The sequence below is a fragment of the Anopheles merus genome, unplaced genomic scaffold (assembly GCF_017562075.2).
Source record: "Anopheles merus strain MAF unplaced genomic scaffold, AmerM5.1 LNR4000280, whole genome shotgun sequence".
NCBI lineage: Eukaryota > Metazoa > Arthropoda > Insecta > Diptera > Culicidae > Anopheles > Anopheles merus.
The window spans coordinates 1-56,303 of NW_024427860.1; the positions used below are offsets into that span (position 1 = coordinate 1).

General features: G+C 43.2%; 6 protein-coding genes and 2 pseudogenes across 6 annotated transcripts; 6 read left to right on the forward strand and 2 right to left on the reverse strand.

Moving 5' to 3' along the window:
- Nucleotides 1-443: 443 nt before the first annotated feature.
- LOC121602052 lies at nt 444-2,522 on the forward strand (annotated as a pseudogene).
- Nucleotides 2,523-5,686: 3,164 nt separating this feature from the next.
- LOC121602050 lies at nt 5,687-7,998 on the forward strand (annotated as a pseudogene).
- Nucleotides 7,999-11,058: 3,060 nt separating this feature from the next.
- LOC121602049 (heat shock protein 70 A1-like) lies at nt 11,059-13,370 on the forward strand. Its single transcript, XM_041930821.1, has one exon. The coding sequence runs from the start codon at nt 11,257-11,259 to the stop codon at nt 13,174-13,176; it is 1,920 nt and encodes a 639-aa protein (XP_041786755.1). The 5' UTR covers nt 11,059-11,256; the 3' UTR covers nt 13,177-13,370.
- Nucleotides 13,371-16,843: 3,473 nt separating this feature from the next.
- On the forward strand, nt 16,844-19,138 carry LOC121602051 (heat shock protein 70 A1). Its single transcript, XM_041930823.1, has one exon. It carries the CDS (start codon nt 17,042-17,044, stop codon nt 18,959-18,961), a length of 1,920 nt encoding a protein of 639 aa, XP_041786757.1. The 5' UTR covers nt 16,844-17,041; the 3' UTR covers nt 18,962-19,138.
- Nucleotides 19,139-22,720: 3,582 nt separating this feature from the next.
- Nucleotides 22,721-24,950, forward strand: LOC121602047 (heat shock protein 70 A1-like). The gene has a single exon (XM_041930819.1). The coding sequence runs from the start codon at nt 22,929-22,931 to the stop codon at nt 24,846-24,848; it is 1,920 nt and encodes a 639-aa protein (XP_041786753.1). The 5' UTR covers nt 22,721-22,928; the 3' UTR covers nt 24,849-24,950.
- Nucleotides 24,951-30,589: 5,639 nt separating this feature from the next.
- LOC121602053 lies at nt 30,590-32,647 on the reverse strand. The gene is made up of 3 exons (XM_041930824.1): nt 32,516-32,647; nt 31,461-32,447; nt 30,590-30,835 (listed from the first exon to the last, which is right to left on the reverse strand). Exons 1-3 carry the CDS (start codon nt 32,621-32,623, stop codon nt 30,590-30,592), a joined length of 1,341 nt encoding a protein of 446 aa, XP_041786758.1. The 5' UTR covers nt 32,624-32,647.
- Nucleotides 32,648-34,756: 2,109 nt separating this feature from the next.
- Nucleotides 34,757-35,960, forward strand: LOC121602048 (cyclin-dependent kinase 2-like). Its single transcript, XM_041930820.1, is given in 4 exon segments — nt 34,757-34,920; nt 34,983-35,043; nt 35,045-35,270; nt 35,273-35,960. Coding segments are annotated over 4 exon segments (927 nt in total). The 5' UTR covers nt 34,757-34,759; the 3' UTR covers nt 35,752-35,960.
- A 3,364-nt stretch (nt 35,961-39,324) lies between these two features.
- Nucleotides 39,325-40,936, reverse strand: LOC121602046 (uncharacterized protein K02A2.6-like). Its single transcript, XM_041930818.1, has 2 exons — nt 39,503-40,936; nt 39,325-39,453 (listed from the first exon to the last, which is right to left on the reverse strand). Exons 1-2 carry the CDS (start codon nt 40,934-40,936, stop codon nt 39,325-39,327), a joined length of 1,563 nt encoding a protein of 520 aa, XP_041786752.1.
- Between the last annotated feature and the right edge of the window lie 15,367 nt (nt 40,937-56,303).

Here is a 56,303-nt window from a genome sequence, read left to right on the forward strand (position 1 = left end):
AAAATCAGTGGGTAAACTGAAAATCAGCTAAAAAATAATATCCTTTACGGTGATGGTTGACAAAGGAATGGCCATAGCTGCAATCCGTAGCGGTAGGCAGTTGTCGCTCATCGTACACAATAGCCGAGACAAAATGTAACGCGAGAGCAGCTTCGAAGCCAAGACCCACTGCTAGATGATTCGAGCTCGTATTCGACCAGTCTCGCGTGCAATCGAGCACACACTCGATGTGGCTCGAGTAGGTTCGAGTAGGATCGAGTAGCTTGTGGAGCATTCTAGAAATTGTATGTTTGATATATAAGCCGTGTTTCGAGTAGTGAGCGTCATTCAGAAAATAACAAGCAAAGAGTAAAGAGCGAGCTATCGTGAACTAGAACGTGGTGAACCAAACAAATTGAATAGTGAATTATCACTCAAGATACACAAACGTGAACAGTTTTTTCTGCGCTATCAGTGAAGAATTTCAGTGCATACAGTATAATAGACACAGCATTGACAAGATGCCTTCTGCAATTGGAATCGATCTGGGCACGACCTATTCGTGCGTGGGAGTGTTTTCAGCACGGCAAGGTGGAGATTATTGCCAACGACCAGGGCAACAGAACCAAACCGAGCTATGTTGCGTTTTCGGACACGGAGCGCCTCATCGGTGACGCGGCCAAGAACCAGGTGGCCATGAACCCCACAAACACAGTGTTCGATGCCAAGCGACTGATCGGACGCCGGTATGACGACCCTAAGATTCAGGCCGATATCAAGCACTGGCCGTTCAAGTGGTCAACGACTGCGGCAAGCCGAAGATTCAGGTGGAATTCAAGGAGAGCGCAAGACGTTTGCACCAGAGGAAGTCAGCTCGATGGTGCTGACGAAAATGAAGGAAACGGCCGAAGCATATCTGGGACACTCTGTGAAGAATGCGGTCATCACGGTTCCAGCGTACTTCAATGACAGCCACGACAAGCCACGAAGGATGCCGGTGCGATCGCGGGCCTGAATGTGATGCGAATCATCAACGAACCGACGGCGGCCGCATTGGCTTACGTTTGGACAAGAACCTGAAGGGCGAGCGCAACGTGTTGATCTTCGATCTCGGCGGAGGAACGTTCGACGTGTCCATTTTTGACGATCGACGAGGGCTCTCTGTTCGAGGTACGAGCCACAGCCGTGACACCACCTGGGAGGCGAAGACTTCGACAACCGAATGGTGGGCCATTTCGTGGAGGAGTTCAAACGCAAGTTAAGAAGGACGTGTCCAAGAACGCCAGAGCACTGCGACGCTTGAGGACGGCATGCGAGCGAGCGAAGCGGACGCTTTCCTCCCCGCCGAGAGGCCACGATCGAGATCGATGCCCTCATGGACGGAATCGACTACTCCAAAGATCAGCCGAGCACGATTCGAGGAGCTGTGCTCGGATCTGTTCCGCTCGACACTGCAACCGGTGGAGAAGGCCCTGTCGGATGCAAAGATGGACAAAAGCTCCATTCACGACATCGTGCTGGTAGGTGGATCGACCCGCATCCCGAAGGTGCAGTCGCTGTTGCAGAACTTCTTCTGCGGCAAATCGCTGAACCTGTCGATCACCCGGATGAGGCGGTAGCATACGGTGCGGCGTCCAGGCGGCTATTCTTAGTGGAGACAAGGACGAAAAGATCCAAGATGTATTGTTGGTCGATGTGGCTCCGTTGTCGCTCGGATCGAAACGGCCGGCGGAGTGATGACGAAGCTGATCGAGCGAAATTCGCGCATTCCGTGCAAACAGACGCAGACCTTCTCGACCTACGCGGACAACCACCCGGAGTGTCGATTCAGGTGTTTGAGGGCGAGAGAGCCATGACAAGGACAATAATCTGCTGGGCCAGTTCGACCTATCAGGCATTCCGCCGGCACCGCGCGGTGTGCCAAAGATTGAGGTAACCTTTGATCTGGACGCCAACGGTATTCTGAACGTATCGGCGAAGGAAATGAGCACCGGCAAGGAGAAAAAACATCACGATCAAGAACGACAAGGGCCGCTTGTCGCAGGCGGATATCGATCGCATGCTGGCCGAGGCGGAGAAATTCCGCGAGGAGGATGAAAAGCAACGGGAGCGAGTCGCGGCTCGCAATCAGCTCGAGGCGTACTGTTTCAGTCTCAGCAAACGCTAGAATCAGCCGGCTCGAAACTGAGCGAAGGCGATCGCAAAACTATCGAGGAACGGTGCAAACGAGACACTGCGCTGGATCGACGGCAACAGTATGGCAGAGGAAGAGTACGATCACAAAATGCAGGAGCTGACGCGGGCTTGCAGTCCGATCATGACGAAGTTGCATCAGCAATCGGGAGCCGGTCCACCCCGACTAGCTGTGGCCAGCAGGCTGGCGGGTTCGGCGGACGCGCGGGCCCCACGGTAGAGGAGGTGGACTAAGATGATGAAGAAGGCAGGAGTAGATTAGATGACAGTATTGCAAAGCGGCCATTATCGTAGGCGGAGACTGGCCCCACTCAAAAGAAGACTGTGTAAATATGTGTAAGTTAGACAAATAGAGATAATAACATAATGTAATTTATTGTATCAGCAAGTAAGTTCCTCGTTGAATAAAAAGAAAATTGAAACTAGATGTTGCAGTGCAATGCAATGTTTTAGCAATCAGAGCGATATCACACAAATTTGGGAATGGGGATCGGTTTACCATTGAATTGAGCATCACAAAATTATGTAATTCCCTTATCACACCCTGTGAACAACTTAAACTATATATTTTGATTGAAGTCAGGCAATATAGTTACTTATCTCGATTAGGTAGCATATTTGACTTTGTAGAGTATTGTCATTGTAACCAAACACTTATTTTAGTCAATTGTTTACAGTTACTGTTATTATGTATGTTATTATTATGTCATTTAGGGCTTGAACCCATGTTGTTAAGTCGTCACAGGGTTATGCAAGATAATTTCGGGGTATTTAGGAACTTTAGGATGTTTGCCGTTAGGGGCGGTCCCATAGTACAGTCGTCTACTCGAACCACTCAATAAGATGCCCGTCATGGGTTCAATCCTAGAATGGACCGTCTCCCCGTAGCAAGGATTTGACTATCCGGCTGTGTGGTAATAAATTATGTATAGGCCGGCATGTCCGCGGCATGATGGACGTTACGCCAAATAGAAGAAGAATAAGGATGTTTGCAAAGGATGTTGGAAAAAACAACGTATATTTCCAGGTGACGTTTAAGATTCACAATTAGATAAACTGTTTCAGAACTCATGTTGATCCATAAAACTTTGTTGGACTTTTCATTGAGTGAAACGGACTTTTACTGACATTTGAAGAACCTAACTTGGGTAGGGGGACATACTAAACTCTAGAAATAAATTGGAAGGCGAAGTTTTTAGCAGCGTAACATCCTATCTTGACAGTCCGAACGAATCTGTTCTCTTGCTATCGAATTGGTTTTATTTATACTTATTAGATGTATTTACATTTGGTTACATTTGGTTTTGGAATGTGTTTTGTGCTAATTAAAGGTTATTGATATGAGGTGCAATTTATCATTGTATCGGAGTGAGGTGCCGGTCAATGGTACAGTCGTCAACTCGTACGACTTAACAACATGCCCGTCATGGGTTCAAGCCCCAAATAGACCGTGCCGCCATACGTAGGACTGACTATCCTGCTATGGGGGGAAATCAATAAGTCACTGAAAGCCAACCCCACAAGTGTGTTGGCAGGCTTGACCGGTTGTGTTGAGCCAAAGAAGAAGAAGATCGGAGTGAGGTGTCTGTCATTTGTGCCTATGCTGCGCTTTTAGTGTTTTTACAATGTTCTGGAAAGTTTCAACTGTTTCTAGCCAAGGAACCGTGTGTTCGCCGGTCTTGCATACGCTGCGTTTTCAACGATAAGTTGCTATGTGTTCTCAGTTTGTCTGCTTTGGCTGTGGTGACGCTTGAATAGCTGATGCTGCGCGTTTTTCGGTTTTTTTCGAATAAATTTTTTCGTTTTGAATATATCTTGTGGTAAATGTGCTTTTCTTCCAAACACTAGTTCGTATGGTGTGTAGTTTGTGTATGTGTGTTCTGTTGTATTGCAAACAAATTCGTAAAATTTTGTCCAATCGTCCTAGTCATCATGATGTTCGTTTGTATAACTTCTTAGGTATTCGTTTAGACATCTATGATTTCTTTCTAATGATCCTATTGTCTGTGAATGGTAAACTGTACTAAAAGTCTGTTTGATTTTAAAGATTTCTGAGACTTTGTGTAATATTTCATTGTTATATTCTAGTCCTTGATCTGATTTTAATTCTATAAATGTTCCATGAATGCTCTTGCTATAGTATTTGCTTTTTTGTTATGGATAGGTGTTACTACGATGTATTTTGTTAAGTCACATTGTATGGTTATTGCATACCTGTTGTTTTTGTTAGTTTTTGTTAGTCGTCCAACTGTTGTTGATTGAAATTTTGTCAAAAGATTTTGTCGGTCTTGTAGTTACAACTGTTTCTTCGTTAGTATGTCTAGTCGTCTTATTAACTAAACATGCCTTACAATTTCTTACGTATTTCTTGAAATCATCTTTCATATTTTTCCATTTGTTTTTATCCCTTATTTTCTGGTACAGTCTGTACTGGCCTCCCGAAGGGGTCATATGATAATCTGAAATTCTGTTGTTATCCATCTAGTTGGAGTAAACAGGATTATTTCAAACTTGGTAATGGCTCTGTTGGCGATCTCCTTAATAGTTTGTTGGGAATATTCTTTGAATAAATGGTCTTCTTTTGACCATGCTAGCTTGTTTCTTCTATATTGCTTCGCGATTTTGCACATTTCTAGAACAGCAAACTCTAGTGCTTTACCATATGATTGGTTGTATATTATGAATTCAACGTTGTTCTTATTTCTCTGTGTACATATTTTCAATACCTTTCTCACTTTTGAAGGTCTATCTGTTTTCCACATCGCGGGGTGATCAGTCCCTGTTGTTGCGTTTGTTTATATTAGTTTGCGCGTTATTTTTCTTAACCATGGGTCTCGTATTAACCATTAAAATCGTTTTGGATTTTGGTATTAATTCCTTTAGGTCATCCGAGCTCACAATTGTTGGGAAAAGCACACACCCATAATGAAATAATGACAAAAAGAAAATAAAAGAAAATAACTTGGACTCTTTCTGCAAACCGTTGCTTTACACAAAAACTGATTTGCAAAATATGCCATTATCTTTGTTTATTTCCTTCCCCCTCCCCCACGCGAAACGCAGAACAAAAGTACAGCAACAAGTCTCACTCCGGAAAATCACTGAATGGGTTAAAATGAATAAATAAAATACACGAATTGTTTTTTATCAAATTTTCAACTACGCAATGGGAAGAATGGGCGTAAAAGTTAAATTAAATTTTAAATGAAAAAATCAGTGGGTGTACTGAAAATCAGCTAAAAAATAATATCCTTTACGGTGATGGTTGACAAAGGAATGGCCATAGCTGCAATCCGTAGCGGTAGGCAGTTGTCGCTCATCGTACACAATAGCCGAGACAAAATGTAACGCGAGAGCAGCTTAGCACAGCCAAGACCCACTGCTAGATGATTCGAGCTCGTATTCGACCAGTCTCGCGTGCAATCGAGCACACACTCGATGTGGCTCGAGTAGGTTCGAGTAGGATCGAGTAGCTTGTGGAGCATTCTAGAAATTGTATGGTTTGATATATATAGCCGTGTTTCGAGCAGTGAGCGTCATTCAGAAAATAACAAGCAAAGAGTAAAGAGCGAGCTATCGTGAACTAGAACGTGGTGAACCAAACAAATTGAAATAGTGAATTATCACTCAAGATACACAAACGTGAACAGTTTTTCTGCGCTATCAGTGAAGAATTTCAGTGCATACAGTATAATAGACACAGCATTGACAAGATGCCTTCTGCAATTGGAATCGATCTGGGCACGACCTATTCGTGCGTGGGAGTGTTTCAGCACGGCAAGGTGGAGATTATGCCAACGACCAGGGCAACAGAACCACACCGAGCTATGTTGCGTTTTCGGACACGGAGCGCCTCATCGGTGACGCGGCCAAGAACCAGGTGGCCATGAACCCCACAAACACAGTGTTCGATGCCAAGCGACTGATCGGACGCCGGTATGACGACCCTAAGATTCAGGCCGATATCAAGCACTGGCCGTTCAAGGTGGTCAACGACTGCGGCAAGCCGAAGATTCAGGTGGAATTCAAAGGAGAGCGCAAGACGTTTGCACCAGAGGAAGTCAGCTCGATGGTGCTGACGAAAATGAAGGAAACGGCCGAAGCATATCTGGGACACTCTGTGAAGAATGCGGTCATCACGGTTCCAGCGTACTTCAATGACAGCCAGCGACAAGCCACGAAGGATGCCGGTGCGATCGCGGGCCTGAATGTGATGCGAATCATCAACGAACCGACGGCGGCCGCATTGGCTTACGGTTTGGACAAGAACCTGAAGGGCGAGCGCAACGTGTTGATCTTCGATCTCGGCGGAGGAACGTTCGACGTGTCCATTTTGACGATCGACGAGGGCTCTCTGTTCGAGGTACGAGCCACAGCCGGTGACACACACCTGGGAGGCGAAGACTTCGACAACCGAATGGTGGGCCATTTCGTGGAGGAGTTCAAACGCAAGTTCAAGAAGGACGTGTCCAAGAACGCCAGAGCACTGCGACGCTTGAGGACGGCATGCGAGCGAGCGAAGCGGACGCTTTCCTCCAGCACGGAGGCCACGATCGAGATCGATGCCCTCATGGACGGAATCGACTACTACACAAAGATCAGCCGAGCACGATTCGAGGAGCTGTGCTCGGATCTGTTCCGCTCGACACTGCAACCGGTGGAGAAGGCCCTGTCGGATGCAAAGATGGACAAAAGCTCCATTCACGACATCGTGCTGGTAGGTGGATCGACCCGCATCCCGAAGGTGCAGTCGCTGTTGCAGAACTTCTTCTGCGGCAAATCGCTGAACCTGTCGATCAACCCGGATGAGGCGGTAGCATACGGTGCGGCCGTCCAGGCGGCTATTCTTAGTGGAGACAAGGACGAAAAGATCCAAGATGTATTGTTGGTCGATGTGGCTCCGTTGTCGCTCGGAATCGAAACGGCCGGCGGAGTGATGACGAAGCTGATCGAGCGAAATTCGCGCATTCCGTGCAAACAGACGCAGACCTTCTCGACCTACGCGGACAACCAGCCCGGAGTGTCGATTCAGGTGTTTGAGGGCGAGAGAGCCATGACAAAGGACAATAATCTGCTGGGCCAGTTCGACCTATCAGGCATTCCGCCGGCACCGCGCGGTGTGCCAAAGATTGAGGTAACCTTTGATCTGGACGCCAACGGTATTCTGAACGTATCGGCGAAGGAAATGAGCACCGGCAAGGAGAAAAACATCACGATCAAGAACGACAAGGGCCGCTTGTCGCAGGCGGATATCGATCGCATGCTGGCCGAGGCGGAGAAATTCCGCGAGGAGGATGAAAAGCAACGGGAGCGAGTCGCGGCTCGCAATCAGCTCGAGGCGTACTGTTTCAGTCTCAAGCAAACGCTAGAATCAGCCGGCTCGAAACTGAGCGAAGGCGATCGCAAAACTATCGAGGAACGGTGCAACGAGACACTGCGCTGGATCGACGGCAACAGTATGGCAGAGAAGGAAGAGTACGATCACAAAATGCAGGAGCTGACGCGGGCTTGCAGTCCGATCATGACGAAGTTGCATCAGCAATCGGGAGCCGGTCCATCCCCGACTAGCTGTGGCCAGCAGGCTGGCGGGTTCGGCGGACGCGCGGGCCCCACGGTAGAGGAGGTGGACTAAGATGATGAAGAAGGCAGGAGTAGATTAGATGACAGTATTGCAAAGCGGCCATTATCGTAGGCGGAGACTGGCCCCACTCAAAAGAAGACTGTGTAAATATGTGTAAGTTAGACAAATAGAGAATAATAACATAATGTAATTTATTGTATCAGCAAGTAAGTTCCTCGTTGAATAAAAAGAAAATTGAAACTAGATGTTGCAGTGCAATGCAATGTTTTAGCAATCAGAGCGATATCACACAAATTTGGGAATGGGGATCGGTTTACCATTGAATTGAGCATCACAAAATTATGTTAATTCCCTTATCACACCCTGTGAACAACTTAAACTATATATTTTGATTGAAGTCAGGCAATATAGTTACTTATCTCGATTAGGTAGCATATTTGACTTTGTAGAGTATTGTCATTGTAACCAAACACTTATTTTAGTCAATTGTTTACAGTTACTGTTATTATGTATGTTATTATTATGTCCATTTAGGGCTTGAACCCATGTTGTTAAGTCGTCACAGGGTTATGCAAGATAATTTCGGGGGTATTTAGGAACTTTAGGATGTTTGCCGTTAGGGGCGGTCCCATAGTACAGTCGTCTACACGAACCACTCAATAAGATGCCCGTCATGGGTTCAATCCTAGAATGGACCGTCTCCCCGTAGCAAGGATTTGACTATCCGGCTGTGTGGTAAAAATTATGTATAGGCCGGCATGTCCGCGGCATGGACGTTACGCCAAATAGAAGAAGAAGAAGGATGTTTGCAAAGGATGTTGGAAAAAACAACGTATATTTCCAGGTGACGTTTAAGATTCACAATTAGATAAACTGTTTCAGAACTCATGTTGATCCATAAAACTTTGTTCGAAGTGGACTTTTCAACACTTGAACGTAGGGGGACATAACTAAACTCTAGAAATAAATTGGAAGGCGAAGTTTTTAGGCAGCGTAACATCCTATCTTGACAGTCCGAACGAATCTGTTCTCTTGCTATCGGAATTGGTTTTATTTATACTTATTAGATGTTATTTACATTTGGTTACATTTGGTTTTGGAATGTGTTTTTGTGCTAATTAAAGGTTATTGATATGAGGTGCAATTTATACATTGTATCGGAGTGAGGTGCCGGTCTAATGGTACAGTCGTCAACTCGTACGACTTAACAACATGCCCGTCATGGGTTCAAGCCCCAAATAGACCGTGCCGCCATACGTAGGACTGACTATCCTGCTATGGGGGGAAATCAATAAGTCACTGAAAGCCAACCCCACAAGGCCTTGACCGGCATCGGTTGTTGAGCCAAAGAAGAAGAAGATCGGAGTGAGGTGTCTGTCATGTTGTGCCTATGCTGCGCTTTTAGTGTTTTTACAAATGTTCTGGAAAGTTTCAACTGTTCTAGCCAAGGAACCGGTGTGTTCGCCGGTCTTTGCATACGCTGCGTTTTCAGCGATAAGTTGCTATGTGTTCTCAGTTTGTCTGCTTTGCTGTGGTGACGCTTGAATAGCTGATGCTGCGCGTTTCGGTTTTTTTTCGATAAATTTTTTCGTTTTGAATATATCTTGTGGTAAATGTGCTTTTCTTCCAAACACTAGTTCGTATGGTGTGTAGTTTGTGTATGTGTGTTCTGTTGTATTGCAAACAAATTCGTAAAATTTTGTCCAATCGTCCTAGTCATCATGATGTTCGTTTGTATAACTTCTTAGGTATTCGTTTAGACATCTATGATTTCTTTCTAATGATCCTATTGTCTGTGAATGGTAAACTGTACTAAAAGTCTGTTTGATTTAAAGATTTCTGAGACTTTGTGTAATATTTCATTGTTATATTCTAGTCCTTAATCTGATTTTAATTCTATAAATGTTCCATGAATGCTCTTGCTATAGTATTTGCTTTTTTGTTATGGATAGGTGTTACTACGATGTATTTTTGTTAAGTCACATTGTATGGTTATTGCATACCTGTTGTTTTTGTTAGTTTTTTGTTAGTCGTCCAACTGTTGTTGATTGAAATTTTGTCAAAGATTTTGTCGGTCTTGTAGTTACAACTGTTTCTTCGTTAGTATGTCTAGTCGTCTTATTAACTAAACATGCCTTACAATTTCTTACGTATTTCTTGAAATCATCTTTCATATTTTTCCATTTGTTTTTATCCCTTATTTTCTGGTACAGTCTGTACTGGCCTCCCGAAGGGGTCATATGATAATCTGAAATTCTGTTGTTATCCATCTAGTTGGAGTAAACAGGATTATTTCAAACTTGGTAATGGCTCTGTTGGCGATCTCCTTAATAGTTTGTTGGGAATATTCTTTGAATAAATGGTCTTCTTTTGACCATGCTAGCTTGTTTCTTCTATATTGCTTCGCGATTTTGCACATTTCTAGAACAGCAAACTCTAGTGCTTTACCATATGATTGGTTGTATATTATGAATTCAACGTTGTTCTTATTTCTCTGTGTACATATTTTCAATACCTTTCTCACTTTTGAAGGTCTATCTGTTTTCCACATCGCGGGGTGATCAGTCCCTGTTGTTGCGTTTGTTTATATTAGTTTGCGCGTTATTTTTCTTAACCATGGGTCTCGTATTAACCATTAAAATCGTTTTGGATTTTGGTATTGATTCCTTTAGGTCATCCGAGCTCACAATTTTTGGGAAAAGCACACACCCATAATGAAATAATGACAAAAAGAAAATAAAAGAAAATAACTTGGACTCTTTCTGCAAACCGTTGCTTTACACAAAAACTGATTTGCAAAATATGCCATTATCTTTGTTTATTTCCTTCCCCCTCCCCCACGCGAAACGCAGAACAAAAGTACAGCAAGAGTCTCACTCCGGAAAATCACTGAATGGGTTAAAATGAATAAATAAAATACACGAATTGTTTTTTATCAAAATTTTCAACTACGCAATGGGAAGAATGGGCGTAAAAGTTAAATTAAAATTTTAAATGAAAAAATCAGTGGGTGTACTGAAAATCAGCTAAAAAATAATATCCTTTACGGTGATGGTTGACAAAGGAATGGCCATAGCTGCAATCCGTAGCGGTAGGCAGTTGTCGCTCATCGTACACAATAGCCGAGACAAAATGTAACGCGAGAGCAGCTTAGCACAGCCAAGACCCACTGCTAGATGATTCGAGCTCGTATTCGACCAGTCTCGCGTGCAATCGAGCACACACTCGATGTGGCTCGAGTAGGTTCGAGTAGGATCGAGTAGCTTGTGGAGCATTCTAGAAATTGTATGGTTTGATATATATAGCCGTGTTTCGAGCAGTGAGCGTCATTCAGAAAATAACAAGCAAAGAGTAAAGAGCGAGCTATCGTGAACTAGAACGTGGTGAACCAAACAAATTGAAATAGTGAATTATCACTCAAGATACACAAACGTGAACAGTTTTTCTGCGCTATCAGTGAAGAATTTCAGTGCATACAGTATAATAGACACAGCATTGACAAGATGCCTTCTGCAATTGGAATCGATCTGGGCACGACCTATTCGTGCGTGGGAGTGTTTCAGCACGGCAAGGTGGAGATTATTGCCAACGACCAGGGCAACAGAACCACACCGAGCTATGTTGCGTTTTCGGACACGGAGCGCCTCATCGGTGACGCGGCCAAGAACCAGGTGGCCATGAACCCCACAAACACAGTGTTCGATGCCAAGCGACTGATCGGACGCCGGTATGACGACCCTAAGATTCAGGCCGATATCAAGCACTGGCCGTTCAAGGTGGTCAACGACTGCGGCAAGCCGAAGATTCAGGTGGAATTCAAAGGAGAGCGCAAGACGTTTGCACCAGAGGAAGTCAGCTCGATGGTGCTGACGAAAATGAAGGAAACGGCCGAAGCATATCTGGGACACTCTGTGAAGAATGCGGTCATCACGGTTCCAGCGTACTTCAATGACAGCCAGCGACAAGCCACGAAGGATGCCGGTGCGATCGCGGGCCTGAATGTGATGCGAATCATCAACGAACCGACGGCGGCCGCATTGGCTTACGGTTTGGACAAGAACCTGAAGGGCGAGCGCAACGTGTTGATCTTCGATCTCGGCGGAGGAACGTTCGACGTGTCCATTTTGACGATCGACGAGGGCTCTCTGTTCGAGGTACGAGCCACAGCCGGTGACACACACCTGGGAGGCGAAGACTTCGACAACCGAATGGTGGGCCATTTCGTGGAGGAGTTCAAACGCAAGTTCAAGAAGGACGTGTCCAAGAACGCCAGAGCACTGCGACGCTTGAGGACGGCATGCGAGCGAGCGAAGCGGACGCTTTCCTCCAGCACGGAGGCCACGATCGAGATCGATGCCCTCATGGACGGAATCGACTACTACACAAAGATCAGCCGAGCACGATTCGAGGAGCTGTGCTCGGATCTGTTCCGCTCGACACTGCAACCGGTGGAGAAGGCCCTGTCGGATGCAAAGATGGACAAAAGCTCCATTCACGACATCGTGCTGGTAGGTGGATCGACCCGCATCCCGAAGGTGCAGTCGCTGTTGCAGAACTTCTTCTGCGGCAAATCGCTGAACCTGTCGATCAACCCGGATGAGGCGGTAGCATACGGTGCGGCCGTCCAGGCGGCTATTCTTAGTGGAGACAAGGACGAAAAGATCCAAGATGTATTGTTGGTCGATGTGGCTCCGTTGTCGCTCGGAATCGAAACGGCCGGCGGAGTGATGACGAAGCTGATCGAGCGAAATTCGCGCATTCCGTGCAAACAGACGCAGACCTTCTCGACCTACGCGGACAACCAGCCCGGAGTGTCGATTCAGGTGTTTGAGGGCGAGAGAGCCATGACAAAGGACAATAATCTGCTGGGCCAGTTCGACCTATCAGGCATTCCGCCGGCACCGCGCGGTGTGCCAAAGATTGAGGTAACCTTTGATCTGGACGCCAACGGTATTCTGAACGTATCGGCGAAGGAAATGAGCACCGGCAAGGAGAAAAACATCACGATCAAGAACGACAAGGGCCGCTTGTCGCAGGCGGATATCGATCGCATGCTGGCCGAGGCGGAGAAATTCCGCGAGGAGGATGAAAAGCAACGGGAGCGAGTCGCGGCTCGCAATCAGCTCGAGGCGTACTGTTTCAGTCTCAAGCAAACGCTAGAATCAGCCGGCTCGAAACTGAGCGAAGGCGATCGCAAAACTATCGAGGAACGGTGCAACGAGACACTGCGCTGGATCGACGGCAACAGTATGGCAGAGAAGGAAGAGTACGATCACAAAATGCAGGAGCTGACGCGGGCTTGCAGTCCGATCATGACGAAGTTGCATCAGCAATCGGGAGCCGGTCCATCCCCGACTAGCTGTGGCCAGCAGGCTGGCGGGTTCGGCGGACGCGCGGGCCCCACGGTAGAGGAGGTGGACTAAGATGATGAAGAAGGCAGGAGTAGATTAGATGACAGTATTGCAAAGCGGCCATTATCGTAGGCGGAGACTGGCCCCACTCAAAAGAAGACTGTGTAAATATGTGTAAGTTAGACAAATAGAGAATAATAACATAATGTAATTTATTGTATCAGCAAGTAAGTTCCTCGTTGAATAAAAAGAAAATTGAAACTAGATGTTGCAGTGCAATGCAATGTTTTAGCAATCAGAGCGATATCACACAAATTTGGGAATGGGGATCGGTTTACCATTGAATTGAGCATCACAAAATTATGTTAATTCCCTTATCACACCCTGTGAACAACTTAAACTATATATTTTGATTGAAGTCAGGCAATATAGTTACTTATCTCGATTAGGTAGCATATTTGACTTTGTAGAGTATTGTCATTGTAACCAAACACTTATTTTAGTCAATTGTTTACAGTTACTGTTATTATGTATGTTATTATTATGTCCATTTAGGGCTTGAACCCATGTTGTTAAGTCGTCACAGGGTTATGCAAGATAATTTCGGGGGTATTTAGGAACTTTAGGATGTTTGCCGTTAGGGGCGGTCCCATAGTACAGTCGTCTACTCGAACCACTCAATAAGATGCCCGTCATGGGTTCAATCCTAGAATGGACCGTCTCCCCGTAGCAAGGATTTGACTATCCGGCTGTGTGGTAATAAATTATGTATAGGCCGGCATGTCCGCGGCATGGACGTTACGCCAAATAGAAGAAGAATAAGGATGTTTGCAAAGGATTTTGGAAAAAAACAACGTATATTCCAGGTGACGTTTAAGATTCACAATTAGAGAAACTGTTTCAGAACTCATGTTAATCCATAAAACTTTGTTCGAAGTGGACTTTTCAACACTTGATCGTCCAGGCGATCATAGAAACCCGGAAGGGGTTCCCTTACTGGACATGTTGGAGTTTAGAACCCTTGCTTGGGTAGGGGGACATAACTAAACTCTAGAAATAAATTGGAAGGCGAAGTTTTTAGGCAGCGTAACATCCTATCTTGACAGTCCGAACGAATCTGTTCTCTTGCTATCGGAATTGGTTTTATTTATACTTATTAGATTTATTTACATTTGGTTACATTGGTTTTGGAATGTGTTTTGTGCTAATTAAAGGTTATTGATATGAGGTGCAATTTATACATTGTATCGGAGTGAGGTGTCTGTCATGTTGTGCCTATGCTGCGCTTTTAGTGTTTTTACAAATGTTCTGGAAAGTTTCAACTGTTCTAGCCAAGGAACCGGTATGTTCGCCGGTCTTTGCATACGCTGCGTTTTCAGCGATAAGTTGCTATGTGTTCTCAGTTTGTCTGCTTTGCTGTGGGACGCTTGAATTGCTTATGCTGCGCGTTTTGGTTTTTTTCGATAAATGTGTCTCAATTGTTTTTTTTCTATTAACGGTATGGTCTGGGTGTGTTGCTATCGTGTGGATTGATTTGCTTATGTTTTATAATGATGTGTTGCAATGGTGTGATTTGGCTTTCCGAAGTGTGTTACAATGTATCTATAATTGATAGTATGTATTATAATAAGTTCTGTATAACAGATATGCTACACCTCCCCCCCTTTAATAGAATAACGTAATGAATCACAATGATTGAAGTTATTCTCCTGTGTACTCAATTAGTCTGGTTTGTGTACTGTAGAGATTTTCTTTGATGTATTGTTTTGTATTACGTAATTAGGCCCTTGGTCACTTACTACTGTGTTAAATGTAGGTTTTATCTATTTTTTTCTGTTTTCATTTTCCAAATTTACCTGATCTCCTATCTGCATAATGATCGGCACTGTATTTCAATTTAAGATTTGATGTCTTTTATGCTTTGCTTTTATCAAATTTTCTCTGCCTATTTCGTTTGATTTTTGGAGTTTATATTTCATTTCGAAATAATAATCGTCAATATAATAAACTGGTTCTATTTTTGTTTTGAATATATCTTGTGGTAAATGTGCTTTTCTTCCAAACACTAGTTCGTATGGTGTGTAGTTTGTGTATGTGTGTTCTGTTGTATTGCAAACAAATTCGTAAAATTTTGTCCAATCGTCCTAGTCATCATGATGTTCGTTTGTATAACTTCTTAGGTATTCGTTTAGACATCTATGATTTCTTTCTAATGATCCTATTGTCTGTGAATGGTAAACTGTACTAAAAGTCTGTTTGATTTTAAAGATTTCTGAGACTTTGTGTAATATTTCATTGTTATATTCTAGTCCTTGATCTGATTTTAATTCTATAAATGTTCCATGAATGAATGCTCTTGCTATAGTATTTGCTTTTTTGTTATGGATAGGTGTTACTACAATGTATTTTGTTAAGTCACATTGTATGGTTATTGCATACCTGTTGTTTTGTTAGTTTTTGTTAGTCGTCCAACTGTTGTTGAATGAAATTTTGTCAAAAGATTTTGTCGGTCTTGTAGTTACAACTGTTTCTTCGTTAGTATGTCTAGTCGTCTTATTAACTAAACATGCCTTACAATTCTTACGTATTTCTTGAAATCATCTTTCATATTTTTCCATTTGTTTTTATCCCTTATTTTCTGGTACAGTCTGTACTGGCCTCCCGAAGGGGTCATATGATAATCTGAAATTCTGTTGTTATCCATCTAGTTGGAGTAAACAGGATTATTTCAAACTTGGTAATGGCTCTGTTGGCGATCTCCTTAATAGTTTGTTGGGAATATTCTTTGAATAAATGGTCTTCTTTTGACCATGCTAGCTTGTTTCTTCTATATTGCTTCGCGATTTTGCACATTTCTAGAACAGCAAACTCTAGTGCTTTACCATATGATTGGTTGTATATTATGAATTCAACGTTGTTCTTATTTCTCTGTGTACATATTTTCAATACCTTTCTCACTTTTGAAGGTCTATCTGTTTTCCACATCGCGGGGTGATCAGTCCCTGTTGTTGCGTTTGTTTATATTAGTTTGCGCGTTATTTTTCTTAACCATGGGTCTCGTATTAACCATTAAAATCGTTTTGGATTTTGGTATTGATTCCTTTAGGTCATCCGAGCTCACAATTTTTGGGAAAAGCACACACCCATAATGAAATAATGACAAAAAGAAAATAAAAGAAAATAACTTGGACTCTTTCTGCAAACCGTTGCTTTACACAAAAACTGATTTGCAAAATATGCCATTATCTTTGTTTATTTCCTTCCCCCTCCCCCACGCGAAACGCAGAACAAAAGTACAGCAAGAGTCTCACTCCGGAAAATCACTGAATGGGTTAAAATGAATAAATAAAATACACGAATTGTTTTTTATCAAAATTTTCAACTACGCAATGGGAAGAATGGGCGTAAAAGTTAAATTAAAATTTTAAATGAAAAAATCAGTGGGTGTACTGAAAATCAGCTAAAAAATAATATCCTTTACGGTGATGGTTGACAAAGGAATGGCCATAGCTGCAATCCGTAGCGGTAGGCAGTTGTCGCTCATCGTACACAATAGCCGAGACAAAATGTAACGCGAGAGCAGCTTAGCACAGCCAAGACCCACTGCTAGATGATTCGAGCTCGTATTCGACCAGTCTCGCGTGCAATCGAGCACACACTCGATGTGGCTCGAGTAGGTTCGAGTAGGATCGAGTAGCTTGTGGAGCATTCTAGAAATTGTATGGTTTGATATATATAGCCGTGTTTCGAGCAGTGAGCGTCATTCAGAAAATAACAAGCAAAGAGTAAAGAGCGAGCTATCGTGAACTAGAACGTGGTGAACCAAACAAATTGAAATAGTGAATTATCACTCAAGATACACAAACGTGAACAGTTTTTCTGCGCTATCAGTGAAGAATTTCAGTGCATACAGTATAATAGACACAGCATTGACAAGATGCCTTCTGCAATTGGAATCGATCTGGGCACGACCTATTCGTGCGTGGGAGTGTTTCAGCACGGCAAGGTGGAGATTATTGCCAACGACCAGGGCAACAGAACCACACCGAGCTATGTTGCGTTTTCGGACACGGAGCGCCTCATCGGTGACGCGGCCAAGAACCAGGTGGCCATGAACCCCACAAACACAGTGTTCGATGCCAAGCGACTGATCGGACGCCGGTATGACGACCCTAAGATTCAGGCCGATATCAAGCACTGGCCGTTCAAGGTGGTCAACGACTGCGGCAAGCCGAAGATTCAGGTGGAATTCAAAGGAGAGCGCAAGACGTTTGCACCAGAGGAAGTCAGCTCGATGGTGCTGACGAAAATGAAGGAAACGGCCGAAGCATATCTGGGACACTCTGTGAAGAATGCGGTCATCACGGTTCCAGCGTACTTCAATGACAGCCAGCGACAAGCCACGAAGGATGCCGGTGCGATCGCGGGCCTGAATGTGATGCGAATCATCAACGAACCGACGGCGGCCGCATTGGCTTACGGTTTGGACAAGAACCTGAAGGGCGAGCGCAACGTGTTGATCTTCGATCTCGGCGGAGGAACGTTCGACGTGTCCATTTTGACGATCGACGAGGGCTCTCTGTTCGAGGTACGAGCCACAGCCGGTGACACACACCTGGGAGGCGAAGACTTCGACAACCGAATGGTGGGCCATTTCGTGGAGGAGTTCAAACGCAAGTTCAAGAAGGACGTGTCCAAGAACGCCAGAGCACTGCGACGCTTGAGGACGGCATGCGAGCGAGCGAAGCGGACGCTTTCCTCCAGCACGGAGGCCACGATCGAGATCGATGCCCTCATGGACGGAATCGACTACTACACAAAGATCAGCCGAGCACGATTCGAGGAGCTGTGCTCGGATCTGTTCCGCTCGACACTGCAACCGGTGGAGAAGGCCCTGTCGGATGCAAAGATGGACAAAAGCTCCATTCACGACATCGTGCTGGTAGGTGGATCGACCCGCATCCCGAAGGTGCAGTCGCTGTTGCAGAACTTCTTCTGCGGCAAATCGCTGAACCTGTCGATCAACCCGGATGAGGCGGTAGCATACGGTGCGGCCGTCCAGGCGGCTATTCTTAGTGGAGACAAGGACGAAAAGATCCAAGATGTATTGTTGGTCGATGTGGCTCCGTTGTCGCTCGGAATCGAAACGGCCGGCGGAGTGATGACGAAGCTGATCGAGCGAAATTCGCGCATTCCGTGCAAACAGACGCAGACCTTCTCGACCTACGCGGACAACCAGCCCGGAGTGTCGATTCAGGTGTTTGAGGGCGAGAGAGCCATGACAAAGGACAATAATCTGCTGGGCCAGTTCGACCTATCAGGCATTCCGCCGGCACCGCGCGGTGTGCCAAAGATTGAGGTAACCTTTGATCTGGACGCCAACGGTATTCTGAACGTATCGGCGAAGGAAATGAGCACCGGCAAGGAGAAAAACATCACGATCAAGAACGACAAGGGCCGCTTGTCGCAGGCGGATATCGATCGCATGCTGGCCGAGGCGGAGAAATTCCGCGAGGAGGATGAAAAGCAACGGGAGCGAGTCGCGGCTCGCAATCAGCTCGAGGCGTACTGTTTCAGTCTCAAGCAAACGCTAGAATCAGCCGGCTCGAAACTGAGCGAAGGCGATCGCAAAACTATCGAGGAACGGTGCAACGAGACACTGCGCTGGATCGACGGCAACAGTATGGCAGAGAAGGAAGAGTACGATCACAAAATGCAGGAGCTGACGCGGGCTTGCAGTCCGATCATGACGAAGTTGCATCAGCAATCGGGAGCCGGTCCATCCCCGACTAGCTGTGGCCAGCAGGCTGGCGGGTTCGGCGGACGCACGGGCCCCACGGTAGAGGAGGTGGACTAAAATGATGAAGAAGGCAGGAGTAGATTAGATGACAGTATTGCAAAGCGGCCATTATCGTAGGCGGAGACTGGCCCCACTCAAAAGAAGACTGTGTAAATATGTGTAAGTTAGACAAATAGAGAATAATAACATAATGTAATTTATTGTATCAGCAAGTAAGTTCCTCGTTGAATAAAAGAAAATTGAAACTAGATGTTGCAGTGCAATGCAATGTTTTAGCAATCAGAGCGATATCACACAAATTTGGGAATGGGGATCGGTTTACCATTGAATTGAGCATCACAAAATTATGTTAATTCCCTTATCACACCCTGTGAACAACTTAAACTATATATTTTGATTGAAGTCAGGCAATATAGTTACTTATCTCGATTAGGTAGCATATTTGACTTTGTAGAGTATTGTCATTGTAACCAAACACTTATTTTAGTCAATTGTTTACAGTTACTGTTATTATGTATGTTATTATTATGTCCATTTAGAGCTTGAACCCATGTTGTTAAGTCGTCACAGGGTTATGCAAGATAATTTCGGGGGTATTTAGGAACTTTAGGATGTTTGCCGTTAGGGGCGGTCCCATAGTACAGTCGTCTACTCGAACCACTCAATAAGATGCCCGTCATGGGTTCAATCCTAGAATGGACCGTCTCCCCGTAGCAAGGATTTGACTATCCGGCTGTGTGGTAATAAATTATGTATAGGCCGGCATGTCCGCGGCATGGACATTACGCCAAATAGAAGAAGAATAAGGATGTTTGCAAAGGATTTTGGAAAAAACAACGTATATTCCAGGTGACGTTTAAGATTCACAATTAGAGAAACTGTTTCAGAACTCATGTTAATCCATAAAACTTTGTTCGAAGTGGACTTTTCAACACTTGATCGTCCAGGCGATCATAGAAACCCGGAAGGGGTTTCCCTTACTGGACATGTTGGAGTTTAGAACCCTGGCTTGGGTAGGGGGACATAACTAAACTCTAGAAATAAATTGGAAGGCGAAGTTTTAGGCAGCGTAACATCCTATCTTGACAGTCCGAACGAATCTGTTCTCTTGCTATCGGAATTGGTTTTATTTATACTTATTAGATGTTATTTACATTTGGTTACATTTGGTTTTGGAATGTGTTTTTGTGCTAATTAAGGTTATTGATATGAGGTGCAATTTATACATTGTATCGGAGTGAGGTGTCTAATGTACAGTCGTCGTACGTTACATGTTGGGTTTGTGTTAGTATTGCTAAATCAATGTCTGGCCAAGTTTCATACTGTTGTTGCCAAGAAGAGTCGGAGTGTCTGTCATGTTGTGCCTATGCTGCGCTTTTAGTGTTTTTACAAATGTTCTGGAAAGTTTCAACTGTTCTAGCCAAGGAACCGGTGTGTTCGCCGGTCTTTGCATACGCTGCGTTTCAGCGATAAGTTGCTATGTGTTCTCAGTTTGTCTGCTTTGCTGTGGTGACGCTTGAATTGCTTATGCTGCGCGTTTTGGTTTTTTTTCGATAAATGTGTCTCAATTGTTTTTTTTCTATTAACGGTATGGTCTGGGTGTGTTGCTATCGTGTGGATTGATTTGCTTATGTTTTATAATGAATGTGTTGCAATGGTGTGATTTGGCTTTCCGAAGTGTGTTACAATGTATCTATAATTGATAGTATGTATTATAATAAGTTCTGTATAACAGATATGCTACACCTCCCCCCTTTAATAGAATAACGTAATGAATCACAATGATTGAAGTTATTCTCCTGTGTACTCAATTAGTCTGGTTTGTGTACTGTAGAGATTTTCTTTGATGTATTGTTTTGTATTACGTAATTAGGCCCTTGTTCACTTACTACTGTGTTAAATGTAGGTTTTATCTATTTTTTTCTGTTTTCATTTTCCAAATTTACCTGATCTCCTATCTGCATAATGATCGGCACTGTATTTCAATTTAAGATTTGATGTCTTTTATGCTTTGCTTTTATCAAATTTTCTCTGCCTATTTCGTTTGATTTTTGGAGTTTATATTTCATTTCGAAATAATAATCGTCAATATAATAAACTGGTTCTATTTTTGTTTTGAATATATCTTGTGGTAAATGTGCTTTTCTTCCAAACACTAGTTCGTATGGTGTGTAGTTTGTGTATGTGTGTTCTGTTGTATTGCAAACAAATTCGTAAAATTTTGTCCAATCGTCCTAGTCATCATGATGTTCGTTTGTATAACTTCTTAGGTATTCGTTTAGACATCTATGATTTCTTTCTAATGATCCTATTGTCTGTGAATGGTAAACTGTACTAAAAGTCTGTTTGATTTTAAAGATTTCTGAGACTTTGTGTAATATTTCATTGTTATATTCTAGTCCTTGATCTGATTTTAATTCTATAAATGTTCCATGAATGCTCTTGCTATAGTATTTGCTTTTTTGTTATGGATAGGTGTTACTACAATGTATTTTGTTAAGTCACATTGTATGGTTATTGCATACCTGTTGTTTTTGTTAGTTTTTGTTAGTCGTCCAACTGTTGTTGAATGAAATTTTGTCAAAAGATTTTGTCGGTCTTGTAGTTACAACTGTTTCTTCGTTAGTATGTCTAGTCGTCTTATTAACTAAACATGCCTTACAATTTCTTACGTATTTCTTGAAATCATCTTTCATATTTTTCCATTTGTTTTTATCCCTTATTTTCTGGTACAGTCTGTACTGGCCTCCCGAAGGGGTCATATGATAATCTGAAATTCTGTTGTTATCCATCTAGTTGGAGTAAACAGGATTATTTCAAACTTGGTAATGGCTCTGTTGGCGATCTCCTTAATAGTTTGTTGGGAATATTCTTTGAATAAATGGTCTTCTTTTGACCATGCTAGCTTGTTTCTTCTATATTGCTTCGCGATTTTGCACATTTCTAGAACAGCAAACTCTAGTGCTTTACCATATGATTGGTTGTATATTATGAATTCAACGTTGTTCTTATTTCTCTGTGTACATATTTTCAATACCTTTCTCACTTTTGAAGGTCTATCTGTTTTCCACATCGCGGGGTGATCAGTCCCTGTTGTTGCGTTTGTTTATATTAGTTTGCGCGTTATTTTTCTTAACCATGGGTCTCGTATTAACCATTAAAATCGTTTTGGATTTTGGTATTGATTCCTTTAGGTCATCCGAGCTCACAATTTTTGGGAAAAGCACACACCCATAATGAATAATGACAAAAAGAAAATAAAAGAAAATAACTTGGACTCTTTCTGCAAACCGTTGCTTTACACAAAAACTGATTTGCAAAATATGCCATTATCTTTGTTTATTTCCTTCCCCCTCCCCCACGCGAAACGCAGAACAAAAGTACAGCAAGAGTCTCACTCCGGAAAATCACTGAATGGGTTAAAATGAATAAATAAAATACACGAATTGTTTTTTATCAAAATTTTCAACTACGCAATGGGAAGAATGGGCGTAAAAGTTAAATTAAAATTTTAAATGAAAAAATCAGTGGGTGTACTGAAAATCAGCTAAAAAATAATATCCTTTACGGTGATGGTTGACAAAGGAATGGCCATAGCTGCAATCCGTAGCGGTAGGCAGTTGTCGCTCATCGTACACAATAGCCGAGACAAAATGTAACGCGAGAGCAGCTTAGCACAGCCAAGACCCACTGCTAGATGATTCGAGCTCGTATTCGACCAGTCTCGCGTGCAATCGAGCACACACTCGATGTGGCTCGAGTAGGTTCGAGTAGGATCGAGTAGCTTGTGGAGCATTCTAGAAATTGTATGGTTTGATATATATAGCCGTGTTTCGAGCAGTGAGCGTCATTCAGAAAATAACAAGCAAAGAGTAAAGAGCGAGCTATCGTGAACTAGAACGTGGTGAACCAAACAAATTGAAATAGTGAATTATCACTCAAGATACACAAACGTGAACAGTTTTTCTGCGCTATCAGTGAAGAATTTCAGTGCATACAGTATAATAGACACAGCATTGACAAGATGCCTTCTGCAATTGGAATCGATCTGGGCACGACCTATTCGTGCGTGGGAGTGTTTCAGCACGGCAAGGTGGAGATTATTGCCAACGACCAGGGCAACAGAACCACACCGAGCTATGTTGCGTTTTCGGACACGGAGCGCCTCATCGGTGACGCGGCCAAGAACCAGGTGGCCATGAACCCCACAAACACAGTGTTCGATGCCAAGCGACTGATCGGACGCCGGTATGACGACCCTAAGATTCAGGCCGATATCAAGCACTGGCCGTTCAAGGTGGTCAACGACTGCGGCAAGCCGAAGATTCAGGTGGAATTCAAAGGAGAGCGCAAAACGTTTGCACCAGAGGAAGTCAGCTCGATGGTGCTGACGAAAATGAAGGAAACGGCCGAAGCATATCTGGGACACTCTGTGAAGAATGCGGTCATCACGGTTCCAGCGTACTTCAATGACAGCCAGCGACAAGCCACGAAGGATGCCGGTGCGATCGCGGGCCTGAATGTGATGCGAATCATCAACGAACCGACGGCGGCCGCATTGGCTTACGGTTTGGACAAGAACCTGAAGGGCGAGCGCAACGTGTTGATCTTCGATCTCGGCGGAGGAACGTTCGACGTGTCCATTTTGACGATCGACGAGGGCTCTCTGTTCGAGGTACGAGCCACAGCCGGTGACACACACCTGGGAGGCGAAGACTTCGACAACCGAATGGTGGGCCATTTCGTGGAGGAGTTCAAACGCAAGTTCAAGAAGGACGTGTCCAAGAACGCCAGAGCACTGCGACGCTTGAGGACGGCATGCGAGCGAGCGAAGCGGACGCTTTCCTCCAGCACGGAGGCCACGATCGAGATCGATGCCCTCATGGACGGAATCGACTACTACACAAAGATCAGCCGAGCACGATTCGAGGAGCTGTGCTCGGATCTGTTCCGCTCGACACTGCAACCGGTGGAGAAGGCCCTGTCGGATGCAAAGATGGACAAAAGCTCCATTCACGACATCGTGCTGGTAGGTGGATCGACCCGCATCCCGAAGGTGCAGTCGCTGTTGCAGAACTTCTTCTGCGGCAAATCGCTGAACCTGTCGATCAACCCGGATGAGGCGGTAGCATACGGTGCGGCCGTCCAGGCGGCTATTCTTAGTGGAGACAAGGACGAAAAGATCCAAGATGTATTGTTGGTCGATGTGGCTCCGTTGTCGCTCGGAATCGAAACGGCCGGCGGAGTGATGACGAAGCTGATCGAGCGAAATTCGCGCATTCCGTGCAAACAGACGCAGACCTTCTCGACCTACGCGGACAACCAGCCCGGAGTGTCGATTCAGGTGTTTGAGGGCGAGAGAGCCATGACAAAGGACAATAATCTGCTGGGCCAGTTCGACCTATCAGGCATTCCGCCGGCACCGCGCGGTGTGCCAAAGATTGAGGTAACCTTTGATCTGGACGCCAACGGTATTCTGAACGTATCGGCGAAGGAAATGAGCACCGGCAAGGAGAAAAACATCACGATCAAGAACGACAAGGGCCGCTTGTCGCAGGCGGATATCGATCGCATGCTGGCCGAGGCGGAGAAATTCCGCGAGGAGGATGAAAAGCAACGGGAGCGAGTCGCGGCTCGCAATCAGCTCGAGGCGTATTGTTTCAGTCTCAAGCAAACGCTAGAATCAGCCGGCTCGAAACTGAGCGAAGGCGATCGCAAAACTATCGAGGAACAGTGCAACGAGACACTGCGCTGGATCGACGGCAACAGTATGGCAGAGAAGGAAGAGTACGATCACAAAATGCAGGAGCTGACGCGGGCTTGCAGTCCGATAATGACGAAGTTGCATCAGCAATCGGGAGCCGGTCCATCCCCGACTAGCTGTGGCCAGCAGGCAGGCGGGTTCGGCGGACGCACGGGCCCCACGGTAGAGGAGGTGGACTAAGATAATGCAGAAGGCAGGAGTTGAGTAGATGGCATTTATATGAAAACTGTGTTATTATGTGATGTAACGAGTGATTTTCAGAATAAAGAGTAATGATAAAATTAAGATAAAACATTCAAATTAAATGTTGTTAGATTTTTGAAATATCTCTTTAAATTGGAGAAAAACATTACATATGATTTAAAAATACAAATTCTAGAGCAGCGGTTTTCAAATGGTGAAGAGTTTTATTTTTTGGGGGGAATTTTGACGCCACGCTCTCCCACCGTTCATAAACTTATTTTGAAGCATTTATGAATATTATGCAATAATATATTTTAGTTAGCATCATTTAATTTTATTTAATTGGATCTATTGTCAGACCTCCGCAGGTCTAGACAAATAGCTTAACTAATACTTATAAACTTAACTGTAAAACTAGCTTACATCTTCAAATGGGAAAAAATTCTCTATTTTTCCCAAAAACTCCTATTTCATATTTTAATTTCTGCCAGTATTTGTATTTCAAATTAACTTATCAGCCTAAATTGGATTAATAATGGTTTTAAATTTTAGTTATATTATCAGTTCAGTAAAGATAAATATACACTAATACTAATACTAATACTAACACTAATACACTAATACACTAATACTACTCTGCTCTAAGTGCTCAGTTTTGAAGCCCCTCAAACCATTCATTCAAATTTCAGTCAAAACATACCTAGATAATTTCTCCTGTTCTCACTTTCCTATGAATCTTCATCCAGTTGCTATGAATCACAATCCATGAGAATGGATCGCAATCAATTACGTCTGAATCGTTTTCAACTACGACTGAATCGTTTTCAGCTATGTTTGGATTTTGCAGTAGCTGCGTTAAATTTCATTGCAGCGGAATCGATTTACAATCGGACCGTCTCCCCATAGCAAGGCAGGAATATCCGACTAAATCTTGGAAGTCTGAACAAGACGAAATGACCACGTAGGTCGTTACGCCAAAGAGAAGAAGAATGTGCAGGTATGGTCGGGAAATGCGGTCAAATATTAAACATTTTATTTTAAAAAAAATTGGGACATACAGTTGATAGGATCGTGAAAAGCGTAACGAGTATTTTGATGATCTACAAGCAACAAAGGACGAAATCTGGATGCTTGACGTGGTACATAAACACTTTATTGTAGTGTTTCAGGTGCACCAATATAACCAAGTAATACCATTTTTTTGCGTGTGAAATCGAATGTAATGTCTCAGATGCAAACGAAAAATACAAACGAAGACGGACACTACGGGTAAGATGGACACTTCTGAATAATGCACGAAAAAGGTAATTTTAGAATAATTCGACATTGCAGCAATCAAACTGAAAGCAAAACAACACATTTGAAAACCATTTTGGGCTTAATATATGCAACAATGGTTAAATTCACGAACAAAATAAAATTTCAATCGTGTGGTCCCTGATCGATCTAATTATACTACTGCAGATTTTAAGCTCTACAACTTTTAATGTATCGTGATTATTAAGCAAACAACTGGCGAAAGAACGAGAATGAAATAAATAAAAAATCATGTTTTCTGCTGGTTTAAACATCCTGACACCAAAGCGGGAAAGACGGACACTCTGTCGTAGGGAAAGATGGACACCAGATTTGTTCATTTAATTTACTTCTTAAAACAACTGGCGATGAACAGATCTCATCAAACACCTTAAATAAGGGTATTCGGAAGATATAAAACATCCAGCAACTAGAAAAAGCATGGAGCTCTCCGCGAAGTAATTTCCTAAAGGGAAATTCTAGATTGTTGTTCTGTAAGCTGGAGAAGCTGTCAGCTGTTAGTGCCCGATATTTAAAAAATGACTTAGATTCTGCATTCTACGATATGTTGCAAGCGGTGCTTACAATTCCTAAATTCACGGCTGAATGAACCGTCGTTGTCATTGGCTAAGAATTGGTTTATGTATGTACCAAGACGTGGAAAGCAATGCGATATGTTAAAATATTATAAACCTTTTCAATTTCCAACGTTTTATACAAGTGATCTTACCCTTCATGGTGTCCATTAATCCCATATCAAGTGTCAGTTTTACCCGGACATTGTAAAACTGTACGAAAAAACATGTTTTTAATTCATGAAAAAAAAAACATAAAATTCGATAAAAACTTACAAGTATCAACATATTTTCTGATAAAACATGAGTGTAACATAGAGTATGCACATTGCCATGGTAGTTGCTTATGTACATCCTTAGATTTTTATCATTTTCATTAACGTGTCCGTCTTTACCTGCCTTCCCTTACATTCCCTGGTCTATGAATTATATTAATCGTTTATGAAATTAAGACAAGTTAATTTCAATTAGAGCCGGTCTCGTAGTACAGTCGTCAGCTCGTACGACTTAACAACATGCCCGTCATGGGTTCGATCCCCAAATAGGCCGCCATACCACATTGGGCAAACGCCTGTATAAAAATCGAAAAACCAACTTCATCGCAGGTAGGACTTTTAGGACTTTTGAGAATGAAAAATTGAACCCTGCGGCACAGTGTGAAAACAAAACAAATGACAGCACTACAGAATCGCCGAACTTGTCAACGCCTGCTTCCGAACAATTCAATATCTCGCTGAAATTGTCAATTATATGCCCGAACGAATCAACTACTCGCTGAATACGTCAATAATATCATTGAAAACCCTGTAAGCTCTTTTCAAAACTAACCATGAAAAACTCGGCTTTTTTAGCGCGTAATACTCAAATAGGCCGGTCTGGTGGTACAGTCGTCAACTCGTACGACTTAACAACATGCCCGTCATGGGTTCAAGTCCCGAATAGACCGTGCCCCCATACGTAGGACTGACTATCCTGCTATGGTAATAAAAAGTCACTGAAAGCCAACCCCACAAGTGTGTTGGCAGGCCTTGACCGACAGCGGTTGTTGTGCCAAAGAAGAAGAAGAAGAATACTCAAAAATCGTTTTTAGTAACGAACTTACTCCGCCTTTGTTTTATTTCTTAACAATAATTGTTGATGCTGTTAAGTACTACACAATAATTTAATGTTGTGAGCGATAACTATTACTGTTTTTCGCTGTCTTGACGATTTTAGTACAGGACTGCTCTGTGTAGTAAGAGCAATGTTATTGAATGAAGAAAAACTGCAATAGCACGAGGAATTGATTTTCATCCCGGCGTTTGTATGTCCGTTGCCCACTGTGCATACGTAGGATTGACTATCCTGCTATGGGGGGAAATCAATTAGTCACTGAAAGCCAAAGCCCACTAGTGGTACAGGCAGGCCTTGACCGACAACGGTTGTTGAGCCAAAGAAGAAGAAGAATTTCAATTACGTTCTGTTACATTAAAAATGACGTGATGTTGTTAAAAGAGAAGTTCTTGCTTAATTTAAAACTATATATCTAAGTGATATTACTTACTTATCCGACGCTATAACCGCTTTGGTCTTGGCCTGCCTCAGGAGTGTCCGAAACCGCTCACGGTCTCGCGCCTTCATCTGCCAGTCCATTATCCTGGCCTTAATGGACGCCTCCACGCCATCTTGCCACCTCAGTTTGGACCTACCACGCTTCCTCTGTCCTTGTGGACGGCCTAAAAAGACTTTACGGGCTGGGTCGTCCGTTTATATGCGTTCAAAATGGCCTGCCCACAGCCGCCTGGCAAGCTTGATACGCTGCAGGACAATGGGCTCGCCGTACATCTCGTATAGCTCCCTATAGACAACTTCAAAAGTGCATTCACCTATCTGAACGTCACGCTTACGTAGGGTTGGATTAGTTATTGCTAGGGCCGCTGATGTTGCCACCATCAGTTTGGTCTTTGCCTCGTTTATCTGCAATCTGAGGTGCTCTGCCGCCTGCTCGATCCCATCGTACATCGGAGAGCCGCATACCAATGATGTCTATATCATCAGCGTATGCCAGGATCTGAGTTGACTTGCAGAAGATGGATGGGCGTAGACTTTTGGTGGTAGCAAAATGCCCTGAGAGTTTTCGATTGTGATATCACGAAGTGATAGTACTAGACTCATTATTCATATACAGTGATGAATTGTTCATCTAGAATCATCTGCACTCAACCTTGCAAGAAACTCGAGATGCTATGGATTATAGGTCTGAGTGATGTTTTTACTTTAATTTGTTTGAATTTTTCAAATCAATAGGGTAAGTGTACCAATTATGGCTATAATATGTCATCAAGATACCGATTTTACGCCTGTAAAAATAAGTATTGGGTAAAATTTCAAACTTCTTTATGTTTTTATATAGCCTACAATGTGTAGAACACGAGAGTATTTTTTTATTTTCACTCAGTGTTTATCAAAATACTAGAAAATTTCAAATCAAAATTGCATCTTGAGGTACCAATTATGGCTATAGTGTTCCTAGCAATTCGCCATAGCTGTACCAATTGTGGCTGTATTCTAAAACTCGTGGATATTTACACCAAAAATTACTTTGTGACATTGTTTTAACTGAAATCAAGTAATAATAAGTTCACTGCACCAATATAAGTATTTAATCACCATTAAAAATGTAAAATTAACATTTTAGAATATCCGTTTTTTATCACTGGTTGTATTGATATCCACGCTCAATTAATCGCACAATTGATGAGGCTAATCCTAAAAAAATTACTTTCGTACACCTTTCTAATGAGACCGTGCTTGGCCATACACCTAACAATCCTTCATATCACCTGGAAGCTATACCAAAGTCAGCTACCGTTTCAGCGCGATACGAAGAATAGCACAAATCAGGGTGGTCTATTTGAATTTGTTCAAATGAAGAATCGTAGCCATAGTTCAACTATCTTTTGGCAAAGATACTTCCGATCAAGACTAGCACTAACTATTGATCAGGGAAGAACAAGAGCGCATTTGGCAATAAGGCGATACGAGCGGCTTCAGATTTCACTTCTTCGTATGAAAGTCATTCAAGACTGCATTATTTTAGTGAAACTGAATCGATTACATTTCACTGACTATTGCACCGATTACTGATTCGAACACTTTACAAATAAATGATGCTTAAAACACATAAATGATATTAAACAACATAAATGATATTAACACTTTAGATTGCGTAAATAACAACGAGAAACCCGAGTTGTTCACTTGTAAACTACGCGCTACGACCAAAGCAACAATTGTCAACAAAGCATCCATAGCATACTGCGATATTTGGCTACACCGAAGGTTAGTTGTACCAATTATGGACGTACAGAAAAAAGGCATATTTTCGATGAAATGTTGATAGATTTTGATGTGTAGGCGTTAAATAAATAATATTTTGCACCAAAATGATGACTTTGAGATAAAAATATGGTTAGGTCGCTAATATCCTACAGTGCTGCTCTTATCAAAATGGTAAGAGATACAAAAATCTTGGCAACACATTTTAAAAGGGTAATATTTAACAAACGGAAGTGGCCAACATGAAACTAATGAAACACAAATGTGTTAAAATGTTCATAATTGAAATGAAAAATCCTTCCGTGGTTTTAGAATGCAAATAGGCTGTTTTAGAGCGAAAATAGTGTTCGTTATAGCCATAATTGGTGCTATAGCCACAATTGATACACTTACCCTACTTTAAATTGGGGTACATCTTTACTTTCCTGTACTATAGTATACTATACTATACAATATACTTGTATATTTTGCAAAAATATAAGTTTTGTGATTTTAAAAATTTTATATCCTAATAATATTTTTAAATAATTTGTTTTTCAAATTTTATCCTTAACGCATCATACCTGCTTCCTTATTAGCTGTCCTTTCGGAACTGTTCATGCTGGTTGGAATCTGGTATTCGTCTGTATTATCGATTTTCAAAGATACGGTGGCCGAATCTGCACCTTCCCCCAGCGTATTATCTTCATCTTCTGTTTCCTCGAGACGCTGAATGTTGTATTGAATGATGTTTTCCTCTTCGTTTATCACCTCCACTTCCTCCGGATCTGGTTCAGGGTACTGTATGACCCAATCCTTTTGCAACGAGATATCTATCCCATGATCTTTTACAATGTGTTCTTTTGCCATGTGACGATAACGAAAGCGCTTGTTGCAAACGGAACACTTGTATGGGAAAGATTTTGTATGTGTTCTCATATGAACTTTGAGCTGAAAATTGCTGAAAAAGCGCATCTCGCACACACGGCACGGATAGTTCCTCTCTCCTGTGTGATAAAAGCTATGCTGCTTCAGTCGAGACCTAACGAGCAAAAATTGAAAATTAAAAAGTGATCAAAATTAAACACATGTATACACATGTTCGATATTGTTAGTCTTTACCTGGTTGTAAATTTTTTCCCACAAACGTCACATTGAAATCTCGGCTCAACATGGGTTTCTCTGATGTGTCCCAGTAAATCGCGCCGCGCTTTGTATACCTTTCCACATTCGGTACATGTGAACGATTCCGATCCATGGCGACAGCGAACGTGCAAACGGCAGGCATGCTTACAGTGAAACCGCGAAGAACATCCTTCTATGTGGCACGCATACGGGCGACGTCCCGAATGTCGATTGATGTGCCCCTCTAAGCGGTTGCGTTCAATCATTTTACCGCATATGTTGCATTCAGTCAGCAGCGACTTGTAAAGTTCTCTACCCGAGATTTACTACTTCGCCTGCGTCGCCGTGTGTCTTGAACATTATAACCAGTATTTTCATTGCCGGGAATGACGGATTCAATTGTTTCACTTGCTTCTAGCACTTCTATTTCAGTCGAATCGTACTGTTCCTGTGTCAGATGGTGTTCCGAATCTAAGCCATCCCCAGCGCTAAGCTCGTGTTGATTAAGGTACTCTGCTTCCACATGTTCCTCGGGATCTTCCATGTTTTGATCTTGAAGTACTTCCTCCAACTCTTCGGTGGCATAGATTTTCTGCTCCTCATAAAACGTGGCCGAATCATCAACATTTTCTGTATCATCTTGCGATTGGATGTCTGATTCTGTTTCCAATTTTTCAATAGGAAAAGATTCTTTTTCCGAATTGTTATCGTGTTCGGTTGCTTCGAAATCCTCCTTAACTGCTGGATCGTCCAAACCGTTCATTGTCACTTCCTCAGGTGTGGTTACAACTAATGTAATAGCAGCGGGAGGCGGAGTATTTGAATTTGAAAAATTAAGTACAGGGGAAGGCGAATAGCTTTGGTTAGGAACTTCATCAGTTGAGGTTGTACGTTGACGAGGAACAGCAGTAGATTCTACTTCTGGGCGACAATGGCTTGTTGCAATGGCAGAAGAAGTGCTGGGAGATAGTAATCTATTCACTGAAGCATTAATGTTTCCAGATGCATTGTTCTGAGGGTCTGTTTTGCTTTCCGAGCTTGGTCGGGCTTTTGTTCGCTTTTCCTCCCGCATTCTGTCTTGTACTCGCCGGCCCGAAGGATAGATGTATCGTGGAGATTCATTGCGCCTCAAAATAACTTCAACCAATGGTTGACGGTCTATACGAAGAAAGTGGTTTGAGCGTTTTACAAACAGCTTCGTCTGCACTGACAGATAGAAATCGCGATATTTCTTGGCCTGGATAACTTTTTTTGTACATTTTCGACATATACCGAGGGGTAACGTTCTATCCTCAAGGTTGATCTAAAAATGCGAACAATTTCATTACCGGCTATGTAGAGGTAAACACGGTCCTCGCACAGTTTGTTTACCATTATACCGAAGCAGGATCCTATTTTCCGTACCATTTCCGAATCCAATGGTTTAAGATGTCTATAGCACATGCACATTCGGCATGCTTTTAAGTAGAGAGGTTCCATTTGGAAGTAAATTTTGAAAACACAACAAACACATGCAGGAAAGCCGTCTTTCGCAAACAGCTTCTATGTTTATTATTGTCATTGCTGACAAATTGAACAGATGTTTGAACTGTGTTCCCATTAAACATTCTGTTTATTCCCTCTACCCACGCAAAACAAATTCGAGTAGCCTGCGAGTTCGCATGAAGCTTCGCACTCGCGCCAACTTCATAGTTGTAATTAGTTGTAATTGTGTATGTAGGCCATGGAGGCTGGATACCATAATAATAAATAAATTAAAAAGCGTCAGTGACCTCGCGTGAAATCAGGTTGTGAGGGTAGGCCATTTTTTCGTTCCTAATTTAAGCAGTTCCCAAGTGCCACAAATCCACTAAAGGACCACTAAACGGCTTCTAAACGACTCAAGCACTCTACCTAAACGGAATATAGAAAGACTTCGTTTAGCAGACGGCAAACGACTCATGCATTCTAAAAATAGCAAAAAAGCTGGTGGCGCCATCTGTTTGTGGGATACCCAACCAGTTGAGCTTCCTCACTTGGAGGAGAGCTTTCTCATTTCCTCTGTACTGTTGTATGGTTTCGTATTGAAGTTATGCATCGCTAGAACTAGAACGGCGATACGATTGTTTTAATACTAAAATCCAATGGAAACCACCAGCCCTGAGGCAAGTGAGATTTGAGTAATGGTCGTCGGTGTTGATACCCACCCCAAGTGCCACAAATCCACTAAACGACCACTCAACGGCTTCTAAACGACTCAAGTTCTCTACCTAAACGGAATATAGAAAGACTTCGTTTAGCAGACGGCAAACGACTCATTCATTCTAAAAATAGCAAAAAAGCTGGTGGCGCTCTCTGTTGGTGGGATATCCCACCAGTTGAGCTTCATCGCTTGGAGGAGAGCTTTCTCATTTCCTCTGTACTGTTGTATGGTTCGCATTGAAGTTATGCATCGCTAGAACTAGAACGGCGATACAATAGTTTAATTACTAAACTCCAATGGAAACCACCAGTACTGAAGCAAGTGGGAATTGAGTATGGTCGTTGGTGTTGATACCCACGTATCTGACCACACGACCATTCACATAGATTTTTACTCAGAAAGTTATAAGGCTATATAGGTCATGATAAGATGAAACTTGTCGAAGCACATTGCAAGAACAGGATAGCAATATAATGATGAGTTGTAATACGCCATCTATTGATCAACCAATGAAGCTGTGGAGCTTTCATTTTTTTTATGGATATTCAATTTTCCAGTCGTTTAAGCTTAATCTGTGGCGCTTGGGACGTATCTGACCACACGATCATTCATATAGATTTTTGCTCGGAAAGTTAGAAGGCTATATAGGTCATGATAAGATGAAACTTGTCGAAACACATTGCAAGAAAAGGATAGCAATATAATAATCAGTTTTAATACGCCATCTATTGATTAAACCAATGAAGCTGTGGAGCTTTCATTTTTTTTCTATGAATATCAATTTTCCAGTCGTTTAAGCTTAATCTGTGGCGCTTGGGTTATAATTATAGCACCTCGCGAAAAGTTAGAGCAGCGTTACGTGTAGCTAACTTTAGACCTAAATTTTTATTTTTCTTTTTGAAAAATCCACAAAACTACAAAAAGTGATAATTATGACAACTAACGGGGAATAAACGGTGAAATGATAATTTTAACAATATTCGAACAGAAGATACTTTTCGAAGCCTCGCAATATTTAGCGGGCCGCTACCAAACGATTCGAATCGCTTAATTACTCTTTAATTTCTCTTGTGATAGACAGAAAACTGCTTGATGGTAAATTAACAGAAAGCTGTCTGGCTGGGATACGCGCGAGATCTCAAAAAAACCCTTGCATTTGGAATACTTGCGAGCTAAAATACTGCTCGAATTTGTTTGTCGGGTTTAATTGCTACATGGGCACCACGAATGACAGCTCAAATAAATGTCAACTACGATGTCCAGCCTTGTGCTCAAACCCTATGTCCATTGCTGTCAATTTTGGGCGCGTAAAACCCATACAAAACAAAGAAAACGTTAGAATTCGACATAATGTTTACGCTTTAAAAGTTTTGCTCGTACCTTAATTTCGTTGTGTATTCTCGATGAGACGCGTAAACCTTTTAAAAAGTGTAATGCTGCTGAAATACAACATAGAGGACGCTCAAAAGATGCAGAGGGTAGGTGTATACGATCGAGTGGATAAAATCGGGGAAGGTACCTATGGTGTGGTGTACAAGGCGAAAGACATTCGGACCCAAAACTATGTAGCACTCAAACGAATTCGGCTTGATAAGTGAGTTGCCACGATCGCATAAACACGCACGCCAGCCTAATTTCAAACCTTTGCTATTCCAGCGAAACGGAAGGTATACCGTCAACGGCAATGCGTGAAATTTCATTGCTGAAAGATCTGAAGCCATCATTCAATAGTGGAGCTCTTCGACGTAGTCATAATAGATGCGAGCATTTACATGGTATTTGAATATTTGGACATGGATCTTAAGAAAATGCTAGATCGTCACAAAAGTAGTTTCACGCCGATGCTTGTAAAGAGTTACATGCACCAAATGCTGGATGCCATCGCGTACTGTCATTTGAACCGTATTCTCCACCGGGATCTCAAACCTCAAAATCTGCTAATCGACCGGAGGGACACATCAAACTGGCTGATTTTGGACTGGCACGAGCGGTAAACTTTCCTATTAGAGTGTATACACACGAGGTGGTTACGCTTTGGTACCGTGCGCCAGAGATACTGCTGGGAACCAAATTTTACTGCGTTGGCGTTGACACCTGGAGTTTGGGATGTATCTTTGCCGAGATGATTCTTAAACGGCCGCTCTTCCCGGGAGACAGCGAGATTGATCAACTATTTAAGATATTTCGACAAATGGGTACGCCTGACGAAACGAAATGGCCCGGCGTTTCGCATTTATCGGATTACAAAGAATCCTTCCCTTACTGGGAACCGCAACCACTGCCAAATGAGATGCAGCACGACCTCGATGCACATACTTTATTTTGTGAACTTATGCATTACGATCCAACAAAACGACTTTCCCCAAAAAGCGCAATGAGCCACTCTTATTTCGATAATGTAAGCCTGGTACCACCAGAGCTTTAGTCCTAATGCAATCGAAACTGATTGATCAATTAAATTTGCGCATTAAAACCTTCGACGATGATCTCGCAATTCCGCCTCAAACTCTGCCCCGACAGCTTTAGCATGGAATAGTTGCAAAAGACATAAAAAAACCGTTTAAGACCATTCAACACACAGGAGGTTGATGGACGTGTTCAGAGATGAAACAGCTGAGCATAACTTACATGTGGCGTAAAAAATGTTTTACTCAGATTGCAATTCCACGGGCAAACCCTTCGTACAGTACGTATTGGAATAGTCATAGATTGTATGTGGCCACTCTGCAAACCGATTGTGACAAATTGTTAACTTTTTGCGCAATAAACTCTTAAAAATGGTGAGTGAAGTTAACGTAATCTATCAACATTTTCAAGACCGTATACGCAAGAAAGAAAAAGGGAAGAAAAGTACGAACGATTGTCTTCTGTGAATGGACCATTTTATAATATGTTTGATTGTTTACTTGAATGTTTCCTTTTACGTTGCCGTGTGATATGTGGCCGAATAAGTGTTACGACACAACGTAAATTAGATAAGGTACAATAAATAAACTTAATTTATTTCCGCCTTGTTACTGACACCACACCACATTCGTTGCTAGCTGTATCCCGACTGCCGCTCGCATCCCGATCGTGTAACGTGTAACAATCGGGATCGCGGATCGGGACGAATCTCTCGCTAGGACACTCGTGCCCATCAACCGACGAGAGAAAACATCTCGCAGAGAGGGCGCGTGAGTACCCTGCACGTACGCACCCAACATCTCCCCTCTTTTAAAAACGCCTGTACGGATCGAACCTACTGGGCGGTCTTCTATGCCTAGAAGAGCGACGTGGTTCTCGGGTTGGAGCTTGTACCGGAATTGGGGAATTCGTTGAATGCAGCGTTCCGCGTTTGAGGCCGTACGCGGATCGATGACTGCTGACGTTTGTGGGTGTGATGCAGACGATACGCTCGTGTGTGTAGATGTAGTATGCTGTAGCGATGCTGATGATGGTTCGGCTGTTGATGTCGTCGGTTGCGGAGTAAGGTGGTAGGAATCCAAAAGAATATCTAGCGGTAAACCGTCATACTCCGATGATTCACGATGACGATGATGATGACGTTCACGGCGCTCGCGCAGCTGGTTCACGTGGCTTCTTATGGTCTTTCTATCGCCTGTACTGACGTTGTACATTACGTTTCCAATGCGGCTAACAATGGTCCCAGCTGTCCAACTCCAACCGTTGCGAGAGTAACACTTAACATATACCAGGTCGGACGGGCGAAATTCCCTGCGTTTAGCTGCTACTGGACTGTCTGTTAACCCTCCTGCGAGTGGTGGACGTAATAGGTCTAAGGTTGTACGCATTGGTCTGCCAAACATTATCTCCGCTGGTGATTTTAGCCCTTCTAACACGGAGCTCGGAGTACTTCGGTAGGACAGTAGGAATGCATCCAGCGCCTCTTGCATCGTTCTCCCATCGGCTGATATTTTCTTAACGGTCCGCTTGAAAGTATCAACGAACCTTTCAGCCTGCCCGTTAGACTGCGGATGATAGGGTGCCGTCGTTATGTGCTCGATGCCGTTCTGGAAGCAAAAAAACTTAAAATCTTCGCTCGTAAACTGCGTACCGTTATCAGATACTAGAGTGGTTGGAACACCGAACCGGGCGAATATTCCGCGTAAGATGCCGATGGTTGCTGCGGATGTAGTGCTGCTCGTTCGAAATACTTCAGGCCATTTCGTGAACGAATCTACTACGATGAGGTAGAAATCTCCATCTAGTGGACCAGCATAGTCCACATGAATGCGCTGCCATGGACCTGCAGCTTTTGGCCAAGGAACGGGGCTTGAGTGAGGGGGTGATCGTGCAACTGCTTGGCACGCGTTACATGTTTTGACCCATTCCGTGATGTCAGCGTCCAAGGATGGCCAATAAAGGTAGCTTCTGGCCAATGCTTTCATCCGTTGCATGCCAGGATGACCGTGGTGTATTTGTTGCAGACATTGCTGTTGTAAAACTCGAGGAATCACCACCCTCTCCCCGAACAAAATACAACCATCAACGGTTGATAAAGCATCCTTACGTGCGAAGAAACGAGACAATCCCCTGTGTAGGTTGCATTACTGGGCCATCCTTCACGTATGTAATGCACGAGCTTTTGCAGTAGGGGGTCTTTCCGTGTTCTCTGATAAGGTCTGCAAAATGAAGTGGAGTGTTATGAAGCGCACTTACCACCATTGCTTTGATGTCTATTTCTATGCATGCGATCACGGTGTCTTCTTCAGGTTTGGCTTGTGTGTTGATCAGGCGCGAAAGCAAGTCAGCGTTTCCGAAGTCATCGGTGCGTACATACTCTATGCTGAAATCATACGCTAGAAGAGTGCGAAACGCTGCAAACGGTTTGCGGTGACGGTCGGGATACCCTTCTTCGAGCCGAAAATATGAAGAAGAGGTCGATGGTCCGTTTGAAGAACAAAACGCCTGCCGAAGATCATTTTATGAAACTTTTTTACAGCGAAGATGATAGCCAAGCCTTCGCGATCGATTTGGCTGTAATGACGCTCTGCTTCACTGAGGGCGCGGGAAGCATGTTGAATTACGCGCATTGCACCTCCAGGATACACGTGGCTAATCGTTGCGCCAAGGCCGATGGACGAAGCGTCTGCAGAAACGATTATCTTCTGCCGTGGATCATAGTGCGTTAGAAGTAGGTCGGACGATAGGAGAGACTTGAACGTTGCGAACGACTTTTTGCATTCTGGCGTCCAGCAGAATGAATTATTTGCCTTAAGCAAATTGTCTAACGGATATCGCAGCTTCCTCATATTCGGGATGAACTTCCCGTAATAATTAATTGCTCCCAGAAATGATCTCACACCGGATATGTCTATCGGTTCAGGGAGCTTCTTTATAAGCTCGATTTTTGACGGATTTTCTGCTGTTTAAAAGCACATTTATCGGCTCGTATCGTAAATCCATATTCTTGAAGCCTGTGTAATACTTCTGCCAAATTTGTGTCATGCTCGTGTTCGCTACTTCCTCCTACGATGATATCGTCAAGATATCCTGATACACCCTTAAGCCCTGCGAGCATTGTATCCATAAGTTGCTGGAAGGCAGCAGGAGCAACTTTGATGCCGGGTGGTAGGCGGTTGTAGTGGTACAAGCCTCTATGCGTATTTATGGTAAGTAGCGGTCTGTATTGAGGATCGATTTCGACTTGGAGAAAGGCGTCCGTTAAGTCGATTTTGCTGAACATGGTGCAGTTGGACAGCCTTGAAAATATGTCCTCTGGGAGTGGTAACGGGTAATCATGTGGTCTTAGCGCTTCGTTCAACCCAGTGGAATAATCGCCACATAGCCGAATTTTCCCGTTTGCCTTCTTAACCACTACCACCGGTGCTGCCCATTCAGAAAACTTTACAGGTGTTATTATGCCCAACTTTTCTAGCCTATCAAGCTCTAGATTTACAGGCTCTTGCATAGCGTATGCAACGGGTCTTTTTGGACGAAAGACTGGACGGCAGTTGTCTTTCAGCGTCAAGGTAACCCCTGCCTTTATATAGGCCTATTCCTTGAAAGACTGTTGGGAACCGTTCTTGCCATTGCTTCGGCGTGGTAGACGTACCTGTAACGTGGCAGCAAAAACTGTCCATCGGAACCGACCATAGAGCAAACGCGTCGATAACATCAGCACCTAAAAGTAACAAACGCGATTTAGAGACGCGAATCACGGTTTGCTTTGCCTGTCCATTCACTTCGACAGTGCACGGAAACTCTCCTTCCAAGGATAGGTTAGCACCTGAGGCGGTTCTAGCGATTACGGATGGTGCTGCTAACTGGGGACTGCCAATGAGCTTCCACGTTGTGTGATCTATCACAGTAATGTCGGAAGCCGTGTCCAACTGCATACGAACCGGTGTACCATTCATCGTAAGCGACACGAATCTGCGCCGTTGCTGTACACTCTGGACGTTCACTGTCACCATCCTTAATTGTGTTTTACGCTGCTTCCAGGGGCGTTTGCCGGGCTTACGGGATCTTATGGTGTTGCAATAACCTTCTTTGTGGCCCGTCCGGGAACAAGTTGTGCATCGGTGTTGCTTGTACGGGCAATCGCGGCTCCAATGCAACCCTCCGCACGACCAACACGGGGTAGTAGGATTGTCGCGCTTGGGTTGAAACTGACGTGGTGCGCGATGCATTTTTGTGTTTACTGCTAGAACACGCTCTGGTACCGGTGCCTTGATCATTGCGCTATCCTTTTTCAGGTTGATTAACCGATGGCACTCTGAAGAAAGCTGTTGCAAGGTCACGCAGGCCTTGTCCTCAATGCGGGCTAGCAGTCGCGTCCTGATGTCTGCGTCGATCTCGTCTTTCAACCCGCACACGTACAGCAAACACTTGAACTCTTCCTCGTTCAACTTCTTCAGCTCGAACTCGACACACGCCTTGTTAATTCGACACGCATAGCTGAGATGATCCTCGGTCCGCGTCTTCATGATCTGCAAGCATTTGAACCGCTTGCTCAGCAGCGATTCTTGGGTGTCGAACAGGCATGTAAGTTTTTCCACAGTCTGCTCGAGTGAAAAATCCGGCGGGCGGCTCGGCATGATGAAGCTTAAGTAGCGATCGTGCTCGGATGGTCCCAGTTTGCGCAGCAACAATCGCACTTTGGCTGCGTCGTCGATCCTTGCCGCGTCCTTCTGGAACAGGTCGAGATAGCATGAAAACCAGCTTTTGAAGGTTATACCAGTCTCCTTGTTGTATTGAAACTCTGAAATGTGGTGAGACAGAGTATCAATTATTTGTTCAGGCTGCAACGTGGTGGGTGGGGCGCATTGGCTCGGCATGCGCGCGTGAAGAAAATCATTAAGCAGCTGCTGCTGTTGTGCCATTTGCTGTTGAAGCAAATTCATCATTTGCAGCATCGTTGCACTATCCGCACTGCTAATGATGGCTGGTGACGCATTGATTAGCGATGGCGTCGACGTAGGCTGCGATGGCGTCGACGTAGGCTGCGATGGCGGCTGGATTATCATCGGCGGTACTGCTGATGCTCCTTCTCGATGCGCGAAATTTGGCATAGACACGCCTGGTACGCTGGCACGATTTTGCGATAATCGGCGCGGGTCAACGTCCGCAAAAATATCCATCTGGTTTGCGTCGGCTTGCTCCATCCTACGACGCTTGCGACACGGTGGTCCTATGTTTGATACACTTGCACACGTTAAACTGAACACACGTTAAAGTAAATTGTTCTCGTCGCCACTTTTACGTTGCCGTGTGATATGTGGCCGAATAAGTGTTACGACACAACGTAAATTAGATAAGGTACAATAAATAAACTTAATTTATTTCCGCCTTGTTACTGACACCACACCACATTCGTTGCTAGCTGTATCCCGACTGCCGCTCGCATCCCGATCGTGTAACGTGTAACAATCGGGATCGCGGATCGGGACGAATCTCTCGCTAGGACACTCGTGCCCATCAACCGACGAGAGAAAACATCTCGCAGAGAGGGCGCGTGAGTACCCTGCACGTACGCACCCAACATTTCCCATTAGCAGTTTACAACATAAATTTAATTTAATTTATTTGGTTATATAGGGTAACTGTACCAGTTTTCGGCAGTGTAATTAAAAACGTGTAATCATGCAAAAATGCGTCGAAAATTGTCTTAAAACATATTTTTGAAGTAGAGATATGCTCATTTGTACGAAGTTTCTTTCATATACAAAGTTTCACATCATTTCCTTGCATATTTTTCAAAATATCAAACAAAATGTGCAGAGTTCACAATTTTTCGGCAGATTTGTTATCAGTCAATTGTTCGGCAGGTTTCGTTATTAAGAGAATTAGAACAATAAACCAATGAAATTGTGAAGTATGAAAGATTCTATGGTTGCAGCATTTATTCTAGTTCGTTTGGATTTTTAAAATCACGGAAAACAAGTAATTATTCATGTTAATACGACATTTCTAATACGCCATAATACATAATACGACGTTTCTTATATCAAATATGACCATTTCACTATAAATCATCAAATAACATGAGAGAAAAATAATAAGTTTGAGCCTGTCGGAGCCGAACTCTGTAGCCATCGTAATGTCTCTTTTCTTCAATGCCTACTATGTTTGTAACTCATATCAAAGAAACTATAAAAACTACCAGCAAAGTGACCAGAATGGGCAACATTAATAATTTTAGTGCTTTTTAACATCAATTTTAGGAAAGTGAGAATGTAAAACTGTTTCAAACATTTTTGTCTAACTATTTGCATTTATTTGCGTTGACGAAAATAGGAAACAAAAACTGCCGATAATAGGACCAGAAACAGTGTTTGCATTTTAAAGAATATCTCTAAAAAATACATTTAAATCGGCAAATAAAAAATATCACAACATAATACGATTGTTTATCGTTCAAAATAACGTTACTTTTATGAAAAATAATAAAAATTGTACAGTGAACCCTCTCTTATTTGACACCTCTCCAATTTGAAAAACCTCTCTTATTTGAACATTTGCACAGTCCCTTGATTTCCAGTACATTTTTGTTCCTCTAATTTGGAAAACCTCTGAAATCTGTGTCCCTCTTACAAGATCTATTAAGGAGAACAGGTCGAAGCAAAGCCCGTTGCTAGATTGCCATTTTCATCTCGCTTTTGACAGTTTCATGAAAAGGTGTTGACATAAAAACGGCTAATAATTAACGTGGAAAAGTGAACGAATTTAATATCAGAAAAATTATATTGGTTAAATTTCTTGCGGTCAAACACTTCTGGAGAATAAAGGAATTGTAATTGCAGTCTTCTCTGTATACAGATAGCCTCGTTGCTTGCCATTCGGTGGCCACGAATCACTACCGTTTGCAACAGTCCTGCTGGAAGAACGAAAAATGAAACAGGCATAAAATAGCACTTTATATGTTCCAACTGGGTAACAGAAGTCCTATTTACTATCATTTAAACACTGAGAGTAAAATGAACATCGGATCGGCACACACTGGTACAATATGCATACCGTCTTCTGCTTCTAACCCGCCGACGAATCATAAAAGAGATCCTTGGATTGTATCAGCCATTGTATTGTATTGTATTGTATTGTTTATTGTATTAAGTGATTGGCCAAACAAGCGGCCTTATCACTGAATTAAAACTAAAACTTAAATAACTAACGCAGTGTACAATGACAAAACGGATCAACAAAATCTAGTAGGTAGGTGCCAGTCAAATGAAATGTAACGCTGATTAAACTTACGGGCCATCGCAGTCATTGGGTCGTTCTCGCTGTATGCACGTCTTGTAAGGTCAGTTCTTATTAGTCTGTAGTTACGGAACACTCTAGGAGGGACATTTATGTTGACTCTAGCCAGTAGTTCTGGCGAATCTATCTCACCGACAATAAGTTTGGACAAAAACGTACATTGGGCATTATCACGTCTCCTAGCAAGTGTGTCCAGACCAAACAACAAACAACGAGTATGATACGATGGACGAGGGGTTACATTACGCCACGGAGTGAAGTGTAGGACAATACGAGTAACTCTCTTTTGGACAGCTTCTATTCTATTGGACCAAACACTAGAGAACGGACACCAAACTGTAGAACTAAACTCGAGGATGGAACGAACATAGGACTTATACAGAGTTAACAGGCAGTGTGGGTCATTGAGATCTCTCGAATGTCGACGAATAAATCCTAGCATTTTGTTAGCTTTGTCTAAAATATCACAGTAATGTTGTCGGAAATCTAGTTTGCGATCCAGGGTGACTCCTAAATCCCTGACCGTATTGCACCGCGGTAGTTGTGTCCTTGATATGCTATAGATATACCTTATCCGACTAGCTATTCTAAAGAAAGACATTGACGTACACTTATCAACAGAAATTAGCAGGTCGTTGTTGATACACCAGTCAGAGAAAACATCAATCGATCTTTGCAGAGAAAGAGAGTCGGAAGTGTTCCGTACGATACGAAACAGCCTAACATCATCCGCATAAAGCAGACAATCTGCTTCCGTAATGGCCAGTGAGACGTCGTTAATAAAAAGCGAGAACAGCAGTGGTCCCAAGTTGCTGCCCTGAGGGACGCCAGATGAACTCTCGAAAACGTTAGAGGAGACACCATCGATTTGTACGTAGTAGCTACCTTCAGAGATATAGGACCTGAACCAATTCGCCAGCGGAGTAGAGAGAAGACCGATCCGGGCGAGCTTAGCCAACAGCAAGCGATGGTTCACACGATCAAACGCAGCCTTAAGATCAGTGTATACTGCATCCATCTGAGCTCCGGAAGTAAAGGCTGCATGGCAGTTGGAGACGAATTCCACCAGGTTTGTGGTAACACTGCGTCGAGGAAAGAAACCATGCTGGCGTGTAGAAATATAAGAACGACAGTGATACATTAGCGAGTTTTGTATGACGATCTCAAACACCTTGGCACAAGAAGGCAAGGTGGTTATACCGCGGTAGTTCTCAGCAGAGTTTTTATCCCCTTTTTGTACACCGGAAACATCACAGAGGATTTCCAGGCCGTGGGTACAGTACTTTGTGCAAAAGAGAGTTGGTAGATTTGTGACAGAGGCTCTGCTAAAAATTCGCGGCATTTGGCAAGGATTGCCGTAGGAATACCATCGGGTCCAGGGTTGTATGAGGTTTTGACCTGCTGCAGAGCACGTAGTACAGTATCTACCGAGATAATAATATCGCGTACGTCAATGTCAACAACATCACGGGGCACATTATTTAAAGCTGCTTCTAATGATAAGCTTGCATCATCCGTAGTAAAGCAGTCCTTGAAACGATCAGCAAATAAGTTGCACATGCCTTCCTTACTGCTTGTGGAGACGTTGTTATTGTTGAAGTTTACAATTGATTTAAGTATGCTATGAGATACTGGTGTACAATTGATCATAGTACTCTATGAAATAGTGTTAACAGAATGTAGTTAATAAAATGTTCTTTCCTCTTTCAACCATCAACCAGTAAAGGTGTTTTAGCTCTGTTAATAGGTTATGGGCCCAGTATAACCCAGTATAACCCAGTATAACCCAGGATAACCCAATTCAAGCCTAGAAGATTCTTTAAGCCATTCGAATAAATCCTCACGATGGGAGACGAAGAGAAGTTCCTCAAGATCAAGCCTTTCGATGGAACGGGTTTCAATAATTGGAAGTTCAGGATATTGGCGTTCCTGGAACAGTTGGAAATCGCGCACTGTGTCGAGAAGGAAGCGGAGGAGGAAGACTTCTGGGAAATCGTGCATGAGGATACAGCGGCTGTAAAGAAGGAGAAGGAGGAGCAGAAGGCGTTCCGAAAGAAACAGGACAACAAGTGTCGTTCGGTCCTGATCGGAGCTGTCGCCGATAGTCACCTGGAATACATAAAGGACAAGAGGAGTCCGAAGGAAATTTGGGATGGACTGAATGAAGTTTTCGAACGGAAGAGCTTGACCAATCGGTTCATGCTTAAGCGAAAACTTCTGGAGATGAAGCATGACGAATCTTCAAGTCTGGAATCTCACTTCCTTTGTTTCGATAAACTGATTCGAGAGCTCAAGTCGACCGGTGCGAAAATGGACGAGGAGGACATTGTGTGTCACCTAATGCTGACCATGCCGGTTTCATACGAGTCTGTGAACACAGCAATGGAAGCAGTATCAGAGAAACTGACCCTGGAATTTGTGAAAAGCAAGTATTTGGATGTCGAATCGAAACGGAGAGGAAGAAGTTCGAGCATTCAAAATTCAGAAGAAGTTGCTTTTGCTGGAAAGACCAGAGGAAAATTTCGTCTGAAGTGCTTCAACTGTGGTGGATTCGGGCACAAGAGAGCTGACTGTCCGAAAAACGAACATCGTGAAGAGCATGCAGAAAATTTAAAAAAGAAAACCTATGAAGGCCAATGCTGCTACGACATCTGTATCGTTTGTGACAGGATCAGAGTCGACGTTGAATGAAAAATTGCAACGGTGGTATCTGGATAGTGGAGCTTCAGATCATATGGTGAATCGAAAAGAACTATTCAAAAACCTGGAAATGCTAGATGAGCCCGTCTGCATAGCAACTGCGAAGAAAGGCGTCAACCTGGTTGCTAAACAACGCGGAGAGATCAACGTTTACTCGTTTGTTGATGGTAAGAAAATTGAAATCCGCATGGAAAACGTTCTTTTTGTTCCAGAGCTGACGCTGAATTTGATGTCTTTACGTCGGCTGGAAAATTCGGAAAAGAAGGTGGTTTTCCATAAAGGTAAAGTAACCGTTGAAGATGCTGATCAAGGTGTCGTTGCTACCGGTAAGCAGGTTGGTGTGCTGTACGCGATGGACTTTCATTACCTAGCAACACCAAATGCTGCTATGGTAACGGGAAAGGTTTCCATGGAGTTGCAGCTGTGGCATCAACGTTTCGGACACATTGGGAATAGAAATCTGATGAAGCTAATCGACAAGAAAATGGTAGATGGATTGGATCTAGAAGGTAGCGAAAATTATGAAAGCTCGAAATCAGTGATATGTGAACCATGCTTGGCTGGAAAACAAACTCGAGAACCATTTGTAAGTCGCGAAGGAAAGCGGACTACACGTCCGTTAGAGTTAGTGCATAGCGACGTCTGTGGTCCCATCTCACCTTCGACGTGGGACGGTATGCGGTACTTCATCACTTTCACGGACGACTTCAGTCATCAGACAGTTGTTTATCTGATGAAGTCGAAGGATGAAGCTGTCGATTATTTGGAGACGTACGAAGCTATGGCTACTGCACATTTCCAAACCAAGATGTGTCGTTTTCGCTGTGATAATGGAGGCGAGTATAACTGCAAGAAAATGAAATCTTTCTGTCGGCAACGTGGCATCAGGCTCGAGATGACGGTTCCGTATACACCGGAGCAAAATGGATTGAGTGAACGGATGAATAGAACCATTGTCGAAAAAGTACGTGCGATGTTGGCTGGAAGTAACGTATCGGAAAATTTGTGGGGTGAAGCAGTATATGCGGCAGTATACCTAATCAACCGCAGCCCGACTGTTGCCCTGGATGGAAATCGCACACATTTTGAAGTCTGGAATGCAAGGAAGCCAAATGTAAGTAACCTTCGCATTTTTGGTTCAGAATGTTTCGTTCATATCCCCAAGCAAAAACGCAAGAAGCTGGATGTGAAATCCGAGAAGGTGATTTTTGTTGGCTACGCTCCAAATGGGTATCGCGTTTGGAACGGAAAGAAGGTGTTTGTTGCAAGAGATATAGTTTTCAACGAATGCATAAACAGAGACGTTTCATCTGATAACATGAAAATTGAAAAAGATGAACAAGTTGTACTTTATGAACGAGTCCAACCACCAGAATTAGTTCAGGCAGTGAACTGTAACAACGGTGTACAATCAGAACACAACGATGTATTATCAGAACACAACGATGTATTATCAGAAAACAACGATGATGTGGAAGCTACTTCGGATGAAGATCTGGATAGTACGTTGGTTGACGAAACTGCTGAAGGTATTTGCAAAGAAAACGGTGTACGTCGAAGTGCTAGAAATCGTGTACCTCCTGACTGGCACAAGGACTACAATATTTCAGCGTTTGCGTTGAGTGCTGAAGAGTATGTAGACAGCATTCCAAGTGATATAGACGAATTGAAAAAGCGAGATGATTGGTCACTTTGGGAGAAAGCAATCGAGGCCGAATTGGAATCGCTGAAGAAGAATCAAACGTGGACCCTACAGAACTACCTGCTGGTCGACGCCCTGTCGGCAATAAATGGGTGTTCACTATCAAGCGTGATGGTGAAGGAAAAATTGACCGGTACAAAGCTCGACTTGTTGCGAAGGGGTTTACGCAGATGAAAGGATTTGATTATTCGGAAACATATTCTCCTGTGGCGAAGATGACGACCTTGAGAATATTGTTGGCCCTGGCAAATCAGCGAAATCTACATGTTCATCAAATGGATGTGAAGACTGCGTTCCTGAATGGCGGCCTGACCGAAGAAATTTATATGAGGCAACCGTCTGGCTTTGAGGCGGGAGATGGACCGGTCTGCAAACTGAACAAAGCCATTTATGGATTGAAACAAGCGTCTCGGAGCTGGAATTTGCGATTCCATACGTTTATCACTACCATTAGTTTTGAACGAAGTGGACATGATCAGTGTCTTTACTACTGGTCAAAAGGAGAGGTAATCATTTATCTAGTTATATATGTAGATGACATCCTGATTGTTGGAAACTCGATAACGGCGATAAAATGTTTGAAGGAAAAGCTATCCAAAGAATTTGAAATGAAGGACCTAGCTGAAGTGCGGTGTTTTTTGGGATTAAACATCAATCGAAATAGAACAACTGGAGTTATGACGATCGACCAGCAGCAATACGTGAAGAAAATCTTACAACGATTTGGGATGGCCGATTGTAAACCTTCTGGAATTCCCATGGATCCACATTTAAAGCTGCTTAAGTGTGAAGATCCAACATATTTCACGAAGAAGCCGTATAAGGAATTGATTGGATGCTTAATGTATCTAATGGTTACATCGAGACCAGATATCTGCGCAGCGGTATGTTATTTTGCTAGTTTTCAGTGTTGTGCCACTGAAGAACATTGGACACATCTGAAGCGCATTTTGAGGTATCTTCAAGCTACCGTCGATTACAGTTTGGTGTTTCGGAAGTCAACAGATCAGGAAATACTTTCTGTATATGCTGATGCAGATTGGGGAAATGATCCAAATGACCGGCGATCTGTTCAGGATACGTGTTGAAACTGCAAGATGCAACGATTTCGTGGGCTACAAGAAAACAAACCTCTGTAGCACTATCGACTACTGAGGCAGAATTGATGGCTCTTTGTCAAGCTAGCTGTGAAGCTGTATGGGTGGTAAACCTTTTGAAAACGCTCAATGTTACTGTTCCTTTACCAGTGACTATGTATGAAGATAACCAACCATGCATTGCTATATGTGAAGAGCCAAGGAAACATAGAAGAATGAAACATATTGATATACAATATTTCTTCCTCAGAGACCTTATTCAACAGAAACAGATCAAACTTCAATATCAGCCAACTGAAGAACAAATAGCTGACATGATGACGAAAGGTCTTCCTGCACCAAGATTTGGCAAACTACGAACGATGCTAGGATTGATCAATTGAGGCGGGATGTTGAAGTTTACAATTGATTTAAGTATGCTATGAGATACTGGTGTACAATTGATCATAGTACTCTATGAAATAGTGTTAACAGAATGTAGTTAATAAAATGTTCTTTCCTCTTTCAACCATCAACCAGTAAAGGTGTTTTAGCTCTGTTAATAGTTATATGTGAGAACATCGGGGAACGAGCTGTTACCGCGTTTTGGTTCAACATACCTCCAGAAAGGTGTTGGGTGTCTGATGAGCGAGAATTTCACTCGAATGAGATAACGAGTATGAAGTTGTCTGTTATAGCTTCTATATACATTATGGGCAGCAATGAACCTTAATTTGGAGTGTTGTGTACCATTTGTACTGTAAAAGCGAAAGCATGACGCTTTGTTTTGCTTTAGACGGCGTAAACGTGCATCAGACCATGGTGGACTGCGACGCGGTGGCATTACAGGACAGCAATCAGATATAAGCGCCAGTAGTGTTGTGTTAGTCATGTAATATTCTAGTTGGATTTAATTCTTGTAATATTATAACAGGAAATGAGTGCAAAATGTTGAACAAAACTCTTATTCACTCCATAGCAACGTCCATCGCTGAACAAAAACAATGTTCAATTTAACTGTCAAAATTTTCCCATGGCTTTCTGTCAATTTACTCTAAACGCATCGACCTGTTCTCTTTCAAGGACCTTGCCCTCTTATTTGAGTATGGTGTTGCCATGGTTATTGAAAGATGTATACTCAAATTAGCGATTCTGTTCGCAGTTTCCTATAGCAACAGTTAAGGCTGCATACTAAATGTTCTGTCTCTTTCTTGTTTGAATGGACCTTTCATTCACTTTAAACCTCTGTAATTTGCAAACCCCTTTTATTCGACAGTCCCATTGCCTCTCAAATAAGAGAGGGTTCACTGTACAGTAGAACGTCGATTATCCGGGGGCGGGTTAACCGGCGGGCGGCTTAACCGTGCGCATAAATGTGACAGCTGTTCAAACGTACGGCGAACATTTGCAGCCATAGTCAAGTGGGCAACCAGTTTGTTGTGCAGCTTTGTAGTGTCTAGTGGAATTTTCGAAATTCATTTTTGTTCATGAACAGCTGTTAAACCTATAGTTATTGATTAAAATAATATTCAACTAACGATTAATCGATTGATTCAAGGTGAATTAATCATAAAACTAGTGGATTTTATAATTTTTTATATGAATTTGACATTTCTTGGACCATTATCCGTGCAAATCGATTAACCGGCAATCGTCCGGTCTCGAGCTGCCGGATAATCGACGTTCTACTGTATGTATACAAGCAACGTTTTTGAGACTGCTGTACTAACCTGCCCAATACCGGTACAATTACCCTAATTGTCGGATCTCAGCAGGTGTACAAAAATAGCTGAACAAGTACAGTCAGAATTCAAAAGTTGAACGCTTTTTAGTTCGTATGCTTTTTAGTTGGCTCGATTTAGTTGGCTGATAGTTTAAAAATAAAATAAAAAAGTTTAAAAACACGTTAAAACGAGTGTCTTAAAAACTTGAGGTTAATTTCATCGCTCCTTTCATTCACATTTTGATTCTAATGGTAGATGTGACCCAACCCCACAAGTGGTACAGACAGACCTTGACCGACAAAAGTTGTTGAGGCCAAAAAGAACAAGAAGTAATGTAAGTAATGAGACAAACTCACGTTTTAAGGCACTTTTTTGGCGCATTTAAAACTTTTCTGATTATAAATTGTTTAATATTTCTTTAGATATTAGATATTGTATTTGATATTTCGTTATCACCAAAATCGTCGAATTTGAATTTCGACACCTGATATGGGAAAAATGGACACCATGAAGGGTAAGATGGACACCTGTCGAAAACGTTGGAAAGTGAAGAGGTTTATTGTATATCCTTTTGCTTTTCACATTCTGGTACGTACATAAACCAATTTTAGGCCAATTGTAATGACGGTTCATTCAGCCATGAATTTAGGAATCGTAAGTGCCGTTGCTGGCTGTTGTGGACGGAATCAACGTTGCGCGACATTGTGCTCTGGGCCGCTCGCTACGTGCGACGGCTTTCAGACGCTAAACTGTCACATCCATGTGCAGCTAAAGGGGGCAGCCATCGCGATCATGCCGAGGACCGAGGTCGGGACGACGACCTCGGGTGACCGTTCACGAACACTTCACTGCAGGCCATCAGCGTTACAGGTGCGAGAGCGAGCGTTAGGGACTAGCGGGCGTATCGGTTTTTTATGTAAGGTTTTAATGTGTTGTAAACCGTGATTTGTAATATAGTGTTTTAAGTATTTTATCCTGGTGTTTGGACTTATTTATTTATGCGTTCAAGAACATAAAGTGGCAACGAGAAATATTTTCCTCTTCAGTGTGTAGAACCTGCGTTGAAAAAGAAAAAAAAACTGCTCCTTCCCTAACTAAAAAAAAAAAAAAAAAAAAAACGCAGTGCAGTGAAATAGTTTTGTTATTCGAAAAAAAAACCTATTCAGTGAGTGTAAAAAAAAAAGTATATAAAAGGATAATCAGAACGTGTGTTATGGGACAGCTAAGCTCAGTAGCTTGATTGAAAAGTTCGTGTACAGTTCGGTTTTATTTTTTTCTGTCGAGGACATTTTTTTTTCTCTGCAAATAATTTATAAAATGAATACCAGTGGTGATGAAGAAAGGCGCTCGAGTGCGGGTTTTAATGTGCAACCAACGCACCAGCTACAAAATGGTTCTGGTGAACCATCAGTGCAGTATCCTCCATTACAAACGCCGCCATCGGTGTCGATGGATAGTTCGTCGATGATGCAGATCTTGCAATTAATGCAGCAGCAAATGGCACAGCAGCAGAAACATTTTGGCGCAGTTAATGCAGCAGCAAGGGTCAGGCCAAAGTTCATCCACATCACCGGAACAAATTTTGGATTCGTTGTGCAGCCACATTAAAGAATTTAGATACGATGCTGAGGCTGGAACGACATTTGCCGCATGGTACAACCGCTATGAGGACCTGTTCGAAAGAGATGCTGCCCGGTTGAGCGACGAAGCAAAAGTGCGCCTTCTCATGCGCAAGCTAGGAACTCTTGAACATGACCGGTATGTAAATTTCATCTTGCCAAAGTTCTCACGAGATTTTTCATTACCAGAGACGGTCGTCGCTAAGCTGACAGATTTGTTCGGAACTAAGGAGTCCCTGTTACATCGACGGTTCAAATGCTTAAATACGGTGAAGGGAAGACGGAAGATTATCTAGCGTACGCATGTCGCGTCAACCGTGGTGTAGTCAACTTTGAGCTAGGCAATTTGACGGAGGAGCAGCTCAAATGCCTTGTATTTGTTTGCGGGTTGAAAGATGATAAGGATGTGGAATTCGGCAAAGATGTTAGCGCGGATCGAGGAACGTCCTGAAACCACTCTGGAGCATATTACAACCGAATGTCAACGCATTATCAACTTAAGACACGACAGCGCAATGATCGAAAGAGAGACAACACCGAACAAGTCTATGCAGTGCAGCATAAGGAAACACGGTTCCAGCATTATCGTAGCAACCTGTCAGAGAGGCCATCCGATTCGAAACCCCCTAGCAGATCGTGTTGGCTATGTGGAGGACTACACTGGTCTCGAGACTGTACGTACCGTACTCACAAATGTACCGATTGTGGAAGAATAGGCCACAAAGAAGGGTTTTGCAGAACGTACAACAATATCGTCGGAACTATAACCAAACGAATTTCAATCGTCAGCAAGCAAATACTAGAACGGTCTCAGTCAATGTGCACAGCGTTCAGGAGAGAAGGAAAGTATGTACCTCTTAGCATCAATGGCATTCACCTCGGCTACAGCTCGACACACCGCTTCTGACATATCAGTCATTGGCAAAAATACCTGGGAACTAATTGGAGCACCCCCCTTTCCCCGCCATCAGTCGATGCCAAAACAGCATCGGGAGCATGTTACCTATAATCGGCGAATTCAGTGCCAACATCACCATCAGAGAAGAGCAGCGTGTCGAGACGGTTTATGTTTCGCAAGCGGACTTAAAGCTGTTGGGAACCGACCTAATCGAGGCTTTTTCCTTATGGTCAGTGCTGTTGATCAGATAGCAACGCCATTCAATCATCAACGAATAAGGAGCTACGACTACGTTATCCCAAGCTGTTTGGAGAGGGCATGGGCCTATGTACAAAGGGAACGTTACTCTGCAGCTGAAGGAACAGTGTCGTCCAGTTTTCTGCCTAAACGTCCGTTGCATACGCTATGCTGGATGCAGTCGACAAGGAACTGGACCGGCTGGAAAAGCTAGGAGTCATCACACCAGTCGATTTCTCGGACTGGGCCGCACCAATTGTCGTCGTGCGGAAAGCAAACGGTCAGATAAGGATCTGCGGAGATTACTCGACCGGTCTCAATGGAGCCTTGCACCCCCAGGAGTACCCGCTTCCACTACCAGCAGATATTTTCGCCAGGCTAGGTAATTGCACTCATTTTACACAAATAGATTTATCGGATGCTTTCCTTCAGGTCGAAATTGCTGAGCAGAGTCGGAAGTTCTAACCATCACACGCATAAAGGGCTTTACTCCTACAACCGACTTCCACCGGGCATCAAGGTAGCTCCTGCGGCTTTTCAACAGTTGATGGACAAAATGCTCATTGGATTGCGGGGAGTTTCCAGTTACATGGATGATATAATTATCGGAGGTACGAATCAGAAAGAACATGATGATATTTTAAATGAAACGCTCGCTAGAATTCAAGATTACGGTTTCACAATTCGCGTAGAAAAATGTTTTTTTAATAAGAAGCAAATACGGTATCTAGGGCATAATAGATAGTCAGGGCATCAGACCAGATCCGGAAAAAGTTAAAGCTATAACCAATTTGCCAGCACCATCAGATGTCAGTGAAGTAAGGTCATTCCTCGGAGCAATCAATATTATGGGCGCTTTATTCCAAATCTACGAAATTTGCGGTACCCCACTGGATGCACTACTAAAAGAAGGAGGAGAATTGCGTGGACTGCAGAATGCCCAGAAAGTTTTTGAAAAATTCAAGTCAGTATTGTCTTCAAACCTATTATTAACCCACTATGATCCGCGACTTGAGATAGTGGTATCAGCTGATGCGTCTTCCGTTGGTCTGGAGCAACTCTAAGTCACAAATTTCCTGATGGCAGTATGAAGGTTGTACAAACATGCACGATCTCTTACAAAAGCCGAGCAAAGATACAGTCAAATCGACCGGGAGGGGCTAGCTATCATTTTCGCAGTGACCAAATTTCATAAGATGATATTTGGTCGGCATTTCCGTCTTCAGACAGATCACAGGCCTCTTCTAAGAATATTTGGAAACAAGAAAGGTATTCGGTTTACACTGCAAACAGGTTACAGCGTTTGCCCTTACGCTTTTAATGTACGATTTGAAATCGAATATGTAACCACGAGAAATTTGGAAATGCCGACATCCTATCAAGATTGATAAGCGAGCACAGCAAGCCAGATGAAGACTATATAATCGCCCATTTAGAGCTAGAGAAGGATGTAAATCAGTAGTCATCAGCAACATCTCATCCTTACCAATCAATTTTACGGAAGTAGCCCAAACACACGGGGAAAGATTCAATTTTATCAAAGGTACTACATTTTACACAAACGGTTGGCCACACAATACTATTTTACAGGAGAATTAGCAAGTTTTTATGCAAGAAGGGAAGCGTTATCAGCAGTGGTGAGTGCCTATTGTTTGGGAGAGAGAGTCATAATACCAAACAGCCTTCAGAAACGATGCCTCCGACAGTTCCATCGTGGCCATCCTGGCATTAATAGGATGAAATCATTAGCCCGTAGCTACGTATATTGGCCATCCATCGATAAAGACATAAGCGAATGCGTAGCCTCTTGTGAGAGGTGCCAAGCTGCTTCAAAGTCACCTGCTCATTCAACTCCTATGCTTGGCCTAAACCTTCGTCACCATGGCAGCGTGTGCATATCGATTACGCTGGCCCTCTGGAAGGGACACTTTTTTAATTGTCGTGGATGCATACTCAAAATGGCCAGAGATTGTAAAAACATCAAGCATTACGGCATCGGCGACTGTAGCAATTCTACGAGGAATATTTTCACGTTTTGGAAATCCAGTCACGCTTGTAAGTGACAATGGCACGCAGTTTACTAGCGAGTTTTTTGCTGATTTTTGCGCTCACAATGGCATAGAACATCTGAGAAAACAGCACCATTTCATCCTCAGTCAAATGGCCGGCTGAGAGGTTTGTAGACACGTTTAAGAGATCGATGAAAAAGATTAGTGCAGAAGATACATCACTTCCGGAGGCATTGGACATTTTTTACAACCTATCGATCTACTCCAAATCCGTCCACAGAAGAAAAGAAATCACCAGCTGAGCTCATGTAGGTCGTAAAAATGCGAACAACTTTGGATCTGCTTCGTCCTACCTTACATCCATATAAACACAGTGTACCTGAGAAGGTGAGAGAGTTGTCCTGCGGAGAGCTAGTGTACGTCAAGACATACAACAGAAACATTTGGAAATGGGAGCCAGCAGTCATAACCGAAGATGTGGCAACGTTATGTATGAAGTTGTAACGGTGATCAACGTACACTTCGAAGGCATGTAAATCAAATGCGTAGACGTAATGGAAATCATCATCAGCAGAGCCGCTCTTCGAAACCCTTAGCTCTGGATGTATTTCTGGATTCATGGAATGTAATGCACGAGCCACCACCGTTGTTTGCCGATCAGTGCACTCCATCACCTGTTCAGCGCCACCATTATCGTTATCATCGGCTCCAACAACGTCTCTTGCATCACCGGGTTGTTTGTCACCATCGTCATCGTCGACTCCACCATCGTCTACAATATCGCCTGAGTTTGCGATCACATCGTCTGCGTCCTCACCATCGTCATCGTCTGATTCGGGTTCAGTCTACACTTCCTGTTCAACTACATCACCTGAAGAGTCTCCAACAGATCAACTAGATGACCACAAGGAGAAAGCAGCTGGTACAAGCACCACGTAGGTCTTCTAGAAAATAAGACCCTCACGTTGGTTGGACCAGTACCAGCTATATTAACAGGGGGAGATGTTGTGGACGGAATCAACGTTGCGCGACATTGTGCTCTGGGCCGCTCGCTACGTGCGACGGCTTTCAGACGCTAAACTGTCAACATCCATGTGCAGCTAAAGGGGGCAGCCATCGCGATCATGCCGAGGACCGAGGTCGGGACGACGACCTCGGGGTGACCGTTCGAACACTTCACTGCAGGCCATCAGCGTTACAGGTGCGAGAGCGAGCGTTAGGGACTAGCGGGCGTATCGGTTTTTTATGTAAGATTTTAATGTGTTGTAAACCGTGATTGTAATATAGTGTTTTAAGTATTTATCCTG

Coding starts and splice junctions, on each gene's coding strand:
- LOC121602049 (XM_041930821.1), top strand. CDS start 11,257: ATGCCTTCTGCAATTGGAATCGATCTGGGCACGACCTATTCGTGCGTG.
- LOC121602051 (XM_041930823.1), top strand. CDS start 17,042: ATGCCTTCTGCAATTGGAATCGATCTGGGCACGACCTATTCGTGCGTG.
- LOC121602047 (XM_041930819.1), top strand. CDS start 22,929: ATGCCTTCTGCAATTGGAATCGATCTGGGCACGACCTATTCGTGCGTG.
- LOC121602053 (XM_041930824.1), bottom strand. CDS start 32,623: ATGGAACCTCTCTACTTAAAAGCATGCCGAATGTGCATGTGCTATAGA. Junction 32,448..32,515: donor GATCCTGCTTCGGTATAATG/GTAAACAAACTG, acceptor TCGCATTTTTAG/ATCAACCTTGAGGATAGAAC. Junction 30,836..31,460: donor GGCGAAGTAGTAAATCTCGG/GTAGAGAACTTT, acceptor TCGTTGCAAAAG/GATTGGGTCATACAGTACCC.
- LOC121602046 (XM_041930818.1), bottom strand. CDS start 40,936: ATGGAGCAAGCCGACGCAAACCAGATGGATATTTTTGCGGACGTTGAC. Junction 39,454..39,502: donor CTGTCGAAGTGAATGGACAG/GCAAAGCAAACC, acceptor TGTTACTTTTAG/GTGCTGATGTTATCGACGCG.